This window comes from Saimiri boliviensis, chromosome 1 (genome assembly GCF_048565385.1).
Source record: "Saimiri boliviensis isolate mSaiBol1 chromosome 1, mSaiBol1.pri, whole genome shotgun sequence".
Classification (NCBI taxonomy): domain Eukaryota; kingdom Metazoa; phylum Chordata; class Mammalia; order Primates; family Cebidae; genus Saimiri; species Saimiri boliviensis.
Genome location: NC_133449.1, coordinates 122,302,408 through 122,374,496, shown reverse-complemented (window position 1 = coordinate 122,374,496; position 72,089 = coordinate 122,302,408). Strand labels below are relative to the sequence as shown.

Here is a 72,089-nt window from a genome sequence, read left to right as displayed (position 1 = left end):
CCTGCCTCAGCCTCAGGTCATCTGCTGGACTCAGCCTCCCAAAGTGCTGGGATTACAGGTGTGAGCTACTGTGCCCAGACAGCATAGCCATTTTAAAGGTTCATGGGGACAGTGCCATGTTTGCTGGTGGGGTTTAGAGTCAGAACACTAACAGCAATTAGCCGTCTTCTCACCAGAGACATCAGGCTGCACGGTGTTTAGTCCAAAGGGTCTAAGATAATTTTATCAGAAGCATTCATCTTTAAAAGTAGCTGGGATTACAGGCACTCACCATCACACCCAGCTAATTTTTGTATTTTTAGTAGAGGCGGGCTTCACCATATTGGTCAGGCTGGTTTCAAACTCCTGACCTCAGGTGATCCACCCACCTTAGCCTCCCAAAGTGCTGGGATTACAGGCGTGAGCCACCGCACCTGGCCGACAGGATTCTTACTGAAGGGAGAGCACCAGCATGGCCCCTGGTTGCTTTCGTTCCCTTCTAAAGAATCAGCCCACATTTCCCCATAATCCTCCAGTGCTGTCGGATGCATGAATTTTTTAAAAAATATTGTGTGGATGTATTTTCTCCTCTAAATATACCCCCAAAAGCCAAAAAGCAAATACCAGGTCTGTCAGTGCAATCTATAGTCACTAAAGGCTGTGTCTATTTGCAGGTCAGTGTCACTCCACAGTCCACTCTCATTTTAGCATCTTATAAATTTCTAGGATTTTCTGCCCTTTCCATTTGTTTCCTTTTGCCCACGGGGATGAAAATGCACTACAGAGCCACTGATCCTTGTCACAGATGAGATAGAAAGATAGCTGGAACTAAATATTCACACTTTAAGGTGTTTAGTCCAAAGGGTCTGAGATAATTCTAACAGAAGTGTTCATCTTTAAAAGAGGGGGTCCTCCTCTCGGAAGGTCTTCATTGGATATGGATATGGGTAAAGAATGAATGAACAAGATCTGCTCCCTTTACTTCTAAACGCTCCACAGCGCCTGTGCGCAAGCTATTTTCCCTTGCTAACAGCATGCAAAACAGTGCGCAGATGCTGGGTCATCTATCAGCCACCTAAATAGTCCCTTTTGCTGTGATTTAACAGAAGAAAGGGAGAAGTAGATGCACACTGTACCCTAAATCAGAGTTTTTTACTGTGGCTCCCCAGGATCCAGACACCAATGTTTTTGTCCACAAGGAATGTCCTGACAGGGACTGAACCCTGCAGCGGGCAGCAATTAGCTGTTTTCTCACCAGAGGCCTCAGGCTGTACGGCAAGGCGGCCCCGAAGTGCACTCTGCAAACCACGACTACTCAGCAAGCCGCCTGCGAGCTTTGGTCCCTGCGCTTCTCCCCTTTCCGATGTTTATTCGGGTTGCTCTTGCCTGAGTCCATGCCTCCCCTTATTGCCCTGAGAATCCTGAGCTACACGCAGCACTTCCCTCCCCAGAGCAGGCTGCATCTTTGTCTGCTTGTCTCTGATGAACACCGGTCATTGATTCTAGAGGCCGTTCTGTAAGCCACCTGCTTTTCCGCACTCTGGTTGCCTTTTGTTCTTGCTGGCTTTCCCTCACACTCTCTACACTTTCTTTTGTCGTTGTTTTTAGACACAGGTTCTCGCTCTGTTGCCCACAGCATGGGCATGATCAGTAGCGTGATCCTGGCTTGCTATAGCCCAGAACTCCTGGGCTCAAGCGGATCTTCCCACCTTAGCCTCCTGAGAAGCTGGGAGTATGGATGCATGCCACCATACCCAGCTAATCTTTTTATTTTTTGTAGAGATGGGGTCACTATGTTGCCCAGGCAGGTCTCAAACTCCTGGCCTCAAATGATCCACTCACTTTAGTCTTCCAAAGTGGTAGGATTACAGGCATGAGCCAACATACCTGGCCATGGACACTTTCTTTTAATGAAGTAGTAGGTAAACACCACCACCACCAACTAATTAGAGGTGACTGGGCAGAGCTTGGGAGACAATACCTGGTCATCAAGGGAAGGCAGCCTAATATTGACAATGTAACTATCTGGGTCTGAATCTCAGCTCTGTTGCTTACAAGCTGGGTAGCCTTGAATGTGTTACTTAACATTGTCATGACTTAGTTTTCTCACCTGTAACATGGGGATTATTAATAGAACCTACCTCTTAGTGCTGTTATGAGATTGAATGAACGAATACAGGCAATATCCTCAGAATGGTGCCTGATGCAGTGCAGGCCCCTGGTCAGTGCTGGCCACTGTGATCCATCTCTGCCTGTAGGTTTCTTTCAGGCCAAGGCTAAGAAAATCTCCTTCAGGGCCAGGCACGGTGGCTCACGCCTGTAATCCCAGCACTTTGGGAGGTCGAGGCGGGTGGATCACGAGGTCAAGAGATCGAGACCATCCTGGTCAACATGGTGAAACCCCGTCTTTACTAAAAATACAAAAAATTAGCTGGGCATGGTGGCGCATGCCTGTAATCCCAGCTACTCAGGAGGCTGAGGCAGGAGAATTGCCTGAACCCGGGAGGCGGAGGTTGCGGTGAGCCAAGATCACGCCATTGCACTCCAGCCTGGGTAACAAGAGCGAAACTCCGTCTCAAAAATAAATAAATAAATAAATAAAAGAAAGAAAATCTCCTTCGGAAAACCACCCAACAGTACAGGTATTCCAGGTTTATCTGTAAAATGATACTGAGAAAAACTAACCTCCACGAACAGGCATTCCTGAATTCTACACTTCCAAGTGCTTCCACACTTGAGAAAAGCATTTTTCAATTCTGAATTATTAATCTAATCTGACACGAATCTCATCTTTAATGCAGGCGAGAGAGAGGCCTGTCAAGGTTCATATATGTAAAAATCAATTCAAATACAGTTCAAGGAAAACTGCTTTTACCAAAACTACAGAGAAGGATTCAAGGCAAGAATCTTGAACTTACATGTTGTTTTACCCATTTAGTTACTTAGAGGAACTTCACTGCTGAATATAAAAGCTAGGGTAAATGAAATAAAGTCACTTTCAAAAGTGACACATACTCGAGGCTGGGCACAGTGGCTCACACCTGTAATCCCAGCACTTTGGGAGGCTGAGGCAGGCAGATTACTTGAGGTCAGGAGTTAAGAGACCAGCCTGGTGAAACCCTGTCTCTACTAAAATACAAAAAGTAGTGGTGTGGTGGTGCATGCCTGTAATCCCAGCTACTCGAGAGTCTGAGGCAGGAGAATAGCTTGAATCCAGGAGGTGGAGGTTGCAGTGAGCCAAGATTGCACCACTGCACTCCAGACTGGGCAACAGAGCAAGACTCTGTCTTAATTTAAAATTTTAAAAAAAGGTGATTTACATACTCAAGAATGCTATGTAGTGGTTACAAACAATGAGGATGAAGACTTTTTTATAAAACACAATTAAATGAAAGAAACAAGTTCAGGACAGTTTGCCAGGACCAGCCGTTTCAGTTAAAAAAAAAAAGGGGGGGGTGGGAAATTCAGAGAGTTCTGAAAAGGGATTTTTATTTTATCTTTTTATTTTTTGTAGAGACGGGGTCTTACTATGTTGCCCAGGCTGGTCTCAAACTCCTAGCTTTTGATCTTCCCTTTTTCATTTTTGTTAAGACCCTTTTTGTTCAAGGGTCTGCTGTGGTTAACCCACTTTTTGTCGTTACATGCTCTTCCATATCTATCCATTCCTGGGCTAAAAGATAATCCAGTTCAGTTTTAAGTGACTTATATTTATATTTGGCTCTGGAGTTTTGATTTATATCACAATAGAATGCGTTTGCATTTTTGAGCATCTACCCACGGTTAGAGGGTATCAAAATGAAGAGGGTGAGGTGTGAGTGTGTGGAGGAGGGGATTCGAGGGTCTGCTATGGATAACCCATGAAGCAGGTGACCCACTCCAAGACAGTGGAAGAACAAAAAGGCCTGGGGGCTGAATCCCTTCATTCTGTAGGTGTGTTTTAGCCACTAGAGTCTAAATGACTACAGAAAGCTAAAAGTTAAAGCAGAATGGCTTAATCTGGTCAACTTGACCTGAGAGACTTCCCAAAAGCAAATATAAATGACATCAATTTTAACAAACATCTAAGTCTGCACAGTAAGAAAGCATTTGAATTATTACTAAAGTTTTAGCAAATTGCACCACAACAATAAAATTTTACCTTAGCCTGTCTTCACCCTCCCTTAAGTAGCCCTCTTGAGGTGAATGAGAAGTTGGCAGGAAAGGTTTAGATAGCTTATTGCAAAAACAAAAAAAAAAAAACAACCCAACAAAGACAAAATTACACTTCAGAAGAAATTATTTCCCATAGTTCCTACATTAGTTTCCACCGTTCTGGTACAATCAGGGGTGATTCAATCCTCAGTTAAACTGGATTTTAATATCTCAAACAATGGCTTTTCTCAAGACTTTTTTTCAGAAGCTCTAACTCTATTTTGTAATGCCTATTTCTATTTCTGCCTGGTTTGTTTGTTCGACTACTTTTGCAGAGTTGACAACTGAAGGCACAGCGCTGGCACAGGGAGAGGCAGGAAGCTCGCCAGCAGAAAATGGCTTCTGCACAATGCATCTGATCTGCCCAACCGAACGAAACTCAACCCAAAAGTGAACAGGTAAACGCCGGCAGTAGCTGGCAATTATAAAAAACAAGTATCACTGCTTTTGTTTAGAACGTCTCTTTGACAGATGCTCCCTCCCTCAACAACACCATACATTTTTCTGGATCATCTGCCACCTTTAATGTGTCTGACACTGACTTCGTGATGGAGTTTACGATAGAAAATTCCAACACGTTCTGTGTGCGTCATCCATTCCAAGTGTTACCCAACCTCAAGTAAGACCACTTTCATCAATATTTACACACCAGATATATCTTGACATATGTAGCCACCATCCTCCTCATTTAAGAGCTTCATGGTTAACATCGCTCTAAATCTAAGACGAAAATAAGGAGCAAAACTGAAGAAGAAAATGCTTGCTCCAAACCATTAGCTGAAAGAGACCAGGAGCTGCGCGAGACGAACTGCAATGAATTTGGACTGAGAGGGTTAAAGAGTTATTAGAAAGCATTCCGTTTCCAGGAAGGATGAGCACAGATGCTCTACTCGACCCTATTCTCAACACTCCTCGCCAAGTTTGAAGGCCACAAGAAGGAATAAGCAGATGGTTCAATGTGAGCAAGTCAAAAGGAAGTTGCATTTGCCTTATTCTGCTTCCTAGCAACTAAACCAAATGATGCCAAGAAAGCCAGCCGGCTCTGAGGAGGAACGCTGCAGGGGATTTGAAACCCAGCGGTCGGGCAGAGCAGAGATGGCCTCAAGACACCTCCACCTGGCACAGCAAATCCCCTGCCTATCAACACCCACCCCTTCCACTTCCCTCGCAGTTCCAGCGCCAGCCTACCTGACCATGCTAACGTCAATCACCCGACTGTCCATTCGCAACAACCTTCCAAACTCCAGCGACATCAATGAGCAGTCTGGCCCAGCCATCAAAGAATAAGCCCCCACTTCTCTATGGGAAGGAAGGCCCCATGCACTCTCAACACACCTTGGCCAGCTGGACAAAGGATTCCGCAGTCCAAGAGGCAGCATCCTGGCCACCCGTGGGCTCAAGTGCTGCAAAAGGCAGGCAACACATACCGGCTAGGATCCCAGAAGCCTGGGAAACTACCTCTTGGAGCCAGGATATGTTCCTGTTCTCCCTAAAAGCAGACTAAGCAGTCCCTTAAGGAGGCTGGGGATTCCCAAACAGGCCACATTGAGGAATTACATTCAGGCAGGAATTGCCCTTGTGGAAGTACATAAATATGCACACGAAATACATCGCCACTACAGTGAAAATGGCCAAAGAAAGCCTGAGACATTGTTTGTTTATTTGTTTGTTTGTTTTTTGAGACAATCTTGCCCTGTCACCCAGGCTGGAGTGCAATGGTGCTATCTTGGCTCACTACAACCTCCGTCTCCCAGGTTCAAACGATTCTCCCGCCTCAGCCTCCTGAGTAGCTGATTACAGGCAATCAGCACCATGCCCAGCTAATTTTTGTACTTTTAGTAGAGACTGGCTTTCACCATGTTGGACAAGATGGTCTCGAACTACTGACCTTGCGATCCACCCACCTTGGCCTCCCAAAGTGCTGGGATTGCAGGTGTGAGCCACCACACTCAGCCTGAAACATTGTTAAATATTGCAAGGCCACCCTAAGCCCTGGCAAAGCCACTGCATTTCACCATATTCTCTGTGGCCTCCCTCTATCGGTAGCACCCATGAAAACATCAGTCCCTCTGCTGCTCACTTAGTGGGTCGTAGGTCAACCATTGTTAAACAGAAAATGCAATTTATAATTACAAGTATAACCCTGGAAAATGAATACATTATCCCAGATATTCAATGAATAAAGATGTTTTCAATACATTATATTTAAGCTTTATAAAAACCATGCAAGCTGGTAATATCAACCTCTCCGCAAATACTTTTTAAAAACAGAGGAGGGGCCAGGAGTGGTTGGTGGTGGTGTGACTGTGGTCCCAGCTACTCAGGAGGCTGAGGCAGGAGGATCACCTGAGGCCAGGAGTTGGAGGCTGCAGTGTGCTGTGATTGCTCCTATGAACAGTCACTGCACTGCAACCTGGGCAACACAGCAGACCCCATCCTCTAAAACAAAGAAAAGTTTTGAAACAAATGACAAAACTAAAGCTCAGCTCACATGACTTGCCACACAGCTAAGCCGTGACGCCTCAATTCAAATCCAGGTCAGTCTGACTTTAAAATCTAGATTTCCTTTGATGCATTACAGCCCAGAAACCCTCCCCAGGATGTCTGCAAGTAAATAATCAGGAAAAGCAAGGTAAGGAAGACAAGTCAGAGAGGATACATATATTGTCATTCTAAATTTTTATAGAAAGCACATTAACAGAGGCATAAAACAATTCTCATGTGACTTTGGACTGCAGGGAAGGGAAAAAAAGAAAAAGAAAACTAAAAAATTCTCAAGAGACAACATGAAGAGTATGAAGGAAAGCTCCAGAAGGAAGCAGCTGCCTGTCCTGCCTCTCCTGGCGGTGTCACAGCCAGCACCGAGCCCTCTGGGTGGACCATCTAAGGAAGAGCAATTCAAAATTCAGGGCCCAAGACTGAAGTGGGGGAGGTGGAATGTTCACACGTTGCTCATGTGAATATAAAATGGTGCAGACAACTTAGGAAACAGTTGGGCAGTTTATTGAAGAGTTAAACTTGCATCTACCATATAACCCAGCCAGTCCACTCCAAGGTATTTACCCAATAAAAATGAAAGCACATGTTCCCACAAAGACCTGTACACAGCTGCTCAGAGCAGCACTCACATGAGAATTGTTCGTAATAGTCAAACTGGAAACAACTAAAATGTCCATCAGGTTGGGTGCGGTGGCTCATACCTGTCATCCCAGCACTTCGAGAGGCTGAGGTGGGTGGATCATCTGAGGTCAGAAGTTCAAGACCATCCTGGACAACATGGCGAAACTCCATCTCTACAAAAAGTATAAAAATTAGCCAGGCATGGTGGTGGGCACCTGTAATCCAAGCTACTCAGGAGGCTGAGACAGGAGAATTGCTTGAATCTAGGAAGCGAAGGTTGCAATGAGCAGAGATTGTGCCACTGCACTCCAGCCTGCAACACAGAGTGAGACTCTGTCTCAAAAATAAATAAGTAAATAAATAGAATGGCTATCAACAGGCAGATGAAAAACAAATTGTGGTGCATCCATGTTTTAGTTGGCTCAGGCTGTCACAACAAACACCATAGACTGAGTGGCTTAAACAACAGCCTCCTCTGTCCCAGTTCAGGAGGCTGGAAGTCCAAGGTCAGGGTGCCATCACAGCCATCCTCATGTGGCAGAAAAAGAGATCTCTCTCTTCCTCTTCTGCTGAGGCCACCCATCCTAACGAATTATGACCCACCCTTATGATCTCAGTCAACCTTAATTACCTCCTAAAAGCCCTATGGACACATACAGTCACTTTGAGGGCTAGGGCTTCAGTATATGAATTTTGGGGTGGTGGTTACAATTCAGTCCACAGCGAATAGTATGAACACTACTCAGCAATAAATAAAGGACTGATCCAACCCAACATATGCATGAATCTCACAGTAATTACACCAAAAAGCAAAAAAAAATCCCCCCGACCAAGAGTATTTTCTGTATGATTCCATGTATATAATTTATGTAAAATTATATATAATATATAAATGTACATACAATTCTAGATAATGCTAACTAATCTATAGTGATTAAAAGTGGCAGATAAGTTGCTGCCTAGGGACAGGGACAGGGGGATGGGTTAGAGAGAGGCTAGAGGACTCTTCAGAAGGTGACAAATGTGTTCATTATCTTGATTGTACAGAGTCTGATGTGCATAAGCCAAAACTCTAATTTGTACACTTTAAGTATGCATAACATGTTATAACATGTCAATATTATAAATCAATAATTATAAAACTATAATTTCATAATTGAAATGATAAAAAATAAAGCTGAATAAAACATCCAGGCCTCTTTCCTGTTCCATTTTGTTCCTTCTTTTATAACAATAGATTTCTGACATGTTTCAAGTTTTTGCACTGGTCAGAAATAATTTAGATTCTAATGTCCTTACATGGAGAGAAACTTAAATATCTCCGGAAATAAAGTCCACCGAAACACCTTCCTTACAATTTCAAATTAAATGTACCTGTCACTCCCAAAGCCTCCAGGAATGCTAGTAATGATTATTTTTAACTTTTTACTGTTGTATCTCAATTACCTCAACTTCTAAGTCAGCCGATCTATTAAATTCTCAGGATAGAACCCACTGGGGATAAATTTTAAAATTAAAAAGATTTTTAAGAATCTACTCTTAGAAGTTCCATCATAATTTTAAATTTCACTGAAAACAATTTGAATTTTAACACTCCTCTGGAGAAATTTCAATCAAGACTCCAGAAATAGAAAAAGAGTAACATGGCGTTGTAAAAGGGACACAGACCAGAAAATGTCATAAGTTCCTTCCATTTTAATACTCTAAAAAAACAGAGGTGCATGGACAGTTAGACACAGCCTTACCATCATTCTCTAAAAAGCAGAAGTCTGGCCGGGTGTGGTGGCTCATGCCTGTAATCCCAGCACTTTGGGAGGCCAAGGTAGGTGGATTACCTGAGGTCACGATTTTGAGACCAGCCTGGCCAATGTAGTGAAACCCCATCTCTACTAAAAAACACAAAAATTATCTGGGTGTGGTGGCAGGCACCTGTAGTCCCAGCTACTGGGGAGTCTGAGGCACGAGAATCGGTTGAACTCAGGAGATGGAGGTTGAAGCAAGCCAAGATCACACCGCTGTACTCCAGGATGGGCAACAGACTGAGACTCTGTTCAAAAAAAAAAATCACAGGTCCATACACAGCTAGTCACAGCCTTACCATAATATTCCAAAAATCAGAGGTTCATACACAGTTACACACAGTCTTACCATGCCAGTCACACCTCTAGGTGTTTCCTCAACTGATCTGAAAACTTGTATGTGCACAAAAGCCTGCACACAGATGATTGTAGCAGCTTTATTCATAATCACCCAAAACTGGAAGTAATCAGGATGCTCTTCAGAGGCAATAGGATAGACAAAGTGTGGTACATCCATTCAATGGAATATGGTTATGCAATAAAAATAAATGAGCTATGAAGACACAAAAGATGCAAATGAATCTTAAATGCATATCGCCGAGTGAAAGAAACCAGTCTAAAAAGGCCACATACTATATGATTCCAATTAGATGACATTCTGCAAAAGCAAAACCACAGAGGTGATGAAAAGGTCTGTGGTTGTCAGGAGTTTAAAGGCAAAGGGAGATGAATAGTGATGCACAGGGTTTTTCCAGGGTAGTGAAACCATTCTGTACGACACAGTAATGGAGGGTACATGACACTATGCATTTGCCAAAACCCATTGACCTTTACAGCATCAAGACCGAATCTCAAAGTATGCACCTTTAAAAAAATCATTTAGGAAGTCAGGAAGATCACAGGATGGAATATACGATGTGACAAACAATTACCAATGGCAACACAAATGTATGAAGAAACCTGACTGAGCAGGTAAGAGGGAAGTGGCTCACCTGTGCACAGATTTGCAGAAAAACAAACGAGTAGGATTTGGCCCAAGGGCTACAGGGCCACAGGTGGTGGACTCCTGCTCTACAGTCTGGCAATTACCTCTAGGGTGACTCAAAAGCCCATTGAAGGAGGGCCATGTGATACGGACTCCATGCTGCAAATAAGGCCAGACCCATCTGGCCGACATCTGGCCGAGAGTCAATGCCAAAGTCCTCACTAAGACCTAGAAGGTTGCCCATGATCTTGGGCCCCCGTGCTCCACTCCCCACCCCTGGGCCTCACCTTGACCTTCCTCTCTAATGGGCTTATAGTTGTTTCCTCTTGAAGGGCCTTGCCCCTTGCTGTCCCCAAGATAACCACATGGCATGCTCCCTCCCTTCCACCCAGGGCTCTGTCCAAATGCCATCATCCCAGTAGGGCCCTCCTCACCTTCCCCCAACCCCAACTGCACTCCCTGTCTCTCTACCCTAGCTTCACTTTTCTCCAAGACACTCATCAACATCTGATACACAACCACATATATATATGTCATCATCATGACTGTCACATGTCATCATTACTATCATCACACACACGCACGTCATTACTATCATCATACACACACATCATCATCATTACTATCATCACACACATACATGTCATCATTACTATCATCACACACACTCACATCATCATTATTATCACACACACACATCATCATCACAGACACATGTCATCATCATTATTATCATCACACACACACATCATCATCATCATCACACACACGTCATCATCATTACTATTATCACACACACACATCATCATCATTACTCTCACCACACACACGCATCATCATTACTATCATCACACACACACGTCATCATTACTATCATCACACACACGCACATCATTACTGTCATCACACACACACGTCATCATCATTACTATCATCACACGCACACGTCATCATTACTATCATCACACACACGCACATCATCATTACTGTCATCACACACACACATCATCATCATTACTATCATCGCACACACACACGTCATTACTATCATCACACACATGCACATCATTACTGTCATCACACACACACATCATTACTATCATCACACACACACGTCATCATTACTGTCATCACACACACACGTCATTACTATCATCACACACACACACACACACACACACACACATCATCACTACTATCACCCATACATGTCATCATTACTATTATCATACATACATGTCATCATCATTACTACTATCAACAGAAGTCCAACTTCATTCAGGTTTCCCTGATTTTTACCTAATGTCCTCATGTCTCCTGAGGCTCCTCTTGGTTGTGGCAGCTTCTCAGGTGTTCCTTGTTTCTGATGACCTGGACAGCTTTGAGGTATGCTGGTCACATACCATGCATTTCTATTTGGTTTACTTTATTTTATTATTCATTTATTTACTTATTAGCAATGAGTCTTACTCTGTTGCCCAGGCTGGAGTACAGTGGCATCTTTCTTAGCTCACTGCAGCCTTGAACTCCTGGTCTCAAGCAATCCTCCTTCCTCAGCCTCCTCAGTAGCTGGGACTATAGGTGCACACCACCACCTCTGGCTAAGTTTTAACTTTTTGTAGGGACAGGGTCTCACTGTGTTGGCCAGACTGGTATCAAACCCCTGGCCTTAAGGTATCATCACACCTTGACCTCCCAAAGGGCTCAAATTACAGGTGTGAGCGTCACTTATTTGTGTGTTTTCTCTAATCCCTAGCAGGAGGTAAGCCCCTAGAAGACAGGAATTTCTGCCTGCCGGTTCACTGCCATTTTCCAGCAACTGGAATGTGCTTGCCAGAGCATAGGTACTCCAGTTCCATGACTAACTGCTACCCAGATGAGTCTGCCAAGCAAACAGTTTAGATCTCTGGATTTCAGAGAGCCCAGTCCTTTGCATGCTGTACATAAAGACAATTAGGGGCCCGGTGCGGTGGCTGACACCTAAAATCTCGAATGCCTGAGGTCAGGAGTTCAAGACCAGCCTGAACAACATCGTGAAACCCCATCTCTACTAAAAATACAAAAATTAGCCAGGCGTGATGGCATGCACCTGTAGTCCCAGCTACTCAGGAGGCTGAGGCAGGAGAATTGCCTGCCAAGATCGCGCCACTGTACTCCAGCCTGGGTGACAGAATGAGACTGTCTCAAAAAACAAACAAACAATTAGGTCTCGAGTGATGAGGTAATTCTCTAGTTTCAGGAACCAGCACTGGAACCTCTCCTTGATGTTTGGTGACTGCCACATCTGGAAGACCCACACTTTGCTGTACACCAGGGCCCCTCAACCACCATTGGACCGACACTTTAGGCGGTCCCATGGGAAACTTCAAAGCTGATCTGTGTTCTCAGCAACCTTGACAGCTTTTTCTGCTTAATGTGTTTAAATGGGTCAACAACTTTAAAAATTTATTGTATTTTGCCCTTATTATCTTATACATGTAAGTGGAAAAGAATAGAAGAAAGAAAATGCTGACCCTAGTAATTGGGAGAAGTTATCTAAGGAATGCAGATGATAAACAGGAGTGCATTGGAGGCTTCCTAGGCCCTGGTTGACCACCTGAAACCTGCACAAAGTGCTAGAAACCCTATCAGAGGCTGTGTGTAAATGGAGAGACGTGGTAAAGGACTGGATAGCATTTCCTTTCCGTCTTGGAATACCTCACCATGTTAGATAGAATGACAGTTCTACTTTCTACTCTGTCCTCTTTAGTTCTCTAGTATCTTTTCAGAAACAGACACACCAAGAATTCCCTGCTCATTATACCTGCTTGGCATCTTTACAGTATGTGCTTTAGGGACACCTGTGTGAGCTGGGAATCCAATTTCATTTATTCATAAGTAATTATGGAGCACTAAAAATTGGCTAAGCATGTGCTTCAAAATGTGTCCTTTCTTGCTCACCCAGTGCCCACTACACAGCGTGTTCTAAATATTTACAGAAGCCTGAGCAACATAGGCTGGGTGCGGTGGCTCACACCTGTAATCCCAGCAGTTTGGGAGGCTGAGGCGGGCAGATTACCTGAAGTTGAAAGTTCGAGAGCAGCCTGGCCAACATGGTAAAACTCCAACTCTACCGCAAATACAAAAAACAAATTAGCCAGGCGTGGTGGTGGGTGCCTGTAATCCCAGCTCCTTGGGAGGAGAATCGCTTGAACCTGGGAGGCAGAGGTTGCAGTGAGCTGAGATTGCACCACGGTACTCCAGCCTAGACGACAAAGTGAGACTCCATCTAAAAAGAAAAAATAAAATAAAATAAAATGGAGATTTGCTGAAAGTAAATCTTAAGTGTTCTAACCAGAAAAAAAAAAGTCACTATGTGATGATGGATATGTTAATTAGCTTGATGGTTGTAATTATTCTACTGTGTGTGTGTGTGTATCAAAACATTGTGTCCTACACCTTAAATGTATGCCCTTTTTTTTTTTTTTTTTTTTGAGACAGAGTCTGTGTGTGTCACCCAGGCTGGCACAATCTCGGCTCACTGCAACCTCCCACTCCTAAGTTCTACTGATTCTTCTGCCTCAGCCTCCCAAGTAACTGGGACTACAGGCACCTGCCACCACACACGGCTAATTTTTGCATTTTTAGTAGACACAGGGTTTCACAATGTTGGCCAGGCTGGTCTTGAACTCCTGACCTCATGATCCACCAGCCTCAGTCTCCCAAGGTGCTGGGATTACAGGCTTAAGCCACTGCACCTGGACCTTTTTTTTTTTTTTTTTTTTTTAAGACACAGGGTTTCACTCTGTTGCCCAGGCTGAATTGCAGAGGTGCAATCATAGCTCACTGTAACCCTGAGTTCCTGGCCTCAAACAATCCTCCCTCTTCAGCATCCTGAATAGCCAGGACTATTTTAAATCAGCCTGGCTAATTTTAAATTTTTTTCATAGAGATAGGGTCTCGCTATGTTGCCCAGGCTGGCCTTGAGTTCCTTGCCTCAAGTGATCCTCCCACCTAGGCCTTCCAAAGGACCAGGATTACAGGTATGAGCCACTTCACCCAGCCCTTACAAATTGTATTTGTCAATTATACCTCAGCAAAGCCGGAACAGTTTTTTCAGTAAACAAAATTATGCTTGATCCTTTCAAAAAATAAACAGGAGCGTTTGACCTAATTAGGTGAGGGCATAAGTAGATAAATTTGTGTAGAAGAGTAAGCAAAGGATATTGTGGAAAAGAAAGGAATTCCAGGCTGCAAAGGAGTTTGTACAATGGTCTTGATGCAGAAAAAAAGCAGAGATTTTGAGGAACATGCACTCAAAGTAGCTAAGTTCACATATGCCCAAACTCACACTCATATACATTAGAGGGAGTTTGCACCTCTTAGTTTGTGGCATCTTAGGAGCATAGCACAGCAATATCTTTCCACACATTTGACACTTGTTCATATCCCTTGAAACAACAATTGCATTGCTAGAAATCGAGTTCGTATAAAAGTTCATACATTTGCACAAAGGTATATGTTCGTGAATGTAATGGTTAATTTTCTGTCCATGTAACTGGGCCAAGTTATCCAGCTATTTGGTCAAACATTATTCTGCACATTGCTGTGAAGGTGATTTGAGATGAGATTGGCATTTAAATCAAGGGACTCTGAGTAGTGCCTTCTGCCCTCCGCCATGTGGGCAGGCTTCATCCAATCAGGTGAAGGCTTCAATCCAATGATAAACTGACCTCCCCCAAGCTAGAGGGAACTTTCCAGCAGAAGGCCTTTGGAGTTGAACTGCAACCTCCATCGGCTCTTCCCTGGGTCTCCAGCCTGACAACTACCCTGTGGATTTTCAACTTGCCAGCCTCAATAATCATATGCACTATTCCTTAAAATAAATCTCCGGCCGGGCGCGGTGGCTCAAGCCTGTAATCCCAGCACTTTGGGAGGCCGAGGCGGGTGGATCACGAGGTCAAGAGATCGAGACCATCCTGGTCAACATGGTGAAACCCCATCTCTACTAAAGATACAAAAAATTAGCTGGGCATGGTGGCGCGTGCCTGTGATCCCAGCTACTCAGGAGGCTGAGGCAGGAGAATTGCCTGAGCCCAGGAGGCGGAGGTTGCGGTGAGCCGAGATCGTGCCATTGCACTCCAGCCTGGGTAACAAGAGTGAAATGCCATCTCAAAAAAAAAAAAAAAATCTCCACATGTGTGTCTGTCTCTTTATACACACACACACACACACACACACACACACACACATATATAGATAGATAGATTTTTATACATATGTGTGTTAGGATTCTCCAGAGAGACTAAACCAGGAGGATATATATATGGACTGGTTCACACAAGAATTACAGAGGCTGAGAAGTCCCATAACAGGCTGTCTATAAGCTGAAGACCGTGGAATGCTGGGTAGCATGGCCCAACCGAAGTCTGAAAGCCTCAGAACCAGGGAAACCAATGGTGTAATTCCCAGTTTAAGGCTAAAGGCCTGAAAGGAAGGTGGGAGCAGAGGGGGGAAGGGGTTGGGAGGGATGCCAGTATAAGTCTGGAGTCCCAGGGTCAGAAAGCCTGGAGTGCTCGTGTCCAAGGACAAAAGGAGGAGAGTGTTTCAGCTCCAGGATAGAGAGAAAATGCTTTTTTCTCCTCTTTCTGTTCTATTCCAGCCCCTAGCCAATTAGATCATGCACACCCGCATTGACCAACCACTCAGTCCACTGACTCACACACTAGAATCTCTGAAAACACCTTCACAGACACTCAGGAGTGAGGCTTTACCAGCTAATTAGGTGATCCTTAATCCAACTGAGTTAACACCTAAAATTAACGATGACAATATAGATACAGTTGACCCTTGAACCACATGGGTTTGAACTACACCAGTCCACTTGTACATGAATTTTCTCCTGCCTCTGCCACCCCTGAGACAGAAAGACCAACCCTCCTCCTCCTTCTCCTCCTCAGCCTACTCAACGTGCAGACAAGGATGAAGACCTTTATGATGATCCACTTCCACCTAATGAATAGGAAACAGTTTCTCCTCCTTAGGATTTTCTTAATAACATTCTCCTTTCTCTAGCTCACCGTATTGTAAGAATACCATATATAATCCCAGCACTTTGTCAAGCCAAGGCGGGAGAATCACTTGAGCCCCGGAGTTCCAGACCAGCCTGGGAAACACAATGAGACCCCCTCTCTGGAGAATAAAGAATTAGCAGGGCATTGTGGTGTGTGCCTGTAGTCTCAGTTACTCAGGGGGCTGAAGTGGGAGGATTGCTTAAGCCTGGGAGGTTGAGGCTACAGTAAGCCGTGATCATACTACTGCACTCCAGCCCAGGTGATGGAGCAAGAGCCTGTATCAAAAAAACAATGCAGTATATAATACATATAACATACAAAATATGTGTTAATTGATATGTTATTAGTAAGGCTTTTGGTCAACACTATACTATTAGCAATTAAGTTTTTGAAAGAATCAGTTCCCAAGCTATTGAAAAGGGTAAACGAGACATGAAAGGATTTGCTACTGTTCCCTGTCCTAGGGTGCAAGGGGGGCTCACAGATGTTGTTTCATGGCTGTGTCTCACCACCTCCACATGCCTACATGTATGCACTTACATACCTTTGTACATATTAAATATTTTATCATTTTAAAAGGGATAAAAGGGAAGCATGCCCTCTTGGGTTGCATATGTAGAATTACTGAGGGTGCAGGGGTTCCAGAGTGGAAGTGAGGAGTGGGAACCGTCACAACTGTCCAGTTGAAAAATAACAGCCATAAAAAGGAACCAGATTATGTCTTTTGTGGAAACATGGATGGAGTTGGAGGCTTTTATCCTCAGCAAACGAATGTAGGAAGAGAAAACCAAATACCACAATGTTCTCACTTACAAGTGCAAGCTAAATGATGAGAACTCATACATCAACACAGATGGATCTTAGAATTAGTAACGGTAAACAAATAAAGCAATTTCAAAGGAATACTCACAATGTGACACTATTTTAATAAAATTAAACACAAAGAAGATAGCAAGACACTCAGGTCTACTTGAGGGTGGAGAATGAGAGGAGGGAGATGAACAGAAAAGATAATTCTTGGGTACTGGGCTTTATTCTTGGGCTATATAATTTGTCTCTGTGTCCCTACCCAAATCTCATCTTGAATTGTAATCTCCACATGTCAGAGTAGCAGCCTCGTGGGAGAAGAGTGGATTATGGGGGTGAATTTTTCCCTTGCTGTTCTCGTGAGAGGGAGTGAGTTCTCACGAGAGCTGGTGGTTTTAAAGTGTGGCACTTCCCGCCTTGCTCTCTCTCTCTCCTGCCTTGCTTCCCTTTTCACCCTCCATTATGATTGTAAGTTTCCTGCCTGGGCGTGGGCTCATGCCTGTAATCACAGAGACCCAGGTAGGTGGATCACTTGTGGTCAGGAGCTTGAGACCAGCCTGGCCAACATGGTGAAAGCCCATCTCTAATAAAAATACAAAAATTAGCTAGATGATGAAACCCCATCTCTACTAAAATGCAAAAAATTAGGCTGGGTGTGGTGACTCCTGCCTGCAATCCCAGCACTTTGGGAGGCCTAAGCAGGTGGATCACAAAGTCAGAAGTTCAAGACCAGACTGGCCAAGATGGTGAAACCCTCTCTCTACTAAAAATACAAAAATTAGCCAGACACAGTGGCAGGCACCTGTAATCCCAGCGACTCAGGAGGCTGAGGCAGGAGAATTGCTTGAAACCAGGCAGCAGAGGTTGCAGTGAGCCCAGATAACACCACTGCACTCCAGCCTGGGTGATAGAGTGAGACTCCATCTCAAAAAAACCCCAAAAGAATTAGCCAGTCATGGTGGTGCATGCCTGTAGTCCCAGCTACTTGGTAGGCTGAGGCACGAGAATCACTTGAACCTGGGAGGCAGAAGTTATAGGGAGCCAAGATCTTGCCATGGCACTCCAGCCTGGGTGACAGAGCGAGACTGTGTCTCAAAAAGAAAAAAAAAAAAAAAACAAGTATGGTGGCATACACCTGTAATCCCAGCTACTCTGGACTCTGAAACACAAGAATCGCTTGAATCCAGGAGGTCAGGGCTGCAGTGAGTCAACATTATGTCATTTCACTCCAGCCTGGGTGACAGAGCAAGATCCTGTCTCAGAAAAAAAAAAAGATTTTAAGTGTCCTGAGGCCTCCGCAACCATGCAGAACTCTGAGTCAATTAAATGTCTTTTCTTTTTAAACTACCAAGCCTCAGATATGTCTTTATAGCAGCGTAAGAACGGACTAATATAGAAAATTGGTACCAAGAGTGGGGTACTGCTATAAAAATATCTGAAAATGTGGAAGTGACTTTGGAACTGAGTAATAAACAGAGGTTAAAACAGTTTGGAGTGCTCAGAAGAAGAGGAAGATGTTGGAAAGTTTGGAACTTGCAAACGATTTGTTAAATGGTTTTGACCAAGATGCTGATAACGATATGGACAATGAAGTCCAGGCTGAGGTAGTCTCAGACAGAGAAGAGGAACTTATTGGGAACTGGAGTAAAGGTCATTCTTGCTATGCTTTAGGAAAGAGACTGGCAGCATTTTGCCCCTGCCCTAGATATCTGTGGAATTTTGAACTTCAGAGATGATTTTGGGTAGCTGGAGGAAGAAGTTTCTAAGCAGCCAAGTGTTCAAGATGTGACCTGGTTATTTCAGAAAGTATATGCTTATATGTTTGAAGAGAGAGATGGTCTGAAATTGGAACTTACGTTTAAAAGGTAAACAGAGCATAAAAGTTTGGGAAATTTGCAGCCTGACCACATGGTAGAAAAGAAAAACCCATTTGCTGGAGAGAAATTCAAGCCACTAGCTGCAGAAATTTGCATAAGTAAAGAGAAGCTGAACATTAATAGCTAAGCAATGGAGAAAATGTCTCTAGGACATTTCAGAGATCTTCATGGCGGCCCCTCCCATCTGAGGGCTGGAGGCCTAGGAAAGAAAAACGTTTCGTGGTAGGCCAGGCCCAGTATCCCACCCGCTCTGCGCAGCCTTGGGACATGGCACCCTGCATTCCAGCTGCTCCAGCTCCAGCCTTGGCTAAAAGGGGCCAAACTATAGCTCTGGCTGTTGCTTCAGAGGGTGCAAATCCCACGCCTTGGTGGCTTCCACATGGTGTTGGACCTGAGGATGCAAAGAAGACAAGAGTTGAGCTTTAAAAGTCTCCGCTGGATTTCACAGGATGTATGAAAACACCAGGATGTCCAGGCAGAAGTTTGCTGCAGGGGCGGAACCCTCATGGAGAACCTCCACTAGGCCAATGCAGAGTGAAAGTGTAAAGTTGGATCCCCCATACAGAGTCCCCACTGGGGCATTGCCTAGTGGAGCTATGAGAAGAGGGCCGCAGTCTTCTGGATCACAGATTGGTAGACCCACTGATAGCTTGCACTGTGCACCTGGAAAAGCTGCAGGCACTCAATGCCAGCCAATGCAAGCAGTCATGAGGGCTGTACCCTGCAGAGCCACAGGGACAGAGCTGCCCAAGGCCTAGGGAGCTTACCCACTGCATACCCATACCCTGGATATGAGACATGGGATCAAAGGCAATTATTTCTTAGCTTTAAGATTTAATGATTGCCCTGCTGGGTCTCAGACTTGCATGAGGCATATCACCTCTTTGTTTTGGCCAATTTCTCCCTTTGGAACAGGAACATTTATCCAATGCCTCTACCCCTATTGTATCTTGGAAGTAACTAACTTGTTTTTTATTTTACAGACTCATAGGCAGAAGGGGCTTAACTTTTCTCAGATGAGACTTTGGACTGGGACTTTTGAGTTAATGCTGGAATGAGATAAGACTTTGTGAGACTGTTGGAAGCGCATCATGTGTTTTTTTTGTTTTTTTTTTTTGTTTTGTTTTGTTTTGTTTTGTTTTTTTGAGACGGAGTTTCGCTCTTGTTACCCAGGCTGGAGTGCAATGGCGCGATCTCGGCTCACCACAACCTCCGCCTCCTGGGCTCAGGCAATTCTCCTGCCTCAGCCTCCTGAGTAGCTGGGATTACAGGCACACGCCACCATGCCCAGCTAATTCTTTTTGTATTTTTAGTAGAGACGGGGTTTCACCATGTTGACCAGGATGGTCTCGATCTCTTGACCTCGTGATCCACCCGCCTCAGCCTCCCAAAGTGCTGGGATTACAGGCTTGAGCCACCGCGCCCGGCTGGCATCATGTGTTTTGAAATGTGAAAAGAGAATGAGATTTTGGAGGAGCCAGGGGTGGAATGATATGGTTTGGCTCTGTGTCCTCAGCCAAATCTCATCTCAAATTGTAATCCCCACATGTTGGAGTAGGGGCCTGGTGGGAGATGATTGGATCATGGGGGCAGATTTCTCCCTTGCTGTTCTCATGATAGGGAGTGAGTTCTCATGAGAGCTCATGGTTTTAATGTGTGGAACTTCCTTTCCTGCTCACTGTCTCTCCTGCCACCATGTAAGACATGCCTTTCTTCCCTTTCATCTTCCACCAGGATTGTAAGTTTCCTGAGGCCTCCCCAGCCATGCAGAACTGTGAGCCAATTAAACCTCTTTTCTTTATAAATTACCCAGTCTCAGTTATGTCTTTATAGAAGTGAGAACAAATTAATACACAGGGTGCTGAACTAATCTGTACAACAAACCCACATGACATGAGACATGAGCTCACCTATGTAACAAACTTTCACATGCATTCCTGAACCTAAAAAAAAAAGTGTTTAAAAACAAAAAGAAAAAGAACAGCAGCAGGCCAGAGGTAGTGGCTCATGCTTGTAATCCCAGCACTTTGTAAGGCTGAGGTGGAAGAATCACTTGAGTCCAGGAGTTTGAGAACAGCCTGGGCAACATAGTGGGACCCCCATCTCTATAAAAATGTTTAAAAATTAGCAAGGCATGGTGGTGCATGCCTGTAGTCCCAGCTACTCGGGAGGCTGAGGAGGGAGGATCACTTGAGCTAGGGAAGTCAAGGCTTCATTGAGTTATGATCACACCACTGCACTCCAGCCTGGGTGAGAGATCAAGACCCTGTCTCAAAATGAAAAAGAAAAATAACAGCAACAGTGATGAGGAGTGGAGTAGAAGAGCTTTCACTGTGTTTGGAGAGAAGATGGACTTGCTGATGGATTGCATGTAAGGAGTGAGAAGGAGGGAAGATCAATAATGACTGCCCAGGCCAGGCACAGTCTATAATCCCAGCACTCTGGGAGGCTAAGGCTCATGCCTGTAATCTCAGCACTTTGGCAGGACAAGGTGGGCAGATTGCTTGAGCCCCAGAGTCAGAAGTTTGAGACCAGCCTAGGCAACAAAATGAGACTTTGTCTCTACAAAAAACACAAAAATTAGCCAGGTGTAACCCTAGCACTTTGGGAGGCCAAGGCAGGTGGATCACCTGAGATCAGAGGTTCAAGAACAGCCTGGCCAATGTGGTGAGACCCCATCTTCAGTAAACACAAAAAACAATTAGCTGGGCATGATGGTGCATGCCTGTAATCCCAGTTACTTGGGAGGCTGAGGCAGGAAGATCACTAGAACCCAGGAGGTGGAGGTTGCAATGAGCTGAGATCGTGCCACTGCACTCCAGGCTGTGTGACAAAGTGAGACTCGATATCAAAAAAAAGGAAAGAAAGAAAGAAAAGAAAGAAGGAAGGAAGGAAAGAAAGAAAAGAAAGAAAGATAGAGAAAAAGGTGAATAGTTTCTCCAAATCAAATGAACTAAATTGACTCCTTCGAGGTTTTGATGAAAATATATTTAAGGTATGTGATAAGATAAAAAGCTTTTCTGTTTTTCAAAAAACATTAGCAAAGATGTATCTTATAGTATCAATATAACTATTTCCCCAATTGTTTCTGAGTCTATTGGGTTAAACAAGTTGTCTCTAAGTGAAGAAAGAATAGGTAACATTTGTTCCAATTCGATAAATTTCAGTAAAGCCTTTTTATACATTTTCCAGAAACCAAGGGTGTAAAAGAATCCAATGACCAAGTAAGAAACCTTTAGCAAAATAGGAAGTTTCCACAATACTGCAGGAGAATCTATCCAGAGAGAAAGAAAGACAAACATTTTTTTGATGATAGGTCACTATGTGATTTTAATTTTTTTTAACTGTAGTAAAATACACATAAATTTACCATCTTAGCCATTTTTAAATGTACCATTCAGTTCAGTTTAATATGAATACCTTCATCCTGCTGTGCAATCATCACCACCATCCATGCATGAAACGAAATGTATCTTGCAAAACTGAAACTCCATACCTATTAAACACTAATTCTCCACTCTTTCCACCCTCAGCCCCTGGAAGCCACCATTCAATTTTCTGTCTATATGAGTTTCACTACTCTGAATACCTCATATAAGTGGACTCAGATCATTGGTCTTTTTGTGACTGACTGATTTCACTTAGCACAGTGGCCTCAGGGCCTATCTATGTTATAGCATGTGGCAGAACTTCCTTCTTTTTTATTGCTGAATAATATTCCATTGTACAGATATATTATTACCTTCAGTTGGTAGATATTTTCTTCAATTTTTTTACTATCATAAATAATGCTGCTATGAACATTCACATACAAGCCTTTGAATGGACATATGTTTTCATCTTTCTTAGGTAGACGAGAGTTGAATTGTTGGATCATAGGGTGATTTTTTTTTTTTTTTTTTTTTTTTTGGACAGTCTTGCTCTGTCACCAGGCTAGAGTGTGCAGTGGCGTGATCTTGGCTCACTGTAACCTCTGCTTCCTGGGTTCAAGCAATTATCCTACATCGGCCTTCCAAGTAGCCGGGACTATAGGCACAGGCCACCACACCCAGCCACTTTTTGTATTTTTAGTAGAAAGAGGGTTTCACCATGTTAGCCAGGATGGTCTTGATCCCTTGACCTCATGATCTGCCCACATTGGCTTCCCAAAGTGCTGAGCTTTCAGGCATGAGCCACTGTGCCTGGCCTCCTCTGGTGATTTCTGGGGGTTCATTTGTTGTGTGTTTGTTTCAGTCTTGCTCTGCCACCCGGACTGGAGTACAGTGGTGTCATCTAGGCTCACTGCAACCTCTGTGTTATTTGTTTTTTTCAGACAGAGTTTTGCTCTGTTGCCCAGGTTAGAATGCAGTGGTATGATCACATCTCACTGCAGCCTCCATCTCCTGGGCTCAAGCCATCCTCTCACCTCAGCCTCCCAAGTAGCTGGGACTACAGGCCTGCACTACCATGCCCTGCTAATTTTTTATTTTTATTGAGATGGAATCTCCCTTTGTTGCCCAGACTGTCCTCAAACTCCAAGGCTCAGGAGATCCTCCCACTTCAGCCTCCCAAAGTGTTAGGATTACAGGCGTGAGCCATCTTGCTGACTTTGAAACTGCCTAACTGCTTGCCAATGTGGCCATACCATTTTACATTCCCATGAATAATAAAGATTCCAATTTATATATATCCTCTACAACAATTGTTGCTATGATTTATTATTATTATTATGATTACTATTATAATCATCCTAATAGATATGAAGTAGTATTTCACCGTGGTATGGTTTTTGCTTGCATTTCCCTTGTGGCTAATGATGAACATCTTTTCCTATGCTTGTTGTCCATTCGTATATCTTTTCTGCAGTAGTATTTATTCAGCTCCTTTGTCCATTGTTTATTGTTTATTTTATTGATTGATTGCTTGATTGATTGATTGCAGGTTCTCACTTCATTGCCCAGGCTGGAGTGCAGTGGCATAATTGCAGCTCACTGCAACTGCAACCTCCTGGACACCAGTGATCCACCCACCTCAGCGTCCTGAGTAGCTGGGATTACAAGCACATGCCACCATGCCCAGCTAATTTTTGTATCTTTAGTAGAGACAAGGTTTCACCATGTTGGCTGGGCTGGTCTTAAACTCCTGACCTCAAGTGATCTACCAGCCTGAGCCTCCCAAAGTACTGGGATTATAGGCATGAGCCACCACGTCCAGCCCTTTGTCCATTTTTTAATTGGGTTACTTATTTTTTTTTTCTTTTTTTTAAGACGGAGTTTCGCTTTTGTTACCCAGGCTGGAGTGCAATGGCGTGATCTCAGCTCACCGCAACCTCCGCCTCCTGGGTTCAGGCAATTCTCCTGCCTCAGCCTCCTGAGTAGCTGGGATTACAGGCATGCGCCACCATGCCCAGCTAATTTTTTGTATTTTTAGTAGAGACGGGGTTTCACCATGTTGACCAGGATGGTCTCAATCTCTTGCCCTTGTGATCCACCCGCCTCGGCCTCCCAAAGTGCTGGGATTACAGGTGTGAGCCACCACGCCCGGCCCATATTTTTGTTTTTTGTTTTTTGGGTTTTTTTCTGAGATGGAGTCTCACTTTGTTACCCAAGCTGGAGTGCAGTGGCTCAATCTCAGGTCACTGCAACCTCTGCCTCCCAGGTTCAAGCCATTCTACTCCCTCAGCCTTCTGAGTAGCTGGGACTACAGGCACGCATCACCACACCTGGTTAATTTTTGTATTTTTAGTAGAGACAGGGTTTCCCCATGTTGGCCAGGCTGGTCTGGAACCCCTGACTTCAAGTGATCTGCCTGCTTCAGCCTCCCAAAGTGCTGGGATTACAGACATGAGCCACCTGGTTATTTATATTTTCATTGTTGAGATATAAGAGGTTTTTTTCTTTTAAAAAATTAATTCTGGATACAAGTCCCCTACCAGATATATGATTTGCAAATATTTTCTTAAACCCTATGTGTTGTCTTTTCACTTTCTCAGTGGTATCCTTTGAAGCACAGAAGTTAATGCTATATTTTAAAATTAAGATATAATTTACATGCCATAAAATTAACCCTTTTAGAGCTAAGCTATGAGGATGCAAAGACATAGGAATGATACAATGGACTTCAGGGACTTGGGGGGAGGGGTGGGGGTGGTGAGGGACAAAAGACTACCACATTGGGTACGGCGTACACTGCTCGGGTCATGACCAAAATCTCAGAAATCACCACTAAATAACTTATTGGTACCTAAGGCCCTGCCAGGCAAGGGGTAAGTCACTCACCCAGATACTTAAAGAATAAACTATGTTCTAACTGCCACAATGCTCTTTTTTTTTCTCTAGCAGCTAAACAAGCAATATTGAAACAATTGCAGCTTACCAACTACCAGTCACTGACTCGCTAATCCCTTTGTTCCACAAGCCATAACTCCTGCTTTCATTAGACAAGAGACTGATTTCAGTAACTTTCTTCTGATGAGAGACCACCCACCATAGACTGGTCCTAGCCAGTTTACAGAGGCTGCACACTGAGTGCCTTTATGTTCTCTGCTTCACCTTTTGACATAAAGGGTCTAACTGCAATGCATTTCAATGTTAAGTCTCTACCCCAAAGTGAACCTGTGACCCATGTAACATACATGATTGTTTATTATGCATGGGTGCACCCCTCTTTCCTGAATATTCATAGTTTCTCCTATAACATGTTAAGTATGTATAGTTGGCCAATCCGTTTGGCATAAATTCCTGTTTCACCCTTATCTCCTTCAAAGTACCTGCTTTTTGTCTCTGCCAGAGACTATGCTTCCCAGCCCATCAGGATGGCCAGTCTGCAGGCTCCAAACCTTTCTAAGAAATAAACCTCTCCAGGTTGGGCACAGTGGCTCATGCCTGTAATCCACTTGAGCCCAGGAGTTCCAGACCAACGTAGGCAACATAGTGAGATTCTGTCTTTACCAAAAAAATAAATAAATAAATAAAAATAAAAATTAGCTGGCCATGGTGGCATGTGGCTGTGGTCCTAGCTACTCAGGAGGCTGAGGCAGGAAGATTGCTTGACCCCAGGAGTTCAAGGCTGCAGTGAGTTATAATTGCATCCCTGCACTCCAGCTGGGGCAACAGAGCAAGACCCCCATCTCAAAAATAAACAAACAGAAATAAAGCTCTCCTCCCCAAATTTATGAACCTCATGATTCTTTAGTTGACAGTTCTACGGAAGAAGTAACAGTAATAGGATACAGTGAGAAAAAGGAAGGTTAGCAGGAGCTCATGCTCTGGGAGGGCTTCATAAAGCAGAGGCATTTGAGCTGAGAACTAAAAGATGGATGAGAAGAATCCAGCTGTGCGAAGATGAGGGCTCAGAAGGTTCTAAGCAGCACTGGAATCTTTTCCCTATTGGTACTTTGTGTATTTAACTCATCCTCAACCTGCCTCCTTCCCGTTTGCCAGCAGAATTCATTGGCGCCCCCACCACGTCATTTTGCAGGTTCCTCTACTATAGCATTTTTCAGTTTTCCATTCAGGCTGCCTTCCTTGGGCCCATACTCTTTCCATGCATTACCTCCTGTTTCCCTCCCATGTGACATTTTTTAAACAGTGGATCGAAATCTATGAGAGGTTTGTAAAATCTATGTACTGAGTCATGACTATTATTATTATTTTTAAAATTTTTTGTGGGTACATGGTAGCTGTATATATTTGTTAGGGACATGATGACTTTTTTTTAAAAATTAACTCAGACCAAGCCCTGTGGCTCATGCCTGTAATCCTAACACTTTGGGAGGCCAGGATGGGCAAATTTCTTGAGCTCAGGAGCTTGAGACCAGTGAGGGCAACATGGCAAAACCCTGTCTTTACAAAATGTATTTTAAAAGGTTACCTGGGCATGGTAGTGTGTGTCTGTAGTCCCAGCTACTGGGGAGGCTGTGGTGGGAGAATCACTTGAGCCCAGGAGGAAGAGGTTTCAATGAGCAGAGATCACACCACTGCACTTCAGCCTGGGTGACAGAGTGAGACCCTAAATAAAAATAATTTTTAAAATTAAATACTAAAAAGAAACTTAATGCGAAGTGAGGGTGTAGGGTGCGTGGTTTCATGACCCGTTGTTTCAGTCGCGTGTGGGTGTGTGTGCATACTCACGGTGTTCTCACCACAGTACAAAGCATGTGCCTGAGAGTTCAGTTAAAAAAAAGTTTGAAAGTTTGAAAGTCCTCAAGGCCCATTTCACAACAGAGAAAGTAAAAATCAGTTTGCCCGGATCTCACCATGATTGTCCTAGCCTGAATTTAAACCCTAAGTCAAACCACCCCTTTTGACTTCTTGCTCAATGTTCCATTTCTCCATCTCCAAGTCTAATTCATCACATTTCCCTTTGGCACGCAGCAGTGCTTAGAGGATGGCTATTGAACATCTGTTATATGACAGGCTCTCCTGGGCTAGATCCTGGGGAGGTGAGGAGTGAAGACAGCCTGATGAATAGGACGTTGCAAAGCATTGTAAGTGGAAGCTTTGCTCGCCTGCCTTCAAAAGGGACAGTTCTGCTGACTACAGGGCTTTTGTTTGCCTAACGGGGTTGTGCAAGTTTCTAGCAAGAGCTTGGGACAACAGAGGGAACAGTAAGGGCTACCTGGGGGGTTGCCTCTACCCTTCCTTCTCAACTGTGTTAAAAGAAATGTTGAACATGCTTTTGAAAGGGTGCATGTTATTAGCCTGTCATTGGCACCCACATTTATGGATAGAGGGACTGGGGGACATAGGGGAGGTGGAAAGGAAAATAGGGTCTCACAGGTTAAGGAATTTGGACCATGAGATAGTTGAGGAGATGAAAAGGAACAGATTTTAGAACTTCATATCAATGGGATTTGGCAAGAACGTAGTAACACGTATTTAAGGAAGATGTGTTCCAGGCACTAGAGTATGAGCTGAGGTTGCAAAGATCTGAAGATTCCCTGCTGCCGTCTATGAAGGTAGAGTTTAGTGTAAAAACAAAAGAAGACAAAACACTAATGACCCTTAAAACAGCAATAAGGTGAAGATCAGCTGCTGAGAGGGATAGCCTATAAAATAGCAAAAGTTGGTTATCTTTTACTAGGGGGTTGCCACACTGCCTTTTAAAGTTTAGGAGCATCAAATCTTCTTTGAACCTCACAACACAACAACAGCTCTATGAGTCAAGGGGTGCTATCAAATTCATTTTAGAGCTGAGTTTATAGACGAGTAGATGAGTTGATGGGCTCCGAATCCTGTAGCTGGAGTTACATTCTTTCTCTCTCTTTTCACATGGTACATCAGATCAGATAGCAAACCCTATTAGCTCTACCCTCAACATATATTAAACATTTAAGCCTGGACAACATAGTGAGATTCTGTCTCTGAAAAAAATAATAGTTGGGCGTGGCCCCAGCTACTAGGAAGGCTGAGGTAGGAGGCTCACTTGAGCCTGGGAGGTTGAAGTTGCAGTAAGCTATAATCACACCACTGCACTCTAGCTTTGGTGACAGGAAGACCTTGTCTCAAAAACAACAACAAAGAATCACTTCCCATCACCTTCACTACTACCTGGCCGACACCATCATTTAGGCTTGATGACTACAATGGCCTCTAGCTGGCCTCCAGCTTCCACTCTGTATCCACACACAACAGTGCTTTGTAAAACATTGAAAGATTACATGGCTCTCCTGCTCAGAACCCTCTGGGGTCTCCCTAAAATGACTATAACAGTGACAGTGATCTTTGGAGAGTTCCTCTTGCTGTACCTTGTAAAATAATTTTGACAAGCTATATGCCATGTCACGTGTTTTTAAAGTGACATCACAAATTTTCATCGTGGGTTTGAATATTTGTAAAAATGTAATTTCTGGCAAATTGCAGATACTGACATTTGGAAAGAAAGCCCTTGCATCATTCTTTTCTTATTTTATTTTATTTAGGCAGAGTCTTACTCTGTTGCCCAGGCTGGAGTGCTGTAGTACAATCTCAGCTCACTGCAACCTCTGCCTCCCCAATTCAAACGATTCTCCTGCCTCAGCCTCCTTGAGTAGTGGGACTACAGGCATATGCCACTATGCCTAGCTAATTTTTGTATTGTTACTAGAGACAGAGTTTCGCCATGTTGGCCAGGCTGGTCTCCAACTCCAGAACTCAGGTGATCTGCCCACCTCAGCTTCCCAAAGTGCTGGGATTACAGGCATGAGCCACCACGCCTAGTCCATTGCATCATTCTTTTAAATGTATTCAATTGAATAGAAATACTGTGGCAGGTTGATATTCACCACCATCACTTTAAACATACATGAATATTGGCTGGGTTCAGTGGCTCACACCTGTAATTCCAACACTTTGGGAGGCTGAGATGGGCAGATCACGAGGTCAGGAGTTCGAGACCAGCCTGACCAACATGGTAAAACCCCATCTCTACTAAAAATACAAAAAATTAGCCAGGTGTGGTGGTGCATGCCTGTAATCCCAGCTACTTGGGAGGCTGAGGCAGGATGACCGCTTGAACCCAGGAGGCAGAGGTTGCAGTGAGCCAGGATTGCAGCATTGCACTCCAGCCTGAGCAACACGAGTGAAACTCCATCTCAAAAAAAAAAAAACAAAAACAAAAATAAAAATATATGAATATCTCAGCTCATGCCTGTAACCCCAGCACTTTGGGAGGCCAAGGTGGGCAGATCACTTGAGGTCAGGAGTTTGAGACCAGCCTAGCCAACATGCCAAAATCCTGTCTCTACCCAAAAATATAAAAATTAGCCAGGTGTGGTGGTGTGCACCTGCAGTCCCAGCTACTCTGAAGGCTGACACATGAGAATTGCTTGAACCCAGGAGGTGAAGATTGCAGTAAGCCAAGATCACACCATTGCACTCCAGCCTGGGTGACAGTGTGAGACCCTGTCTCAAAAAAGAAAAGAGAAAAAAAATGATTATCTCTTATCAACATAGACAAAAAAAAATCCTCAAAAAACATTAGCAAATCAAATTCAGTAACATATCAAAAGTGTTACACACCGTAATGAAGCGTGATTTATCCAAGGAACGCAGTTAGTTTAGCATCAGGAAATGAGTTTGTGTAATATGTCACAGCAATAGAAAAAAGGACAAAACCACAGGATTTCATAAGGATGCCTCATATATTGCTAGCAGGAATTTAAAATGGTGCAGCCACTTTGGAAAACAGTTTGGCAGTTCCTGAAAAAGGTGAGCATGAGCTAAACGTATAGTTACTATATGAACCAGCAATTCTTCCATTAGGCATATATCCCAGAGAATTGAAAACATACATTCAAGCAAAACCGTGTGCATGAATGTACATAGTAGGATTATTCATAATAGCCGAAGAGTGGAAACAACTCAAATGTCCATCAAATAATGAATGGATAAACAAAAGATAATGTAAATACACTATGGACTATGACTCAACAATGAAAAGGAGTTAAATACTGAAATGTTACAAAATGAATAAACCTTGAAAACATTACGTTAAGTGAAAGCAGCTAAATCCAAAAGATAACACATTTGTAGCCTGGTGGAACTCCATCTCCACAAAAAATACAAAAATTAGCTTGGCATGGTGGTGTGCACCTGTAATCCCAGCTATTGAGGAGGCTGAGATGGGATAATTGCTTGGGCCTGGGAGGTCAAGGCTGCAGTGAGCCGAGATTGCACCACTGCACTCCAACCTGGGTGACAGAGTGAGATCTTGTCTTAAAAAAAAAAAAAAAAAAAAAAAAAAAAAAAAAAAGATATATTGTATGTTTCCCTGAAACATTCAGAATATGTAAACCCACAGAGGCAGAAAGTAGAATCATGGTTGCCAGGGAAAGAGAAAATCAGGAGTAACTAACAATAGGTGCAGGATACTTTCGGGGGTGATGAAAATGTTGCGGAATTAGATGGGACGATAATTGTAAAATTTTGTAAATATAATTAAAACAATGAATTGTATACTTTTTTTTTTTTTGAGACAATGTCTTGCTGTATCACCCAGGCTGGAGTGCAGTGGCACGATCTTGATCACCCAGGCTGGAGTGCAGTGGCACCATCTTGGCTCACTGCAACTTCCACCTTCTAGGTTCAAGTGATTCTCCTGCCTCAGTTTCCTGAGAAGCTGGGCTTACAGGCACATGCCACCATGCCCAGCTAATTTTTGTATTTTTAGTGGAGACAGAGTTTCGCCATGTTGGTCAGGTTGGTCTCAAACCCCTGGCCTCAGGTGATCCACCTTTGGCCTCCCACAGTACTGGGATTACAGGTGTGAGCCACCGAGCCCAGCCTGAATTGTATACTTTAAAAGGGTTAATTCTTTTTAAAATAGATTTCAGTAGGTTTTTGGGGCAACAGGTGATATGTATGTTACTGCCACAAAAAATCTAGTCCATTAATCTTAGGATCTCTGGGGTTTTTTTGTTTCTGATTTTTTGAGACAGCCTCACTTCGTCACACAGGCTGGTGTGCAGTGACTCACTGCAACCTTTGTCTTCTGGGTTCAAGTGACTTTTGTGCCTCAGCCTCCCAAATAGGTGGGATTACAGGCATGCACCACCACGCATGCCTGGATAATTATTTTGTATTTTTAGTAGAGACAGGGTTTTGCCATGTTGCCCAGGCTGGTCTCAAACTCCTGACCTCAAGTGATCCACCCGCCTCAGCCTCCCAGAATGCTGGAATTACAGATGTGAGCCACCACACCCAGCCAGGCTTTATTTCCTTCTTTCTTTCTTTTCTTTTTTTTTTTTTTTTTTTTTTTTTAAGACGAAATCTTGCTCTTTTCTCCCAGGCTGGAGTGCACTGGCGAAATCTCGGCTCACTGCAACTTCCTCTTCCCAGGTTCAAGTGATTCTCCTGCCTCAGCCTCTTAAGTAGCTGGGACTACAGGCATGTGCCACCGCACCGGACTAATTTTTGTATTTTTAGTAGAGACTGGATTTCGCCATCGCTGCCAGGCTGGTCTTGAACCCCTGATCTTAAGTGATCCACCCGTCTCAGCCTCCCAAAGTGCTGGGATTACAGGCGTGAGCCACCGCGCCTGGCCGGGATCTCTGTTTTAACAGAACTATTCTTATTTGAAATCAATTACTTATTTGCATGTTTATTGCCTGCTGTAACCCTTCCTCTTTGTGGGCAGGAATCCTGTCTATCTGGCGCATACCTGTATCAATACAGTGTCTAGAATGTTAAGCAATAAAATGTGTTTGAATGAATGAATGCCACGAATAAATGAACAAGAAGGCCTTGTAATCAAATATAAATGTAGTCAATTCCTTACAGAGCTCTTTTTAAGTTATAGGTATTTGAGCTTATACTTTGCCTCATTTATGAATTATGAAAGTTGGGTTATGTGAGAAGAAAGTAACCAAGAGAGAAGTGTTTACTTAAAGGGTTGGTTATCTAGGATACTATAATTAAGGAAACTGGTTATTTGAGGTTCTGGTTAGTTCTGTACAGGTTTTATTTCTCCTTGAGGTCCTTGAGAACAGAACCAGCTCTGATTTCTGTATCCTTCGCTAGCGACGAGAATAATACCTGGAAGGTAGTGGGCGCTCAATCAATATTTGAGGAATTTAAGAACCAAGCGGGGAACGGTGAGTAAATGAATGAACTGGCTCCGCAGGGCTGCAGTTCCTCCCCGGGGCAGGAGGCGGCGCCAGCGTTACGCCAGCTCTGCCACCGGCAGTTCTTGGTCCCTCCGGCTGACCGTCCAACGCTGGGCTCAGAGGCCGGTGCAGAAGAAAGCCAATAGAAAGCCATCTTAGTTGGAGGTCTGACAGAGGTGTCCAATGAGCGTAGCGGGTCTAGGCAAGGGGCGGTGCGACGGGGAGGGGAAGCGGGGAGCGGTTAGAGGTGGGAGTTGGTTCTGCAGACCGGGCGGGGGCCGCGGAAGCTGCGATGCGGACAGGGCAGCAGCGGTGACCCTAGCTGCCGCCCGACATGAACTCGCTGGAGCAGGCGGAAGGTAGGGTGGGCCGCCTGGGCCCGTCCCACGTCTCCTCTCGGAAGCTGGCGGCGCTCCGGAGGGGCCGGCGTCCCGAAGACCCCCGCCCCGGGAGGAGGACGCGGAGGATGGAGCTCGGGGCCCGGAGCTGGGGGGCGCGGAGCGGCCGTACCTGGCCAGACGCGAGGGGCGGCGCCTCAGCTCCTTCCGTCCTCTCAAGCCTAGAGGGTCGAGCTCCTCGCCAGCTTCTATTTTTATTTTCTATTCGTTGGCAGAGACTTACACTTGGTGCATTGCAGCCTGCTAATTCATTTCATTTCATTCTCGCAACCCAGCGAGTCGTATCCCTGATTCCTGCGGTGGTTTCCGGTAACTGCCGAGGTTGGGAAGTGCTGCTCGGTGTTTTAAAGTTGAAAGCACACCACTCATTCAGAGCGAGCAGCTTAGACGCCCGTCTTCTAGAACCAGGCGCTGCCTGGGTGCCACGAAGCTCACCTGTACGCCCTTCAGAGGGGGCACGGGGAATGTCTTTCCACACCCACCCGCTATCAGTGTCAAGAAGTGTAGTAACGCCAGACGGCGTAGCCATTAATTAAATATAAGAGCTGAAAATCCGAGGCAGGTAATTGCAGTCAAGTAGACCTCGAAGACTTTGATGTTAGGCACTACGTGGTTCTAATAGGAAGTTCTTGGTTCCCAGAGAGCTAAAACTCGACCTCATTTTAATTTTATTTGCAACTCTCAAAATGTTCCCTTTTGGCTCTGGCTCAGGCTGCTGCTGATTTCTCCCCATACCATTTTATGAAGCTTCTAAAAGTGAATCAACAAGTTTTCCTATATGAGGGAGTGGAATTAAAGAAGCTTAATGTTTTTGTCAGGTGCTTAAAAAGCTGTCAGAGTAAATGAGCAGTGCAGTGATACATGGAAGTTGTGTAAGACGTGAAACAGTTAAGAGTATCTCACACGTCGTCTTAATGTTAGACACTCTGACATTTTGTCAGACGATTAAGAGTGTCTAATTAGAAAATTGACGTCTTTCTACCTAGATCTCAAGGCTTTTGAGAGGAGACTTACTGAATATATTCATTGTTTGCAACCTGCTACTGGACGTTGGAGAAGTAAGTTCCTGAATGCTATCTTAAGGGAAAACTAACAATACTTTTAACCTTATGTGGGAATGATTTGCTTTTGTGTACAATATTTGCATAAATTTAACATTGTAAACGATGCCTTATGAAGAAATTTTAAAGAAAAGGAAATTATAACTGGCTTTCTCAAAAGAACAGTCTATTTCATGTGGTTGTTTATATTTTTCCATTAAAAAACATATTTTGGCCAGGCTTAATAGCTCACGCCTGTAATCCCAGCACTTTGGGAAGCCCAGGCAGGCGGATCACCTGAGGTCAGGGGTTCGAGACTAGGCTGGCCAACGCGGTGAAACCCCGTCTAACAGAAAGTTAGCCACGCACGGTGTTGTGCGTCTGTGATCCCAGCTACTCGAGAGGCTGAGGCGGAAGAGTCACTTGAACCTGGGAGACAGAGATTGTAGTGAGCTGAGATCACACCATTGCACTCCATCCTGGGTGACGAGAAAAATTCCGTCTCAATAAATAAATAAATGGTAAAAAATATATATTTAAAATTTTAAATTAACTATTACGACGTTGATGCAGACATACCTAATAAAAATTTCTGTAGCCCGTTTAGCAGTTTTGTAATTTGCCTGCAAACTATTGGAATAAAGTTTTAGTAAGAAGAGTCATATTGGCAGGACGCAGTGACTCGTCTCCGTAAGATGGAGACCCCATCGCTACTTAAAAAAAAAAAATTAAAAAAAAAAATGTAGCCAGGCATGGTGGCACACCCCATGGTCCCAGCAACTTGAGAGGATCACTTGAGCCCAGGAGGTCGAGGCTTTATGAACAATGTTCACTGCACTCCAGCTTGGGGAACAGAGGGAGACCCTGTGTTTAAAAAAAAAAAAAAGAAAGAAAGAAAGTCAAGTCGGGTTATTTAATGTATCTTTGAAAAAGTTACAAAATTACCCTTAGTTGATTTTTAACAGTATAATCGTGTTACTTTGAAGCCTAACCTAAAACAGAAGTTCACGTTGTTACTGTCTATTCACAAGTATTATGAGTGCTACAAAATGTAATTTGAACAGGGATTACTGGCCCATGGAAATATATAGGAAATGTGGGCAAATATACAAGCCATGAGATCATCAAACAAAATGCTTTGCTAGTAGGTGTTTGAAATAGGTTTTTGTTCGTTTGTTTTTGTTATTGAACAGCTCACTGCAACCTCAGCCTCCCAGGTTCAAGTAATTCTCCTGCCTCATCCTCCCAAAGAGCTGGGGATTACAGGCACCCGCCACCACACGCAGCTGGTTCATTTTTGTGTATTTTTTTGTAGAGATGGGGTTTCTCCATTTTGGCCAGACGGTCTCAAACTCCTCACCTCAGGTGATCCTCCCATCTCAGCTTCCTGACGTGCTAGAATTACAGGCATGAGCTACCGTGCCTGGCCAAATAGTTTTAATTTATTGGATGGTCATTATTGAAATTTAATTCCTATCAAGAAGGAAGTATAGTAGCACACGTTAAGGATTGACTTTATTTCAAAGTGTAAATGTGTAAATCAGTTTGCTGGACCAAAAAAGCACTATTGAAGCTAAGGGTCTCACAAGATTTTTTGTGTAATTTTTATTTATTTGCAAAGTTTTAATTGTATGCTATGAGAATTCTTGTTGTTCAGAATTCACAGATAATGATTTTCTTAGGTTCTCTGGTTTACTTAGGAATTATCCCCAAAATCTGTGTTTCACTGTTACTTGAAAATCTGTTAAAATGTATATGATACCGCCCTATCTTATAAAATGTAATATAATAAATAGACTTTACTTTTTCTCTGACTCATGGTCTTAGCACTTACTAGGTTAATGTACCAGTCAAATAAAGCATGTGTATGAAGTCCTTTCTAGTGAATTGATTTTAAAATTGCTTATTTTTTTAAAACATACATGCATAATATAGAGCATGTATTTCTGGAACTAGAGAATTGTTAAGAAATTGAGTCCAGTCTGTTCTGGGTTCAGAACATGGTTTCGATATTTTTATCCCATTATTAAATACCTAAAATGAGATTTTTTTCCCCCTTTAGTTTACATCTTCTAAAAGTACATCAAGGAATTCTAGATAATTAAGGTTTTACTATATTTCTATATTTGCTATATTTCTGTTGCTCTTGGAAACTTGTTTCCACATTTGAAAAATGTGTGCATCCTACCTGAAAGGCAACTGTCATCATCTCCAGAATATTAACTGGGTCTTGATGCCCCTTTATTATTTTTTACTAATACTGTTCTCAAGTTTTACTTATAATTTATTTAGAATTTCTAAAATCATTCTAGCTCAGTGGAGAGAAAGACCTTTTCTAAGTTTTACTGGCAGTAATTTCTACCCTACTAAGTCCCTTAAAGAAAATCTGATACTAACTAATGTGCTCCACACTTCCTGCACTGACTTTAATTTAACCATGGGCAGTCATCTGCAAAGCAAAATCCTTTAGTCAGGCCTCTCAGTACATCCAGAAAGGAGTCTTTGATGATTTGTTTACATTAGAAAATGAGTTTGTTTGTTTTTTTTTTTTTTAATTTGAGTTTATAAGATCTGCAAAGTCTTCGCTAAGCACAGTGAACAGTTACATAGCATAGACTCTTCTACTGAAGTGTCACCATCGAATTGCTTTTAATTTCATTGGTCTTCATAAGTTCTGACCAAATAATGAGAGAACGAGTATCCTTGATTACTAAGGTTCACAGTGTTTAAGAGAATTCCTTGAAGTCGAATGGCAAGCCTCCCAATTTCTGAATCTAGTTAGTGCATTTTCCATTTAATAAAGTGCTCAGTTCTTCGGTTGTCATTTAGTAGGAACTGGTGGTGATATTATCACATATTAAGCGTGTATTTGCTTACTAATTTCATGTTTATCTTTCATCAGTGCTTCTTATAGTGGTATCTGTCTGTACGGCTACTGGTGCCTGGAACTGGTTAATAGATCCTGAGACACAAAAGGTAGAAGTTTTGTTTTAAAATCATTAGCATAATTAAGTGAGATAATGGATATTGCAGTGCTTTGTTAATGATAAAGTATTCAAACACTACCTATTACTACTATTAGTGATATTGTCCTATTAAAAATATGTCTTCTATTAATTTCCTTAAGGAAGATTTTGGCTAGTTGTTGTGAATTAAGTATCTTTACAAGGAAAAAGGTCTAAGAAATGCTATTTTTTCTCAGACATTTCATTATTTGTCATTCAGTTCTGAATTTATCATTTCTACATATATTTGCATCTCTCACTTTTACTTCAGTGTGAGTATTCTCTTCATTCTGCTTTGTTCATTTAGTGTCAGTGCAAATTTTAAAAGTTCTAAAATAGGCCAGGCATGGTAGCTCACTCTTAAAATCCCCACACTTTGGGAAGCCAAGGCAGGAGTTTAAGACCAGCCTGGGCAATGTAATATCACAAGACCCCATCTCTACAAAAAATTTAAAAATCAGCCGGGTGTAGTGGCGCATGCTGTAGTCCCAGCTGCTTAGGAGGCTGAGGTGGGATCACCTGAGCCCAAGAGATCAAGGCTGCAGTGAGCTATGATTGTGCCTCTACTCTCCAGCCTGTGTGACAGAGCGAGGCTCTGTCTCAGGAAAAAAGAGGGAGAGAAAAAAAATTATAAAATGATATTTTCTTCTGTGAGTTATACCATTTTTCATCCTGTAAAGCACGGGAGATGACTTTACAGGAAACACATATGATAAAATAGCAAAATACAAGTGCAGTAAAGTCAGGACTAGATAAAAACAAGTTGGACCATGAAGTCAAAACCAGAAAGGAGACCAGCTCACTGCTATATAGGCCATATAGCCCAGCATAGTAGCCACAAGTGAATTACAAACTACTCTCTGAGTTACCTAATCAGTGAAGGCACAGTTAAATCTGTGATTTTCATTGTCTGTGAAGATCCTTGAGTTAGCAAAGCTTTTCTTTCCTAGCATTTATCTCTGAAAAGAATGTCTTGCCTGAAGTTTAATATAGAAAACACTGAGCGATCTCCCACCGGGCACTGTGCAAGAATATCCCTATACCAAATGCAATAACCAACTTCATATATTCCTTGAAGCATCCTTTGATGAAAACTGATAGCGTGTTTCTCAAATTTCTACCTCTTTCTACTAATTTGTGCCTTAATTTCAAACTCCAGGTTTTTTAAATTAGAGTAGTCTTGTTTTTCAGTGAAGTTTCTTTCCCTCAGTGCAGTTTTATTTAGGGGATAATGATGTGATTTTCACAGATCTTAAAAATCCCCTCTCTGCTTTAAGCTGCAATTAAGTAGACTACTTTCAGTAGCTCTATTTGTACCTTTTAGGTTATACAGAAGAAAAACCTAATAGAAGGCTTCTGTCATCAGTCTCCATGGCAGTTCCAACAGCCAGAGGGTTTATTTCGCATATAGTCTCCCTAACTATCTGCCGAGATGGAGATATATAAAAGGATAGGAAGCAAGGGGAGATTGGTGATGGAATTTTATGTTAATAGAAGATTTTTGTGGCAGACAGGAAACTCTCTTGTGTGTTCATTTATAAAAATCTGATCTTAAGGCTACACTCGGTAGTCATCTTTAGGGGAAGAGTGGAAGGAGGCTGGCAAGAAGATTGAAAAAGATCCATCTTGGGAAATGAGTCTGACTTCTAATTGGGAAAAATATAAGCTGATTTCAGCTATTTGAGATCTTAATAAAACACAGAATTAAATATAATTTGACATAGGCCCAAAACTATGCAGCTAATATAATTTTCTAAATTAGGTGAGAATATAACTATTCACCTAAGGGTTGGCTCTTTATATTTCAGTATTTAATAACCCCAAACCTGACAGGACTTTTAACCAGCAATTGTATCTGTAACAAGAATTGCAAACTCAGAAGCCAGTGGCTAGCTGGAAGAACTTAGAGAAAGAAAGAATATGGCAGACCGGAAGTACCCGAATGCCTGGTCTGGAGACAAGTGCTGTTTTGCTGCACTGAAGTACTGCCATGGAGGGCAGAAGGCTGAAACAGACTGACCTAATTAAAATTAAGACACAAAGCACTGTATATGCTAACCTTGTGCAGGTCACACACAACAGAGCTGGCCGGCCTCAGGTTTCAAGAAGACATTCTTCAGGAATATTAACTTTTCCTTGGGTCATCATCTTTCTGGGAGCTTCTTTCCTAGTGTTTTCAGCCTCTCATTTCTTCATCTGACAAACTTCTGTAACCAGTACCATACCATGCTGGGTCATCTACTGGGTGCTTCTGTCTTGAAACATCTGGTGTGCGAGTGGAGTGAGGATGTGCTTACCTTGATTCTCTTGCTCCTATCTAGTTACTAATCCACTTGATTTCTTTCTACAGGGGCTCTAAATGCTTGTCTTTCCTGTTTCTCCAGTCAACATTTCCACTTGGTGCCTACTCTTGTTCCACTCATGGATCCTGGACCCTTATCCCTCTACATGTTCTTATACTTGTGTGTTGACCTATCATTTGATAGGTCCAGATCTGAAATCAGCTCTTTCTCTTTCATTCTAGTTCTTTATGGATAGCTACTAATAATTTTTCCCTGCTTGAATGTCCTGTGGTCATTTAGATCTCAGTAGCTTCAAGGCCAAATTTGTTTTTGCCTCTGCAGGGAGGAAGGGTGATGCTGGAGTTGAGTGTTAGGAGGACGTGTAAGAGTTAGCCAGGTGGAGGGAGAGAGTTGAACAAGGCAGTGTATATGTGGAAATATGACAGGAGATGAAAATTAGAGTGGGACCAGGTTATGAATGGCATTCAACTCTTAAGGAAGCTTTTTAACAGGGAAAGTAGACTGGGCACAGTGGCTCACACCTGTAATCCCAGCACTTTGGGAGGCTGAGGTGGGTGGATCACCTGAGGTCAGGAGTTCAAGACTAGCCTGGCCAACATGGTGAAACCTCATCTCTGCTAAAAATACAAAAATTAGCCAAGCGTGGTGGCAGGTGACTGTAATCCCAGCTACTCAGGAGTCTGAGGCAGGAAAATCACTTGAACCCCAGAGGCAGAGGCTGTAGTAAGACTAGAACACATCATTGCACTCCAGCCTGGGTGACAAGAGTGAAAGTGAAACTCTGTCTCAAAAAAATAAAAACAGGGACTATAACTAACTCATGTTTGATTTGTGTTTTCACTGAGACCAGAGGCCTCATCTTCACTCATGAGTGCAGAATTCAGTAAATAGTTCTGATAGGGTTGTTTTTTGATTACAGGAATGGATTTTTAATGGTTCAAGTATTTGAAATAAGTGGAGGGAATACTGCTATATTGTTTTATAGAAGATAGGAAGCCTATATATTTTTATTTTTACAACCCAGCAATACAGAGAACTAAGATTATTAGAAGTCTTCAAATCTTCATAGTAGATGATAAAAAACATTATATATATTTATGTACAAGAGGGGAGGTAGGAATCAGCCATCCTAAGATTTTTAACATTTTTATATTTTCAACTCTTCTTTTACAGGTGTCCTTCTTCACATCATTATGGAATCATCCATTTTTCACCATTAGCTGTATCACTCTAATAGGCTTGTTCTTTGCTGGAATACACAAGAGAGTAGTTGCACCATCAATGTATCCTTTACCAAGGATTAAGTTTCATTCTCTAAAGTGCTTTCTTGATCTAGGTAATGGTTAAAAGCTTACTCTTGCTGGGCATGGTGGCTCACGCCTATAATCCCAGCACTTTGGGAGGCCAAGGTGGGCGGATTTCCTGAGCTCAGGAGTTTGAGACCAATCTGGGTAACATGGTGAAACCCCATCTCTACTAAAATACAAATAATTTTTTTTTTTAATTCAGTCTCCGTAGAGACTGTCAAAAATTGCCAATGCCGACTGTATTTCAAGTCGTCATAGCGGGGTATCGGGAAAAGTTTTCAATTAGCAATAATTGCGCCTCGGAGAAACCTCATTGGCTACGATACTGCCACTGAGCAAAGCTAAAATACAAATAATTAATCAGGTATGGTGGTCTGTGCCTGTAGTCCCAGCTACTTGGGAGGCTGACGCAGGAGAATCGCTTGAACCTGGGAGGTGGAGGTTGCAATGAGCTGAGATCACACCACTGTACTCCAGCCTGGGCAACAGAGCAAGATTCCATCTCAAAAGAAAAAGCTTACTCTTGAAATGAGAAATCTTCCTTTGACCACATGTATACAGTATAGCTGCTCGATGTCGAACGGTGTTAGCAGAATACAATATGTCTTGTGATGATGTAAGTATTTTTTTGGTTAGAAAATTATAGACCTGCATGAAAACTGAAATTTTTGGCTTTAGAAAGGTAGATATTTTATTAACAATAAATTGTCTCTGTGGAATTAATAGTGGGAATATACTTTATGGCATTGATTCTGAGATACTTTTACCATTGAGATCCATCTTATAATTAATGAGATCTAACAAATTGGCAGATGTAACAATTTAACCTTTCTTAATGGCATAAAATGAGGATACATCTTATAACTGAAGCATCTTAGATTCAGTAGAGTTCAGTGGTGGTTTATTATTGACCAAAAATGGCTCATTGGATATTGGTTTTATAAACTACCATTATTTATCAAGTGATACGCTATACTGTTATTTGTAAATAGAGTCGTAGATTAATTTGTGGACTATGGACATGTGAACCTATTGTATTTTTAAAACTAGATCATGGGGGGGAGGCCGAGGCGGGTGGATCGCAAGGTCAAGAAATCGAGACCAACCTGGTCAACATGGTGAAACCCCGTCTCTACTAAAAATACTAAAAATTAGCTGGGTATGGTGGCGTGTGCCTGTAATCCCAGCTACTCAGGAGGCTGAGGCAGGAGAATTGCCTGAACCCAGGAGGCAGAGGTTGCGGTGAGCTGAGATCGCGCCATTGCACTCCAGCCTGGGCAACAAGAGCAAAACTCCGTCTCAAAAAAAAAAAAAAATAGATCATGGGGAACTGGACACAGCAGGTACTGGGCATGGGAGCTCATGACTCTGATCCCAGCAATTTGGGAAGCTGAGGTAGGAGGATTGCTTGAGTCCAGGAGTTTGAGACTAGCCTGGACAACATTAGCAAGAACCCATCTCCACAAAAAATGTAAAAATTCGCCAGGCTGGTGGTGCACACCTGTAGTCCCAGCTGCTTGGGAGGCTGAGGCAGGAGAATTGCTTGAACCCAAGAGTTTGAGGCTGCAGTGAGCTGTGATCATACCACTGCAGTCTAGCCTGGATGACAGTGAGACTCTATCTTTAAGTAAATTAAAAACTATTACGTACCAGTGTATAATAAGGGTGTGTTACAATTTTGATAAGTAGCTTCTATTTTGATTTGCTTATTTTATTTATAAAAGTGTACTAACCTTCAATTTAAAAAGTCATTAAAAAAGTAATACAGCCGGGTGCGGTGGCTCACGCCTGTAATCCCAGCACTTTGGGAGGCCAAGGCGGGTGGACCACGAGGTCAAGAGATCGAGACCATCCTAACCAACGTGGTGAAACCCCGTCTTTACTAAAAATATAAAAATTAGCTGGGCGTGGTGGCGTGCGCCTGTAGTCCCAGCTACTCGGAAGGCTGAGGCAAGAGAATCTCTTGAACCCAGGAGGCGGAGGTTGCAGTGAGCCAAGATTGCACCACTGCACTCCAGCCTGGTGCCTGGTGATGAGCAAGACTCTGTCTCAAAAAAAAAAAAAAAAAAAAAAAGTAATACCTATTCATTACAGAAATTAGAATAAAGAGGCCAGGCATGGTGGTTCATGCCTGTAATCCCACCACTTTGGGAGGCCAAGGCAGGAGGATTGCTTGAGTCCAGGAGTTTGAGACAAACCTGGGCAACATAGCAAGTCCCCATCTCTACAAAAAATAGAGGAGAAAAAAAAAATGTATGTATATATGTATTTTAAAAGAAAGAACTCGGAAGGAAGCTCCACACAAAGGAAGCTTTGAAAACATAACTACTAATTGTTTAATCTTGACTATAAAGAAGGGTTCTGATTCTTTGCACATACCTTTTAAGGTTTATAAATAAGCAGTGGTATTTTTATTAGAACTACGTATTGAAAAAATTTTGTCTTTCCATTTTTCAGACAGGAAAATTAATTTTGAAACCTAGGCCTCATGTTCAATGACAATCTTCACTCATTTTTGAGACTTAAAACAGCCTTTCTTCAAATAAGTGATACAGCAAAAAGCCATAAAGGATTCCTTTTGCGGTTGGATATGTAAAGGTCATAGCAGCAACTGACAAGAAGTGTGCAATATTTACCCAGATTGTCTTGATGATGGTGACTCACGTTATCAGTGCTTTGGTACCTTTGATTACCTGTGTTTCAGTATTAGTGTCACTTTAGTACTTCAGATCCTGCAAAGATATTTGCAGATGAAGTATGTATGTATGTTACTAAGTTAAACTTAGAAACAGAACCTCATTCAGTTTTTATAATGTATTTTTGCAAACTACTGTAAATAGCAAATCAATGCCAATGTTAAACAAAGAGGAAAATGTTGTGTGGACTTTGTTCTCCTGCACCAGTATTTCAGGAACATCTGCTTGCCATCCCCACAGCCCTTTAAAACTGGCTATTATGTGTGCCTTTCATTCTTATATCATATTGCAGGAAAAACATTGGATTCAGCTTAGACTGAGGAAGACTCTCCATTATGTTGTAAGAAATTATAGATGTTTTGAGAAACACCTTTTGTTAAACCAGCAACTATTGTGGTTATATTTTTAGTTCATTGTTTTCATGTAATGCTAAATACCCTTTATATTTCTTAATTTTTTTTTTTTTTTTTTTTTTTTTTTTTGAGACAAGTCTCGCTCTTTTGCCAGGTTGGAGTGCAGTGCAGTGGTGCAACCTTGGCTCACTGCAACCTCCACCTCCTGGGTTCAAGCGATTCTCCTGCCTCAGCCTCCCGAGTAGCTGGGACTACAGGTGCATGCCACTGTACCCAGCTAAGTTTTTTGTATTTTTAGTAGTGATGGGGTTTCACTAGATTGACCAGGATGTTCTCAATCTGATCTCATGCTCCACCCACCTCAGCCTCCCAAAGTGTTGGGATCACAGGCATGAGCCACTACGCCCGGCCTCTTTAATAATTTTTAAAACGCCCTAAAGGCTTGTGAATTTACAAGTCTACTTATAAATTATGTATTGTCTGGGAATTTGATAGTCATTGTTTTAGATAACTGGATTTTACACTGCGGTAGACAGGCTGTCACACTGTCACACTGTCGCACTGGTGTCATTGATCATCCTATGCCATCACCAGAATAACTTGAGAGCAGTGCCACAAACTGGAGTGTACAATTCTCACTGGTTAGAGAGTGTTACTGACATACTATGTATGCATAATAGCCACGTGTACTATAATAGCCCTTAAAATTAAACTATTGGGATTGCTGTAAATATTTTAAAGTACTGGAGGTGCCTTTTACTTGTTTGTTAGATTTTGAAAAAGTTTAAATTATTTCATGAGCAATCTTTTAAATTTCATTTAACATAAAGCTGAAAATTCAATAACAAGATAAAAAAACTTTTTAACAAGGCTGCCATTTAACTTAAATGTGTTCGTCTTAGCTTTCACATGTATAAAATTTTATTCTTTGAACTGCAGCAATAAAACCTCTGTTCCTAAGAAGTCTTAAGAGGATATTCTATATATTCTGCTTTGTTTTATTTTCTGTAAATTTTGTAGGTAAATATGTGCATAAAAATAAATACTTTATATATAACTAGTGATTGGGCTTTTTCTTTGGTTTATTGTAAGTTCATAACTCTGAAAAAAATTTTAAAGCATATTGTCTGTATCAGATATAAACTAGTTGCAGATGAGGTATTTTGCTTTAGCTCTGTGTCCAAGACAGCAAATTTTAAGTAGCACTTGTAGGTGCCCAGTTCATTAGGTTATCATTACATTTTTATTTTATTTTATTTTATTTTTAAAGAACGTGGTCTCGTTATATTGCCCAGGCATGTCTCGACCTCCTGGGCTCAAGCTGTCCTCCCACCTCTGCCTCCCTAAGAGCTGGGATTACAGGCGTGAGCCACAGCGCCCGGCCAGTTATCATTACTTTTAATGTCTTATTCATCATAGTCTCATGACACTTGGCTCTTAATCAGAAAATACAGGTTTTATCATATTGCTCTTTACAAAGTTGGATTGCCAGTTTCCTCCAAGAGCATAAAGCTGAGAAAGTATTTGATAGGCCCTTCATCTTTTTTGGAGTCATGATTTTTTTTTGAGTGTTTCAGAAAAGACTTTACTCCTTCCCTAGGAAAACCCACGGGTGTCTATGCATGCACTTGGAGGGGAATTCCAGCTGCCACATTAGTTGGAGTTCATGGGCTTCATGAGAAAACAAGCTGTTACTGTCCAGAGAGTTTTCATACCTTGACTTTTAGCATAACAACTCATTTTCCTAAAGAGTCTGTTTGGAATGGCCCTAAGATCCTTGTAATATTAGTGTCTAACCACCACCTCTACTTTCTCATCCCGTCTCGCACACTGTTAGGAGGTCACTGACTGAAACCAATCATCTAATTTTACAGAAGGAGTAGATGGCCTCCCATTTGGAAAGTGTCTTTACATGAAATCCCCACAACTTATTAAAAAGACAGAGCCAGCACCAAAGCTCAAATCTTCACTCAAATTAAGTGGATCTTTATGTATGTGTGTGAGGTGAATTTATTAATCCAAGAGCCCTTATAGTATTATGGTTAAGAATGTAGACTGTTAGGCCAAACTGCCTGGATTTGAATCTCAGACCTGCTACTTGGTAGTTTTGTAACTTTACGTTAATTATGCAACTTAGTTTCCTCATTTATTAAATAAGCATAGTACCAATTTCTGTGGTACAGCAAGGTGATGTTTAGTATACAGGCATAATGCTAATCTTCCAGGCTTATTTCAAGTCCAAGTGTTCATTCATGTAAAGCACTTAAATAGTGCCTAGCTGCAGAGTCAGTGCTCAGTAAGTTTGTTAAACCAAATCCTTAAGGGGGGAAAAAAACACAAAAAGTAATTGTTACAACTGTGCACAAAGTCAACATCTTAGTTGAGATAACCGTGAGGAAATTTCACCTAATCTTTTGAACAAGCACACTCCTGAAAACTGGACTAAAGGCAAAGAGGATATTTGACCTCTCCTTCAGAAAGTGGCGTTAGGTGTTTTCCTGAGCACCCTCACTGAAAACATTAAAGCTGTGACCATCTGATAGTGCTGCTTTTTGGAGACGCTCTTTTGTCCTTTAGAACTATCCTTGATTGGCGTTTTATAAAGATTTAACAATCCTAACTGACAAATGTCCTGCCCTCAGCAACAGAGGTGTCTCTCCCTCCCTTCCTGTTGAAACCGTAGAAATTTGAGTCTCATTCTTCAGACTCTAACTTTCGTCTATGATTTTACCAAAGGTAAGTATAATTTCTTTTTTTTTCCCCCTTTTTCCCACCAAAGATAGGAAGCACCTCTTGTCTGCTTCATCATGGAACACATGTTAAAATCTGATGTTTTTAGTGTGCCACTGATACCTGCTATGCCAGTCTGAGAAAAAGAATATTTGTTACCCTATTTTAAAGTGTGTTCATCACTTTATAGACCATCTTTTATGTGACAAGTGTTTTTGCTGGGTATTCATGTGTGAGAAAATTAGCTGGGCATGGCACGTGCCCACAGTCCCAGCTACTCAGGATGCTATGGTGGAAGGATTGCTTGAGCCTAGGAGGTCAAGACTGCAGTGAGCTATGACTTGTGTGACTGCACTCCAGCCAGCGTGTCAGAACAAGACTGTCTCAAAAAAAAAAAAAAAAAAAAAAAAAAGCAAAATGAAGAATTTCCGGTTGGCTCATGCCTGTAATCCCAGCACTTTGGGAGGCTGAGGCAGATGGATCACCTGAGGTCAGAAGTTCAAGACCAGCCTGACCAATATGGTGAAACCCTGTTGAAAAAAAAAAATGAATTTCTGCCCTCTCAGAACCTCAGAACTTGCTCTCTGGTGGGGAGTACAGACGAGTGGTCAAGAGGTCAAGCAGTTATGTGGTTTAAGTGCTATGAAAAATAAAGTAAAAGTGTAGGATGCTACAGGAGCCCATGGGCAGAGGACTCAGCCAGACCAGCTTTTCCAAAGTAGGTGATTAGCAAACATCTGGTGTGTGTTGCCAGTAGGGGGAGAAGTTTTGGAGGGGGACTGTGGCAAGAGAGAAAACAGGAAGGAAGTAGGAACCAGAGCATGGCCTTTCACCAGGGCAATGTTTTCATTGCCATCAAAGTGTTTTCAGTTAAGGAAGTGACTGGATTTGCATTTGTGATGACTGAGGGGCAGGACCTGGGAGGCTAGTTGGGAGCGGCTGCTATAGCCCAGGTGAGATATATGGGTCCCAAAACTAGAGTTCAGGGAGTAGAATCAGAGAAACACAACTTTTCTTTTTTTTTGGAGATGGAGTCTCACTCTGCTGTCCAGGCTGGAGTGCAATGGTGCAATCTTGGCTCATGACAACCTCCGCCTCCCAGGTTCAAGCAATTCTCCTGCCTCAGCCTCCCAAGTAGCTGGTGGCACTATAGGGACATGCCATCATGCCTGGCTAATTTTTTGTGTGTTTTAGTAGAGACAGGGTTTCTTTTTTTTATTATTAACATTATTTTTTATTTTATTTAATTTTTTAAATGGCCTCTAGAAGAAAGCAAAAGAGGAATGCAGCTGTTCCCCTAGTAGGTGATTCAGGTGCCTTTTATGTTAGGAGAGACGGGATTTCACCTTGTTGCCCAGGCTGGTCTCAAACTCCTAAACTCAGGCAATCCGCCCGCTTCGGCCTCCCAAAGTGCTAGGATTACAGGTGTGAGCCACCGCACCTGGCTTTTTTTTTTTTTTTTTTTTTTGAGACGGAGTTTCGCTCTTGTTACCCAGGCTGGAGTGCAATGGCTCGATCTCGGCTCACCGCAACCTCCACCTCCTGGGTTCAGGCAATTCTTCTGCCTCAGCCTCCGGAGTAGCTGGGATTACAGGCACGCGCCACCATGCTCAGCTAATTTTTTGCACCATTAGTAGAGACGGGGTTTCACCATGTTGACCAGGATGGTCTCGATCTCTTGACCTCGTGATCCACCTGCCTCGGCCTCCCAAAGTGCTGGGATTACAGGCTTGAGCCACCGCGCCCGGCCTTTTTTTTTTTTTTTTTAATCTATGCCTGTGCTTACCCATAAACCTCTTAAGAGGGGAAACGATAGGTCAGCCTTGGCAAGTGGGGAATTTTTTTTAATATTAAAAAATATATAGTTTTAAAATGTCAAATGAATGGGACTTTGTAGAGGACAGGAGAAAAAGCAATTGAGCATAAAGCCTACCACCAGCACCACTTTTTCCATTGTATTTAGCCTGTTACAGAAATAAAAGTTCCATGATCACCAGTGTTTGGGAACTATCACATCTTCCTCTTGGAGATTACTCATGCTCTAAAATTAGGAAATCATCTTAAAAGCTCCATTTTGGCTGGGCACGGTGGCTCTTGCCTGTAGTCCCAGCTGCTTGGGAAGCCAGGATAGGCCAATCACTTGAGCTCCGGAGGTCGAGGTTACAGTGAGCTATGATTGTGCCACTGCATTACAGCCTGGACGACCCTGCCATGAATGAATGAATGAATGAATGAATGCCCCGAGTGGCCCTGCAGTAGAGAAACCTGTTAAACTACCTGCTTTTCTGTCATTTCACTCAACATTTGTTCACATTCTTTGGGGGATGGAGGGTGTTAGTGGGAGTTTCTGTCTGTCCAGTTCCTCTTATTTAATTGGAGAAGAGGCATGCAAATATATTGAACATCCTGCAGAGAGAATCACAGAGTGGTAGCCCTGCCCACCTCCCTCTGAGCACCTGTGCTGAGTTTGAGGCATGCTGGCTATGTCAGTCCATCCTATCTCAGGACGACCCAGAAAACTTTGGGCTCCTCTGCATTTGGGACCCAGGCATGTAGGGAGGTGCTAAAGCTGTGTTTCCGTGGCAAGGCACTCGGCGGCGCTCAGGAGTGGTGGCATCAGTTTCTTCATGCAACCAGTTCTGTAAGATGGGCTTGGTTTTCTTCCGGTACTTTAGCTTTGAACCAGTCTCTCTAGACCTCTCCAAAATCCTGAAGTCCCCAGTATCCTTTAAATAATTGGTTTTCGGTTTAATCAAAGTCAGCTTCTCTTGCTTGCCTGATTGCTAGCGTAGTACACAGGAATCGTGTTCCAGGAGTACACGGTGGAGAGCTGATCTTGACAGATGAGGGTGCTTCCAATCAAGCCTCATGCTGTCTGGCAGGGGAGAGAGCTCAGGTCCACAAGCCCCAGGCTTGGCAGATCAACGTGGATTACAGTCCCACTTCCTCTATTAGCCACTGGGGCAAGTGACTTATTCTCTCTAAACCTTAATTGCATTTAGGCCTGTTAGATAGTTATCTTGCAGAATAGCTAGAAGAATGAAATGAAATAATGTATGTAAAAGATAACTTTCCAGCTTCTTTGTTAAATCACAAACTTTTGAGTCGCCATTCTGAATCCTTGGTATATATGTATCTGGAGTACCCAAGAGTGCCTGGCATCTATGGAAGATGCTCAATTGCTGTTGGTTGAATGAATGGATGAACCTTGACTTTGGTGTTGAAATTGAGTTTGTACATAAATACATAAATACATCAAAACATAAATTTTCTTTCTTTTTTTTTTTTTAAGTTGAGGTCTTGCTCTGTCACCCAGGCTGGTGTGCAGTGGCACAATCATGGCTCACTGCAGCCTCCAACTCCTGGGCTCAAGCAATCCTCCCACTTCAGCCTCCCAAGGTGCTGGAATTACAGGCTCTCACCATTCCTGGCTAACTTTAAAATTTTTTGTAGAGACAGAGTCGCGCTATGTTGCCCAGGCTGGTCTTGAACTCCTGAGCTCAAGGGATCATCCCACTTCGGCCTCAGATTTGTAATTTAAATAACAGTAGAGAAACTAAAATAACTAAGTCTATTGTAAGTTCATTACATAAATTAAAAGAGAAATATCCTTGCTAGAAGTTGACTTTTAAATTCTGCTTTCTACAATTATCATCTCTCTTTCTTTCTCTTTCTCTCTCTTTCTCCCTTTCTCTCTTCCTTTCTTTCTTTCCCAAGTCTGGCTGTAGTGCCCAGGCTGGTCTTAAATTCCTGGACTCAAACAATCCTTCCACCTCTACCCCTCACATCCTGGGATTAGAGGCATGAGGCAACACACCTGGCCCTTAACTTTTTAAGTTGTGTATGCACATGAAATACTTTTTTTTTCAGTGAGGTGGCTAAGTATGAGTTTGCTAGACGGAGTAGTTTATTTTACACATGGGGAAACAGGTACAGAAAGTATATTGCCCAATTTGGGAACGCTTCCCCTGCGTCATTTTTAGTCACAATAAGTGTTCCTCCTTTTACCTGGTGTTATCTATTAATTAAAACTTTGATTTCCTCAGTTTACTAGCTCTTAGGTATCTATCAGCAAATTCAGTAGGAGACAGTGTATTGCAGTTATCACATACCAATCTCTGGCGCCTGACCGTGCAGGTTAAATTCTGTTTGTCACTTAAAAATCATGTGCTGTGGCCGGGCGCGGTGGCTCAAGCCTGTAATCCCAGCACTTTGGGAGGCCGAGGCGGGTGGATCACGAGGTCAAGAGATCAAGACCATCCTGGTCAACATGGTGAAACCCCGTATCTACTAAAAATACAAAAATATTAGCTGGGCATGTTGGCACGTGCCTGTAATCCCAGCTACTCAGGAGGCTGAGGCATGAGAATTGCCTGAACCCAGGAGGCGGAGGTTGCAGTGAGCCAAGATCGCGCCATTGCACTCCAGCCTGGGTAACAAGAGCGAAACTCCGTCTCAAAAAAAAAAAAAAAAAAAATCATGTGCTGTGCTCTTAGGCAAGGAGCTTGCCCTCCCTTTGCCTCTCCCATCTCTAACATGGAGCTATTGACATTGCGTGGCATTGCTGGTAGATTTAGTAGCTTAATATATGCAAAGCTCTTAGAGCAACATTTGACACATATTGAGGGATCAATAAATAGCGAATGGCCAGGCACAGTGGCTCACACCTGTTATCCCAGCATTTTGGGAGGCCAAGGCAGGAGAACTGCTTGAGCCCAGGAGTTCCAGACCAGCTTGGGCAACATGGTGAGACCCCATCTCTATAAAAAATACAAAAAATTAGCCAAGTGTGGTGGTGCATGTCTATAGTCCCAGCTACTGAGGAGGCTGAGGCAGGAGGATTGCTTGACTCCAGGAAGGTGCGGTAAGCTGTGGACAACAGAGTGAAACCTCTCAAAAAATAAAAATAAATAAATAGTGATAGCAGGAAGCTCACTCTCCAAACAGGGAGTGCAGCCCATTAAAGTTAACAATGAATCTGGGGGCCAGGCACAGTGGCTTATGCCTATAATCCCAGCACTTTGGAAGGGTAAGGTGGGCAGATCACCTGAGGTCAGGAGTTTGAGACCAGCCTGGCCAACATGGTAAAACGCTGTCTCTGCTGAAAATAACGAAAATTAGCAGGGCATGGTGGCGGGTACCTGCAATCTCAGCTACTTAGAGTCTGAGGCAAGAGAATTGCTTGAACCTGGGAGGCAGAGGTTACGGTGAGCTGTGATCACGCCTTTGCACTCAAGCCTGGGTGATGAGAGTGAAACTCAAAAAAAGAAAAAATCAAACAAAAAATAAAAAACAAAAACAAAAAATGAATCTGGGGAACTGATCAAAACAGAGACAGGTTCTGTGGGCTTTAAAAATTCAACTTTATTGCTTATAGCCATTACTGGAGATAGTGAAAACAAAAAGAAAAAAATCAACTTTATTAGGTTTAATTTACATATAATAAAATACATCCATTTAAGCTGTACAGTGTGAATTTTAGTAAATGTGGCACCTGTGTAACCAAGAGTAAGAAGCAGAATATTGTTATCCTCTCAAAAGTTTCCTTTGCCAGGTCCCATCCCCAGTTCCTGGCTCCAGGAAACTACTGTCCTGCTTCTATCACTGTAGATTTGTCTTTTCGAGAGTTTCACGCAAATGACACTGTAGTGTAATCATGCAGTGCAATAATCCTGCCCCCGGCTGCTTTTGTTCAACATGCTTTTGATTTTTTTTTTTTTTTTTTTTTTTTTTTTTTTTTTTTTTGGTCAACATGCTTTTGAGATCTTGTCTATGTTAACACACATGTTGGCAATTTGTTCCTTTGTTTATCCATTTACGAGTTGATGGGCATTTGGGTTGTTTTCAAGTTGGGACTATGATTCATAAAGGTTCTATGAATAATCATGTACAAGTCTGAATAGATTCATTCACTTTCCTTGGGAATACCTTGGAGTGGAATTGCTGGTCATGAGCTGCCTATGTATGCAGCTTTATTAAAAATAGCCAAACTGGCTGGGCGTGGTGGCTCATGCCTGTAATCTCAGCACTTTGGGATACCAAGGCAGGAGCTCACCTTAAGCTAGGAGTTCCAGACCAGCCTGGCCAACATGGTGAAACCCCATCTCTACTAAAAATACAAAAATTAGCTGGGCATGGTGGCGGGTGCCTCTAATCCCAGCTACTCTGGAGGCTGAGGCAAGAGAATCACTTGAGCCCCGGAGCCAGAGGTTGCGGTGAGCCAAGATCACGCCACTACTCTTCAGGTTGGGCTACAGAGTGAGATTCAGTCTCAGAAAAAAAGAAGATTTACTTAAAAAAAAATCGCCAAACTATTTTGTCAAGCAACTGCAGTGAATCATGTTCCTACCATCAGTGTTTAAGGCTCTGGTAGCCGTAAACCCACTAAAATGGCTCAAACAAGAAAGACTGACAATTCTGCACTGACAAAGATATTAAACAACTGGTTTTGTTGACCTCTTTCATATTTAATTTTTTTTAATTTTGTTTCAATAGAGACAGGATCTCACTATGTTGCCCAGGCTGGTCTTGAACTCCTAAGCTTAAGAATCCACCTACTTCAGTCTCCTAAAGTGCTAGAATTGCAGGTGCAAGCCACCATGCCCAGCCGTTTTGTTGACTTTTAGGTAAACGGAATGTCCTTGGCCAGTTGCAGTGGCTCATGCCTGTAATCTTAGCCCTTTGGGAAGCTGAGGCGGGAGGCCAGGAGTTCAAGACCACCCTGGGCAACACAGAGAGACCTCATCTCTACAAAAGAATTTTAAAAACATTAGCTAGGCATGGTGGTGTGCACCTGTAGTCCCAGCTACTCAAGAGGCTAAGATGGGAGGATTGCTTGGGCGCAGGAGTTTGAGGCTGCCATGAGTATGAGGGTGCCACTGCTCTCCAGCCTGGGCGGCAATGAGACCTTGTCTCAAAAACAAAACAGGAGAATTGCCTGAACCCAGGAGGCGGAGGTTGCGGTGAGCCGAGATCGCGCCATTGCACTCCAGCCTGGGTAACAAGAGCGAAACTCCATCTCAAAAAACAAAACAAAACAAAACAAAACAAAACAAACAAACAGAAAAAGGATATCCTTCAAATGTTTTCTTAGCACACTGGAGCAAAAGAAGTTAATGCCTGTTGTGATCACAGCCATTTAAGGTATGTCACTTTCCAAAGTCTGAATGAGTTAGATGAGATTTAGGGTAATGAGTATTAAGATTAAATCCTACCAAGCAGAGTGGTGGTAGGGCGTACGAGGGTGCGGCAAGGGGGCGAGGCTTCAGAGAGCAACGAAACTCCTCTGGTAGGCGCGGTGGCTCATGCCAGTAACCCCAGCACTCTGGGAGGCCGCGGGTGGATCGCCTGAGGTCAAAAGTTGGAGACCAGCCTGGCCAATATGGTGAAACCGTGTCTCTATTAAAAATGCAAAAATTAGCCGGGCGTAGTGGTGCATGCCTGTAGTCCCCTACTTGAGAGGCTGAGGCAAGAGAATCGCTCGAATCTGGGAGGCGGAGGTTGCAGTGAGACGAGATTGCCACTGCACTCCAGCCTGGGCGACAAGAGTGAAACTACAAGAAGGAAGGGAAGAAGGGAAGAAGGGAAGGGAGGAAGAGAGGAAGAGAGGAAAGGAGGAAGCGAGGGAGAAGGGAGGGGGGAGTGGGGAGGGAGGGAAACTCTCCTCCCGTTACCCTAGTGGGACAGCGTGAGTGTGGGGTGGGACGGATGTCCCTTCTCTGAGGCAGCACTGGAAAAGGAGCTGTAGGCGTTGTGCAACTCACAGCAAAGCATGCAGACCTGGCCCCTGTGGCACTATTTCACCACAGCAAGCACCCAGGGCCCGTAGTCACCGCGTGGTAGCTGGAACTGCAGAGAGCAAAGCCAAACGAGGCTTACTTTTCTCACCTTGCCAGTGAGATCACGCTGAGCAATATGGTGAAACCTTGTCTCTGCTAAATACAAAGCAAGAGGAGGGGGCTGGAGCTTGCAAAAAATTTGCACGGAAGCTTTTAAGCATGTTTTAAGTAAAACTGATGAGAGTTGTAAGAAGCACTTAGGAAGAGCGTTGTCTATTTGGAAAGAAAGGTCTGTTTATGCAAATGATGTATGCAGAGGCGAGGTTCATGCCTGCAATCTCAGCATTTTGGGAGGCTAAAGCGGTAAGATCATCACTTGAGCTCAGAAGTTTGAGACCAGCCTAGGCAACATAGCTAGACTCTGTCTCAAAAAAAAAAAAAAAAAATTCAGCTGGGGTATGGTGGTATGCTCCTGTAGTCCCAGCTACTTGGGAGGCTGAGGTAGGAGGATCGTTTGGCCCCAGGAGGTTGAGGCTTCATTGAGCCAGGATCATGCCACTGCACTCCAGCCTGGGCAACAGAACAGGACCATCTCAAAAAAAACTCAAACAAGCAAACAAACAAGAAACAATGAAATAATGTATTAGAGCAACTTAAACAAGCTCTGTGAGGCGATTAGAAGCCTAGCAAGTAAATTTATAAACAGATAAAGATGAATGAAAATAAAAACTGTTCCTCTCTGATATCTGCAAGTGAGCGGTGAGCCACCAACACAGACTCTAAATCTTGTTAAAACATTACAAAATCTAGAAAATGCAGCCTTGAGTGATGCAGCAGTTCACCAGAGGATCACTCGTTTGCCTGCTGTACTCCAAGAAGTATCCCTACTAGAGAAACACACAGATAAAGAACCTGGAGAAAGGCTTTCTAAAATGATGGATACGTGGATGTTGCCAGCAGATTAAATCGGCAGAATGGCAGCAGAAGTATAGATGAGAGGGAGCAACTCACTCGAATGTTAGCAGATTTTCTTCACTGTCCAATGGAAGCCCTTGCAGAGAAAGCGCAAATTGGAAGAATACAAGGGCAAGTGAGCCAGGGTTTCCCTGGTGTGCAAAGAATTCAGGTCCTGGATCCAGAGCCTGCCAGACTAATCTCGATTACCCAATGTCACTGGCAGCCACAGGCACTTGCCATTTGCAGAAACATCTGCAGTGAAGATTAATGGACCAGCCTTTTTCCGATCCCAAGACTCCAAGAAATGGAGACAGGTGGATAGTCCTGTAGTGGCATTTTTGCATATTGTTGAGAGAGAAACACTAGCAAAATAAATGACAGTTAGTGATCATTGTTTAAAATACTGGTTTGTTTATTATTTTCTTGGTAAGTTAGTATGAATTAGTTTTTTGGGGGCTGGGGTTTTGAGACAGTGTCTTGTTCTGTCATCCAGGCTGGAGTTCAGTGGAGTGCACCTACCTATGACTTAGTTTAAACAAAGTAATTGGCTGGGCCTGTAATCCCAGCACTTTGAGAGGCCAAAATGGGCGGATCACTTGAGGTCGGGAGTTCAAGATCAGCCTGGGCAACATGGTGAAACCCCATCTCTAATGAAAATTTCATGTTTCTATTTCTTCATGTATTTTCAATTGTTTTTATTTTCTTCTGTGTCTAATCACTGTATACTATGTAATTCTTAAAGGGGAAGAACCACTGAGGAGTTGCTTGAGACTTTATTTTGGTATAGTTAGTACTAGCTTTTAGATGAAACTCAATGTTCCAACATTATCTTATGTTGGAACAAAGATTATCCCTTTATCTTCAGTCCAGTTAGGACTGGATTGTAGATGAAACAAAGATTACCCCCTTTATCCCCAAACAAAATACGGACTCTGTGCCTTTCCATGACTTTGATTCCATATTCCCTAGAGATTGGTCAGGTAACGTTAAACATGGATGTCATTAGCCAGGTACGGCGGCATGCACCTGTAGTTCCAGCTACTGGACAGTTTGAGGCTGGACAATCTCTTGAGCCCAGGAGACAAAGGTTGCAGTGAGCTGAGATTGTACCACTGCACCCCCAGCCTGGGCGACAGAGCGAGACTCTGCCTCAAAAAAAACAAAAATTCTACCAAGTATATGTGGCTTGTTGTTGTTGCAGCCTGGGTGTTTTTGTTGTTGTTTGTTTTGCTTTTTTGACAGTGTTCATGTTGGCTAAACAGCCAACAAAGCAGGCAATAGATTTCAAGGGTAAAGATGTAGATATTCTGCAACACAAAACTGATCTGGCTCAAGCAATGCTCACTCACTATTGGCTTTCTCAAAAAAAAAAAAAAATTACTTTTGTATTTTTATGTTTATTTTACTTTTTTAGAGATGGAATCTCTGTTGCCCAGGTTGAAGTGCAGTGGCACAATCATAGCTCTCTGCAGCCTTAAAATCCTGGGTTCAACACATGGACACAGGGAGGGGAACATCACACACCGGGGCCTGTTGGGGGTTGGGGTGCTAGGGGAGGGATAGGAAGGGGTGGGGGATAGGGGAGGGATAGCATTAGGAGAAATACCTAACGTAGATGATGGGGTCATGGATGCAGCAAACCACCATGACACGTGTATACCTATGAAACAAACCTGCACGCTCTGCACATGTACCCCAGAACTTAAGTATAATAACAATAAGAGAGAGAGAGAGAAAAAAAAGAAATCCTGGGTTCAAGTGATCCTCCTGCTTTAGCCTCCTGAGTACCTAGGACTACAAGTGCGCACTACCACACTGTCCTTTTTTTTTTCTTTTTTTCTTTTTTCTTTTTTCTTTTTTTTTGCATAGAGACAGGGTCTTGCCATATTACCCAGGCTGGTCTCAAACTCTTGGCTTCGAATGACCCTTCCACCTTGGCCTCCCAGAGTGCTGGGATTGCAGGCGTGAGCCACTGCATGGCCAAAACTCTTTTTAAATATTAGTTCTCTATTTGAAAAAAAAGTAAATACTTGAGATAAATAATTGAAAGGTTGTATCAGCCTGGCATGGTGGCTCACGCCTGTAATCCCAGTACTTCGGGAGGTCGAGGTGGGTGGATCACCTGAGGTCGGGAGTTTGAGACCAGCTTGACCAACATGGAGAAACCCCATCTTTACTAAAAATACAAAATTAGCTGGGCGTTGTGGCGCATGCCTGTAATCCCAGCTACTTGGGAGGCTGAGGCAGGAGAATCACCTGAACCTGGGAGGTAGAGGTTGCGGTGAGCTGAGATCTCACCGCACTCCAGCCTGGGCAACAAGAGTGAAATTCCATCTCAAAAAAAAAAAAAAAAAAAGGAAGGAAGAAAGAAAAGAAAATCTATATCAGCAGTTGGTTTATGTTTTGTCCCTTTTGCCATTGGTTAAATAAGTGAAATGAACTTGTAAGTCTGAATGTTTTATAGAGAGGTTATCTATTCCTTCTGCAAGTATAATGTGGCATCAACAGACATGATTCTTTAGAGTTGACCTAACTTTGCATGTTTTATCACATTTGATACAGATTCCCTAAATAATCAATTGTAATCTTTCTACTTATTTATTTGAGATACATAAAACAAGCCATCTGTTACTTTTTGTTTTTGAGACAGAGTCTCACTCTGGAGTGCAGTGGCATGATTTTGAATCACTGCAACCTCTGCCTCCCGGGATCAAGCAATTCTCCTACCTCAGCCTCCTGAGTAGCTAGAATTACAGGCACTCACCATCACACCCATCTAATTTTTTTTTTTTTTTTTGTATTTTTAGTAGAGATGAAGTTTCACCATGCCCAGTTATTCCATTAGTTACTTTATTTATTTATTTATTTATTTTTTTGAGATGAAGTTTCACCCTTGTTACCCAGGCTGGAGTGCAATGGCGAAATCTCGGCTCACCACAACCTCCACCTCCTGGGTTCAGGCAATTCTCCTGCCTCAGCCTCCCGAGTAGCTGGGATTACAGGCACGCGCCACCATGCCCAGCTAGTTTTTTGTATTTTTTAGTAGAGACAGGGTTTCACCATGTTGATCAGGATGGTCTCGATCTCCTGACCTCGTGATCCACCCGCCTCGGCCTCCAAAAGTGCTGGGATTACAGGTGTGAGCCACCGCGCCCGGCCTCGTTACTTTTATAATTTTTAGAATTCCTTATTTCCAGGATGGATGTGGTGGTTCATGCCTATAATCCCAGCACTTTAAGAGGCTGAAGTGGGAGGATCACTTGAGCCCAGGAGTTTGAGACCAGCCTGGGCAACATGGAAACACCCCAACTCTACCAAAAATATAAAAATTAGCCAGAGAATTACTTGAACCTGAGGTGGAGGTTGCTGTGAGCTGAGATCACACCATTGCACTCCAGCCTAGGCAACAAGAGTGAAACTCCATCTCAAAACAAAAAACAAACAAAATAAATAAATAAATAAAAATAAAAATAAAATGTCTTACCTCCATTGTTACTTGAAAATTTGATAAATCCTGATTTTGATGTAGCATGGAAGACAATGCAAAAACAAAAATACATAATCTCTAATGTTAATAGTTACTTATTTAAAAACTGAAGGGATATTAGCCCATTGATCAGTTAAAATAAATAAAACAAGTACAAAAATAGAGTACCCTTTAGAGGAATCAAGGCTTGCCTTGACGTAGTTAAAGCCAGATGAGAATGCAAACAGCCAAAGCAATACACAAAGAACAAAATGTGGAGGCATCTACCTGACTTCGAAAGATTCTATGAGGCCATAATAACCAAAACAGCATGATATTGGTATAAAAATAGACACATATACTAATTGAACAGAATAGAGAATTCAGAAATAAATCCACATATATATAGCCAACTGACTTTTTTTCTGCGTGAAATCTGCCACAAGTGGCCAACTGATTTTTTTTCATAATACCTTGGACCATATTTTTTTTTTTTTTTTTTTTTTTGAGACAGAGTTTCACTCCTGTTGCCCAAGCTGGAGTACAATGGCTTGATCTTGGCTCACCGCAGCCTCCACCTGCTAGGTTTAAGCGATTCTCCTCCTTCAGCCTCCCTGAGTAGCTGGGATTACAGGCATGCTCCACTACGCCCAACTAATTTTGTATTTTTAGTAGAGATGGGGTTTCTCCATGTTGGTCAGGCTGCTCTCAAACTCCCAACCTCTCAAGTGATCCGCCCGCCTCAGCCTCCCAAAGTGCTGGGATTAGAGGCATGAACCACTGCACCTGGCCCAACTGATTTTTGACAAAGGAGACAAGAACATACATTGATGAAAGGATACTCTCAAAAAATGGTGCTGGGAAATCTGGATATCCATATGCACAACAATCAACTAAAAATGAATTAAAGGCTTAAATGTAAGACCTGAAACTATAAAACTACTAGAGGAAAGCATAGGGAAAATGCTTCAAGACATTGATCTAGGCAAAGATTTTATGCCTAAGACTTCAAAAGCACAGGCAACAAAAACAAAAACAAACAAAAGAGACTATATTAAACTAAGAAGAAAAGGAAACAGTCAACAGAGTGAAGAGACAACCTGTAGCATGTGAGAAATGATTTGCAAATCATTCGTCCAACAAGGGACTAATATCCCGAATAAACCGAAACTCAAGCAACTCAACAGCATAAAAACAAATAATCCCACTAAAAAGTGGGCAAAGGCCCACTTTTTTAGTGAAACCCCATCTCTATGAAAACTACAACAAAATTAGCTGGGCATGGTGGTGTGCGCCTGTAGTCCCAGCTACTCTGGAGGCTGAGGCAGGAGAATCAGTCACTTGAACCTGGGAGACAGAGGTTGCAGCGAGGTCGTGCCACTGCACTCCAGCCTGGGCACCAGAGTGAGACTCTGTCTCCAAAAAAAAAAAAAAGTAAGCAGGCAAAGAACACATAAATAGGCACACCTCAAAAGAAGACACACAGATAGCCAACAGGTATATGAAAAAATGCTTAACATGGCTAATCATCAGGGAAATGTAAATCAAAACCACAATGAGCTGTCATGTCACTCCAGGTAGAATGGCTATTATCAAAAAGATTTAAAAAATAACAAATGCTGGCAAGAATGTGGAGAAAATGGAACTCTTTTTTCTTTCTTTTTTTTTTTTTTTTTTTTTTTGAGTTTCGCTCCTGTTACTCAGGCTGGAGTGCAATGGTGCGATCTCAGCTCACTGCAACCTCCACCTCCTGGGTCCAGGCAATTCTCCTGCCTCAGCCTCCTGAGTAGCTGGGATTACAGGCACGCGCCACCATGCCCAGCTAATTTTTTTTGTATCTTTAGTAGAGACAGGGTTTCACCATATTGACCAGGATGGTCTCGATCTCCTGACCTCGTGATCCACCCGCCTCGGCCTCCCAAAGTGCTGGGATTACACACTTGAGCCACTGCGCCCGGCGTGAAAATGGAACTCTTACACACTGTTAGTGGAAATGAAAATTAGTACAGCCATTATAGAAAACAGCATGAAGTTTCCTCAGAAAACTGAAAATAGAACTACTCTACAATCCAGCAATTCCACCACTGGGTATTTATCCAAAGGAAAGGAAATCAGTATATCAAAGATATACCTGCTCCCCCCCCCGCCATATTTATTGCAGCACTATTCACAATAGCCAAGTTATAGAATCAACCAAAGTATTCGTCAATCAATGAGTGGATAAAGAAAATGTGATATATATACACAAGGGAATACTATTCAGCCACAAAAGAGATAAAAATCCTATCACAGCAACATGGATGGAATTGGAGGTCATTATTTTAAGTGAGATAAGCCAGGCACAGAAAGACAATATCACATGTTCTCATTCACATATGGAAGCTAAAAAAGTTGCTCTCATGGAAATAGAGAGTAGAATGATGGTTATCAGGGGCTGGAAGGAAATGGTAGAGAGCGCTTGGTTAATGAGTGCAAACACACAGTCAGAATAAGTTCTAGTGTCCAGTATCACAGTAGGGTAACTGTAATTAACAACAATGTATATTTCAATAGCTAGAAGGAGAATATTGAACGTTCCCAACACAATGAAATAATATTTGAGATGAACATGCTAATTATCATGATCTGAGCACTACACATTATATATATTGAAACGTCACTGTGCACCCAATGAATATACATAATTATTGCTTGTCAATATAAAAAAGAAAATTTAAAACAAAACAAATATAAAGAAAATCTAGAAGAGAAGATTTTAAATGTTCCCAACACAAAGAAATTGTGAATGTTTGAGGTGATGGATATGCTAATTACCCCGATTTGATTATTACATTGTATGTATTTTATGTATCAAAGTATCACAACTACCCCATAAATATGTACAATTATTATGTATCGATTTGGATTGCTTCAGGCCTGGAGTTCAAGACCAGCCTGGGCAATAAAGTGATGCCTTGTCTCTACAAAAAAAATCAAAACCTTAGCCAAGCATGATGGTGCACACCTGTGTGTGGTCCTAGCTACATGGGAGGCTGAAGCAGGAGGATCACTTGAACTTAGGAAGTTGAGGCTGCAGTGAGCCATGTTTGCACCACTGCAGTCCAACCTAGTCAACAGAATGAGACCCTGTCTCAAAAAAAAAAATTGCCCGGCCGGGCGCGGTGGCTCAAGCCTGTAATCCCAGCACTTTGGGAGGCCGAGGCGGGTGGATCACGAGGTCAAGAGATCGAGACCATCCTGGTCAACATGATGAAACCCCGTCTCTACTAAAAATACAGAAAATTAGCTGGGCATGGTGGCACGTGCAATTGCACCATTGCACTCCAGCCTGGGTACAAGAGTGAAACTCCGTCTCAAAAAAAAAAAAAAAAAAAAAAAAAAAAAAAAAATTGCCCTAGCATGGTGGTGTGGGCCTATATAGCAAGGGGATTACTTGATCTCAGGAGATCAAGGCTGCAATAAGCTATAATCACAGCACTGTACTCCAGCCTGGATGAAAGAGTGATAGCCTGTGTTTCTTTTTTTTTTTTTTTTTTGACACGGAGTCTCACTGTGTCACCTAGGCTGGACTGCAACGGCTCGATCTCGGCTCACTCCAACCTCCGCGTCCTGGGTTCAAGTGATTCTCCTGCCTCAGCCTCCCAAATAGCTGGGACTACAGGCGCGTGCCACCACACCTGGCTAATTTTTTTTTGTTTGTTTAAGTAGAGATGGGGTTTCACTGTGTTAGCCAGGATCTTCTTGATCTCCTGACCTCATGATCCATCCGCCTCAGCCTCCCAAAGTGCTGGGATTACAGGTATGAGCCACTGGGCCCGGCTACCCTGTGTCTTAAAAAAAGAAAAAGTTCTACAAATGCAAGATCTTTGTACTACATGAAACGCTTGTAGTGCAACTAACCTAGTGTCCAGATACCAAATGAGTCTTCTGAGAGCCAAAGCCACTGGTGGATCATAGGTGGACATGTGGGAAATAGAAAAGGTTGGGGATTGTGTGGAGGAGACAAGATTTACATTGTATTTCTTTTAAAAAAGATTTCCTGGTTAAAAACTATGCAAATGCTACCTGCTCATTTTAGAAAACCCAGAAAATACAAACAGGGCAATAATAAGACTTTTTTAAAAAATATCCCGGATACTGTGGCTCATGCCTGTAATCCCAGCACTTTGGGAGATCAAGGTGGGTGGATCACCTGAGGTCAGGAGTTCAAGACAAGCCTGGCCAACGTGGTGAAAACCCATCTCTACTGAAAACACAAAAAAATCAGCTGGGCGTGGTGGTGGGCTCCTGTAATCACAGCTACTCAGGAGGCTGAGGCAGGAGAATTGCTTGAACCCAGAAGGTGGAGGTTGCAATGAGCTGAGATCATGCCATTGCACTTCAGCCTAGGCAACAAGAATAAAACTGCATCAGAGAAAAAATACATATATATAATGCATATTATGTAATACATAAATTGTATTATATATATATATATATATATATATATATATATATATATATTATATATATCTCCCTTAATTCTGTCTAGAGGCAAACACAGGAGACTTTTTGGTATATACACTTTCTTTGTTTTTTCTGTTCCATTTTTACAAATGTGAAAGGTTCATGAGTTTTTCTCTGTGTTGGGCATTTTTCCAAAGTGTGATAATGCTATTTATGCTGCTTTGTAACCTGCCTTTTGACTTCATAGTGCCTAGTGACCACCTTTCTTTCCCTATGAATAAACAGTATCAAAGGATGGTTTTCAAGTTAAAACTTTGACCTTCATATACACAAAGGGTGAGCATGTATGTATTCTTTAATGAAGGAACCAGGAGGATGGTAAAACTGGTTCAATAGAGAAACAGAAATTTATATAGTCAGTGAGGAAAAATTTAGATGGGATTTCTAGGTTAGATATGAAACTGGTTAATATTCTACAGGTAACGGAATTCTATCCATGGGGTTATCTTTTTCTGCTGGACAGAAATAATTTGCATCTCAGCTGGACAAAATCAAAGTCATTTACAATTTATTAATATACAAATTCACATATAATTTCACAGAGTCTAGGCCCCTAAGTAAATAGTCAAACAAAAGCATATATTTCTCTTTTTTTTTTTTTCTTTTTTTTTTTTTTTTTTTGAGACTGAGTTTCGCTCTTGTTACCCAGGCTGGAGTGCAATGGCGCAGTGTTGGCTCACCGCAACCTCCGCCTCCTGGGCTCAGGCAATTCTCCTGCCTCAGCCTCCTAGGTAGCTGGGATTACAGGCACGCCCCACCACGCCCAGCTAGTTTTTTGTATTTTTAGTAGAGACGGAGTTTCACCATGTTGACCAGGATGGTCTCGATCTCTCGACCTCATGATCCACCCGCCTCGGCCTCCCAAAGTGCTGGAATTACAGGCTTGAGCCACCGCGCCCAGCCACAAAAGCATATATTTCTCTAGAGCAATGATTCTCAACCAAAGGTAACTTTGCTTTCCAGAGGACATGTGGCAATGGCCAAAGACATGTTTGGTGGTCACTGCTGGGGAGTGTTAGTGGCATCTGGTGGGTAGAGGCCAGGGGTGCTGTTAAACATCATACAATGCATGGAGCAGCCTCCACAACAAAGAATTATCCAGCCCACACTGTCAGTAGTGCCCACCTCTACCTATTAGATGCTAGTAGCACCCCCACAGTTGTGACAACCAAAATGTCTCCAGACATTTTCAAATGTCCCAGAGGGAGGCAAAATTGTTCCCAGGTCAGAGTACTGCTTTAGAGTTGCACTTTACAAATCCATCATCTCTAGTTATGTGTAGCTATTTATTTTTATTTTTTATTTTATTTTTATTTATTTACTTTTTAATGTCATAATGTTAATGAACACCAGGGGTTCAGCCTAGATCCTGTTGCTTGACGTGCAGAAAGCCAATCACTGAGACAACAAGTATTGCAGGGAAGAAGGCTTTCTTCAGGTGACATCAGTGGGAGAGACAGGAAATAAACCTCAAATCCATTCCTCCTCCCTGACTAAAGTTAGGTGTTTACACATCAGGGGAGGATAACAGGAGGAGCAAGGAAGAGGAGTTGGTCAAAAGGCAGTAAGGGCATCCCACAGAATAAACGTACATTTCTCAAGCTTCAGTTCTATGGACATCTGGCTTGTTGGAAAATTGAGCAGGTAACAACAAAAAAAAAGTTTTTAATTAACTAAAATTGAAGATTAGTTCCTCGCAGTAACCTTATTTCAAGAGATCAATCGCCAATTGTGGGCCAAGCGCAGTGGCTCACACCTATAATCCCAGCACTTTCAGAGGTCAGGTCAGGAGGATTTCATGAGGGCAAAAGTTTAAGACCAGCTTGGGCAACCGAGTGAGAAACCCCATTTTTACAAGAAAATGAAAATAGAAAAATAATACAACAACAGCAAAATAGCCACGTTGGGCTAGGAGTTACCCTACTGGTCAAGGGAGGCAGAGAATATTTTCCTTTCTTTGAAAAATTCTGCCTCACGATACTGCCTTAGAGAAATAATCAATTCATGGGTCTGTTAGACAATATGATATTGAAAACATATGCAGGCTGGGCGCAGTTGCTCATGCCTGTAATCTCAGCACTTTGGGAGGCTGAGGCATGCAGCTCACTTGAAATCAGGAGGTAAGAGACCAGCCAAGGCAACACATGAAACCCCATCTCTAGGAAAAAAGATACAAAAATTAGCCAGGCATGGTGGTGGGTACCTATAGTCCTAGCTACTTAGGAGGCTGATGTGGGAGGATAGCTAGAGCCCAGGAGATGGAGATGGCAGTAAGCCAAGATCACACCACTGCACTCCAGTCTGGGCAGCAGGATGAGACTCCGTCTAAAAAAAAAAAGGTGGGGGCGGGGGGCCGGGCGCGGTGGCTCAAGCCTGTAATCCCAGCACTTTGGGAGGTGGAGGCGGGTGGATCACGAGGTCAAGAGATCGAGACCATCCTGGTCAACATGGTGAAACCCCATCTCTACTAAAAATACAAAAAATTAGCTGAGCATGGTGGTGCGTGCCTGTAATCCCAGCTACTCAGGAAGCTGAGGCAGGAGAATTATCTGAACCCAGGAGGCAGAGGTTGCAGTGAGCCGAGATCGCGCCATTGCACTCCAGCCTGGGTAACAAGAGTGAAACTCCATCTCAAAAAAAAAAAAAAAGGAAAAGAATGTCCAGCTATCCTTTTTCCTTATTTCCAAGTTTTAGATAACTTTTCTTTCTTTTTCTCTTTCTTTTTTTTTTTTTTTTCAGCAGCTCTTTCACTTTTCCTTACTTACTGATGTGTTGTTGGGGCCTAATGTTCTCACATAACAGTAGGAAACCAAACTTTGTTGTCATCTCTGAAGGAATTGAGAGTTGCATACAAAAAACCTTACATAAATTAAAAGGATGAATACATTTACTGGTGTAAATGCAAACCGCCTCCAACTCAAGGCTAGTAACAGCCATAGTGCTCTGGCAGGAAAACATCAGCTAAGAAAGGAACCTGGGTCCCAGGGCTTCGACTTGCCAACCCCGACAGATCAGCAGCACAGACTGGTTCAGGAGCCCTTGCAGCCTCTAGAGAAATCCCAGCACACTCAGCCCTGACACGTTAACTCTCTGCATAGATCAGAGACTGCTGGCCACGCAGACCCACTAAGCCATGGACTTGTCTTCCACAAGTACCTTCTTACCTCAGCCATGAAGTAACCAAGCACATGTACTAGGGGTTGAAATCAAAGATATATACAGGGTATTAAACAAGTACCAGGGGAAGAGTTAACTTGCATATAAGGTCAAAATCATCAATAAGTTCTACAGTCCAGTGCTGATATCAGATACAAGCTTCAAGGATGAATTTCTTTTTGAAGGTTTATTCAAGTTTCATGAGGCTGGCATGGGGTACATGCATTTGCCAGGGGGAAATTTATTCTTCTGAATTAACCCATGCAGCAAATGCTAGACATCTACTCGCAGTCCATTTAGAAGCATTTGCAGTGGACAGTGGAGGGGCTCGACTCCTTGTACTCCTGCCTGCTAATCCGCATCTGCTGGAAGGTGGACAATGAGGCCAGGATGGAGCCACCAATCCACACCGTGTACTTGTGCTCAGGGGGTGTGATGATCCTGATCTTCATGATGCTGGGCACCGGGGCAGTGATCTACATCCTGTCCGTGATATCTGGGTACACACTGGTGCCGCAGGACAGCACCGTCTTGGCCTACAGGTATGTATTTGTAAATTCACATCACACTTCACTATAGAGCTGAAGGTGGTTTTGTGGGTGCTGCACAGTTTGATGCCCAGGGAGGAAGGCTGGAACATTGCCTCTGGACACCCGCCCCACTTGTTGCTGATGGTGATGACCTGCTGTCGGGTGGCTCATAGCTCTTCTCTGGGGACAAAGAGGATGCGGTGGTGGCCACCTCCTGCGCAAAGTCCAGGGTAATATAGCACAGCTTCTCCTTGATGTCACCCACAATCTCCCACTCAGCTGTGGGGGTGAAGCTGTAGCCACACTCGGTGAAGATCTTCATGAGGTAGTTGGTCAGGGAAGATGGGCACAGTGTGGGCGACCCTGTCTCCAGAGTCCGTGACAACACCACTGGTACGCTCAGAAGACTAGAGGGACAGCGCGGTGTGGATGGCCACACACATGGCCGGGGTGTTGAAGGTCTCAAACATGATACAAGTCATCTTTTCTCTGCTGGTCTTGGGGTTCGGGGGGCTTCAGTCAGCAGCACCTGATGCTCCTCGGAGCCACACACAGCTCATTGTAGAAGGTGTGGTGCCAGATCTTCTCCATGTTATCACAGTCGATGATCATGCCCTGCTCGATGGAACACTTCAGGGTCAGGATGCTACCCTTGCTCTGGGCCTCATCACCCACGTAGGAGTCATTCTGGCCCATCCATGCTCACCATCATGACCTGGTGCCTGGGGCGCCCAACGATGGAAGGGAACATGGCTCGGAGGGCATCGTCCCCAGCAAAGCCAGCTTTGCACCTGCCAGAGCCATTGTCAATGATGAGCGCAGTGATCTCTTCTTCCATCACTATCATGGAGAAGTGGGCAGCTGAGCAGCAGAACGACGTGGTGCGCAGGTTGGTGGCAGTGAGTGAGCAATAATTTTTCTTAATATACACTTCTATAGGACCTTGGTTAAAGGCAGCATAGAGCTGCAAGGCTAGATATACTGTAAACACCATGACATCAGGGACTGGGACTTAGTTCTCTCATTATCCCTCAGTTCTCTCATTATCCCTAGCTCCTGGTGCAGAGACTGATACCTGGCAAGCACTCAATAATAAATAATGTGGCCGGGCATGGTGGCTCATGCCTGTAATCCCAGCACTTCGGGAGGCTGAGGCAGGCAGATCACCTGAGGTCAGGAATTTGAGACCAGCCTGACCAACGTGGAAAAACCCTGTCTCTACTAAAAAATACAAAATTAGCCGGGTGTGTGGCACATGCCTGTAATCCCAGCTACTCAGGAGGCTGAGGCAGGAGAATCACTTGAACCCAGGAAGTGGAGGTTGCGGTGAGCCAAGATCATGCTATTGCATTCCAGCCTGTGCAACAAGAGCAAAACTCCATCTCAAATCATCATCATCATAAAAAGCATCTGCTAAGTGAATGAATGGTGTGAAATTCAGTGGGTAGCAGGTCCCTTTGCAGTGACTTCCTTGGGTTGGCTATCACCAGTTATACAATTGTCACACCTAACTCCGCAAGTTCTGAGGGCCAAGTAGGGGATCACCAGCAACAGTGCCTATCCCAGGCTCTGACACCTGCTCAGGAGGCACTCAGCAGGCAATTTTCCTTCCAGAAATAATTTTCTTTCTTTCTTGAAATCATCAAAATGGTTCCCAGCTCTCTAACATTTCAAAAACCCTTACCAAGTCTATGTAAATAAAGAAAACTTCCCTTATTCATACAGCCTGTTAGTGGCAGAACTGGAACTAGAGACCCGGTGTCTCATCATCTTGCAGATGACTTTACATTCTTGCAGCGACATTCCTTGTTGGTGACTACTGAGTCACTCTATGTGGGGCCAGCAGAGACAGAGGACAGTAACCATGAGGAGGGAGTGGACACACCAGGGACATTAATTCAGCTAAGTGTGAGGCACTGTTAATGCAGAGGCGAGTGTTGCCAGTTCACATGCATACTTTTTATTTTTGTTTTTGAAATAGGGTCTCACTCCATCACCCAGGCTGGAGTGCAGTGGTGTAATCACAGCTCTCTGCAGCCTTAAACTCCTGGGCTCAAGTGATCCTCCTATTTCAGTCTCTGGAGTAGCTGGGACCGCAGGCGTGTGCCACAATGCTGTCTAATTTTTTGTATTCTTTGTAAAGACAGGGTTTTGCCGCAATGTCCAGGCTGGTCTTGAACTCCCAGGCTCAAGAGATCTGCCACCTCTGCTTCCCAAAGTCCTGGAATTAGAGGTATGAGCCTCTGTGCCTGGCCTCACATATATACATTTCATGACAACTCATGGACAATTTATTTTTCGATTTTTCTTTTTTTTTTTTAATTTTGTTCTTTGTATTTTTTTTTTTTTTTTTTTTAACGGACAGGTTCTCACTCTATCACCCAGGCTGAAGTGCAGTGGCATGATCATAGCTCACTGCAGCCTCCAACTTCTGGGCTCAAGTGATCCTTCTGCCTCAGCCTGCTGAGTAGCTGGGACTACAGGTGTGTACCACCACACCTGGTTTCATGAACAACTCTGAGAGGTACAGGGCACATAAAGTACATGACTGGCCCAAGGATGCAGCATCTGCTGGGGCAGTGGGAGAGAGAGGACAGTAGGCCAGGCTCCAGGAGTGGGCCACCTTTTGGGTTTATATTTCTCATTCTTCCCGCAATGAGTCCTTAAAGCTCACAGGAACTGTAAGTGCATCCGAGACTGTGTACCAGGAGAATGGTGATGATTAACGCCAGTATGTGCTGTGGAAGTTTGCCCAGCTCTACAGCCCTCTAGGCCTAAGGAAAGCAAAGGCCCACGGAGTTTCCGGGAAGACTGAGGAGGCTCCCAGGGCTGGAGATGTGATGTCGGAGGCACATGGCAGAGTGCTGTGGCCACATCATATAGGTTACGTAAAAGCCTGAACTCGACTGTATAAGAGAGCATGTGACTGTCTAAATGTTCTAGAAAATATTGATTTGAGTGTGCTGTAGGAAGATTACATCACAAAAATTAGAAGGGGGAAAAACAGGAGTCTGGCGGAACAGCTCATTTTTTTTTTTCAGACAGGGTCTCACTTTATGGCCCGGGCTGGAGTGTAGTGGTGCAATCATAGCTCACTGCAGTCTTGAACTCCTGGGCCCAAGCGATCTTCCCACCTTAGTCTCCTGAGTAACTGGGAATACAGGCAAACACCACTGTGCTTGGCTAATTTTTTCTTTTCTTTTCTTTTCTTTTCTTTTGAGATGGAGTTTCGCTCTTGTTACCTGGGCTGGAGTGCTAAGGCGCGATCTTGGCTCACTGCAACCTCCACCTCCTGGGTTCAGGCAATTCTGCCTCAGCCTCCCGAGTAGCTGGGATTACAGGCATGCGCCACCATGCCCAGCTAATTTTTTGTATTTTTAGTAGAGACGGGGTTTCACCGTGTTGACCAGGATGATCTCAATCTCTTGACCTCGTGATCCATCCGCCTCGGCCTCCCAAAGTGCTGGGATTACAGGCATGAGCCACTGCGCCCGGCCCATTTCTTTTCTTTTTTATAGTAGTGATCTTTATTATATATATATGTGTGTGTGTGTGTGTGTGTGTGTGTGTGTGTGTGTGTGTGTGTGCTTGGCTAATTTCTAAATGTTTTGTAGAGATAGGGTCTCTTGATGTTGTCCAGGCTGGTCTGGAACTCCTGCAGTCAGGTGATCCTCCCATCTTGGCCTCCCAAAGTTCTGGGAATACAGGTGAGCCACTGCACCCAGCCTAATGCCTAATTAAAAAAAAAAAAATTTGTCAGACCAATAATTGATGACAAGCTTATTTCCAACTTGTCTCAAGGGAAGAGGCCTCTAAGCAGTCTAATTCAAAAATTCTCTCTTGACAAAGATAATTTGCTGGAAAAAGGGATGGTTAGATAATCATTGCTTCACTGGATTTTAAAAAATGACTGGTGAAGGAAGATTAGACTGGTTAAAGATCACTGGGCTCCTTCCAAGACTGACAGTCGAGTGAGGGAGGATCCCAGAAGGGCTCTTAAGCTCATTAAATAAAGCTAATCATTCATTTTAGCAGCAATGGTAATTTATCACTGGAAAGAGTAACTAATGATAACAGACCACAAAGTTCTGCTCTAACTATGGCATTTATATTTACATTTATTTTTTAAAGACTTTATTTTTTTGAGACAAGGTATCACCCTGTCACCCAGGCTGGAGTGCAGTGGCGTGATCTCACCTCACTGCAGCCTCCACCTCCCACACTCAAGCGATCCTCCCACCTCAGCCTCCCAACTGGGACTACAGGCATGCATCACCACACCCTGCTAATTTTTAAATTTTTTGTAGAGATGGGGTCTCACTATGCTGCCCATGCTGGTTTCAAAATCCCGAGCTCAAGCAATCCAACCACCATGGCCTCCCAAACTGCTGGGATTACAGGCTTGAGCCACTGAGCCTGGCTTCATTTTTTAAAGCAGTTTCAATTTCATGGCAAAATTGAGAGGGAAGTACAGAGATTTCCCACATACTCCAAGCCCCGCATATGCACAGCCTCTCCCATGACATCTTCCACCATAGTGATGCATTTGTTACAACTGATGAACCTATGTTGACATGCCATAGTTTATGTTAGGGTTCACTCTTGGTGTTACACATTCTGTGCATTTGGAAAAATGTATAATGACATGTATCCACCATTATTACATCATACAGAGTATTTTCACTGCCCTAAAATTCCTCTGTGCTCATCTTGCTAAGGTGTTTTTTGTTTGTCTGTTTATTTGTTTGAGACAGAGTCTCATTCTGTAGCCCAGGCTGGAGTGTGGTGGCACGATCTCGGCTCCCTGCGATCTCCACCTCCTGGGTTCAAGCAATTCTCCTGCCTCAGCCTCCCAAGTAGCTAGGACTACAGGAATGTACCACTATGACTGGTTAATGTTTGTCTTTTTAGTAGAGACAGGGTTTCACCATGTTGGCCAGGCTAGTCTGGACCCCTAACCTGAGGTGATTTGCCCGCCTTGGCCTCCCAAAGTGATGGGATTACAAGCATGAGCCACCACGCCTGGCCTAGGTTTTGAACCACTTTTTTCTTGCTCATATCCACAGTGAGAGAAACAGGAGGAATCTGTTTCTACCTCGTCTTAATTCTCATCATCTTATTCCATCTAGATTGCATGCCCTGCTCTTTCCTGACTATGTGGTCTCTCCATTCATTCAAGAAATTGCATGTCTATCTTGTGCCAGGCTCTAGGCTAGTGCTGGGGACAAAGTGATGTGTGAAAATGGGTACTGTCTTGTCTTTACAGGTGTTAGTGTTCAGTTGGGGAGAAAGGCAATTGAATAACTTCACAAAGAAACTGAAAATTACAACTGTAATTTTGATCTGTGCTTTGAAGCAAAGAAACAGGTACATGCTATCTCAGGGGAGACCTGTCCTTGACTACGAAGTCCCTGTCCCTGCCTATGAAGACTGTGTTTACTAATTCATAGGGTCGGGGCTGGGGGTTTGTGCAAAGCCCTGAGACCCCA

At 43.1% G+C, this 72,089-nt stretch overlaps 1 protein-coding gene, 1 non-coding gene and 2 pseudogenes across 2 annotated transcripts; 2 read left to right on the top strand and 2 right to left on the bottom strand.

Annotated features, from left to right (window-relative positions):
* The first annotated feature begins 32,604 nt into the window (after positions 1-32,604).
* Positions 32,605-44,539, top strand: CNEP1R1 (CTD nuclear envelope phosphatase 1 regulatory subunit 1). The gene is made up of 6 exons (XM_010347827.3): positions 32,605-32,734; positions 33,760-33,831; positions 36,716-36,789; positions 40,295-40,404; positions 40,990-41,044; positions 42,886-44,539. Exons 1-6 carry the CDS (start codon positions 32,710-32,712, stop codon positions 42,925-42,927), a joined length of 378 nt encoding a protein of 125 aa, XP_010346129.1. The 5' UTR covers positions 32,605-32,709; the 3' UTR covers positions 42,928-44,539.
* On the bottom strand, positions 40,631-40,771 carry LOC120361881 (U4 spliceosomal RNA). Its single transcript, XR_005577932.1, has one exon. It is a non-coding gene; the product is annotated as a U4 spliceosomal RNA (small nuclear RNA).
* A 10,089-nt stretch (positions 44,540-54,628) lies between the features above and the next one.
* LOC141584519 (regulation of nuclear pre-mRNA domain-containing protein 1A pseudogene) lies at positions 54,629-56,451 on the top strand (annotated as a pseudogene).
* A 9,810-nt stretch (positions 56,452-66,261) lies between these two features.
* LOC101031518 (actin, cytoplasmic 2-like) lies at positions 66,262-67,784 on the bottom strand (annotated as a pseudogene).
* Positions 67,785-72,089: the final 4,305 nt, after the last annotated feature.

What these genes read in the sequence shown, in the direction of transcription:
- CNEP1R1 (XM_010347827.3), top strand. Translation starts at nt 32,710, where the DNA reads ATGAACTCGCTGGAGCAGGCGGAAG. An exon ending in AGAGTAGTTGCACCATCAAT is followed by an intron (nt 40,405 to 40,989) that starts GTATCCTTTACC and finishes ACATGTATACAG; the next exon opens with TATAGCTGCTCGATGTCGAA. An exon ending in ACAATATGTCTTGTGATGAT is followed by an intron (nt 41,045 to 42,885) that starts GTAAGTATTTTT and finishes TCCATTTTTCAG; the next exon opens with ACAGGAAAATTAATTTTGAA.